The sequence below is a fragment of the Nicotiana tabacum genome, chromosome 2 (assembly GCF_000715075.1).
Source record: "Nicotiana tabacum cultivar K326 chromosome 2, ASM71507v2, whole genome shotgun sequence".
Classification (NCBI taxonomy): Eukaryota; Viridiplantae; Streptophyta; class Magnoliopsida; order Solanales; family Solanaceae; genus Nicotiana; species Nicotiana tabacum.
In genome coordinates, this window is record NC_134081.1 from 27,677,674 (window position 1) to 27,749,762 (window position 72,089).

Genomic DNA, 72,089 nt, shown 5'->3' on the forward strand with positions numbered 1-72,089 from the left:
AACTACAATTCAAACAATTTTAACTCCCACAACCCGGTAGAAATAAGTCACAAGCTTATAAGAATTTATTCTCAATGTCTCTATATGTCAAGGTCTAAATAAAATATAAGGAAGCAACATAAAATGATAGAAGGGAACTCCGGAGTCTGCGGACGCTGGCAGATATACCTCGAAGTCTCTGTGCGCAAGTAACTCACTGACGTCTAGGCTGGTAAAATGTACCTGGATCTGCACAAAAAGATGTGCAGAAGCGTAGTATGAGTACACCACAACGGTACCCAGTAAGTGCCAAGCCTAACCTCGGTAGAGTAGTGATGAGGTCAGGTGAGGCCCTACTGGAATATAATAATGGCATAAAATGTTTATCAATGTAGTAAAATAAAATGACATTGGAAATGAATCAAATAGTATGTCACATCTAATGACATCAAATAATTACAAATAATATCTCGTGGAATCAAAACAGAATTTCCTTCAACTTTATGAAAATCACAACAATTAATCGAAAGCAACTATGGCCATAAATCAATATCAACAAGGGCACTCCCGAGGTACCACCTCGTAGTCCCAAATCATAAATAAATTCACAATATTTTATTTTCTTATATCACCGCGGGAGCCTTCACAATTTATTTAAACAAAATATTTTTCCCAAAATAGCATCCCGCATTTTAGCCACCCTTATCACACCGCATGACTTCTAGTAGCCACCCCTACTAGCTACACGTATCAAGCCACCCTTATCTCACCGCATGCGTTTCAACACCCAGACCTTATACCACCGCATGCGTATCAATATCACAATATATCACAATTTGCACCTCAAGTGCTCAAATAATTTAACTTGCCAAAATAATTCAACAACAATATTTTTCCACAATAAAGAGCTCACGGCTCATGCCAAAATAAATCATAAATAATAGCTTTTCACAATAAAGAGCTCACGGCTCATGTCAAAATAATTCAACAACAATATTTTTCTACAATAAAGAGCTCACGGCTCATGCCAAAATAAATCATCAATAATATTTTTCCACAATAAAGAGCTCACGGCTCATGTCAAAATAATTCAACAATAATATTTTTTCACAATAAAGAGCTCACGGCTCATGTCAAAATAATTCAACAATAATATTCTTCCACAATAAAGAGCTCACTGCTCCCTCACAATGAGTATAAAAATATTCAGGAGTAAATAATTTAGGAAAATAATATTTCAAAATCTTTACTACGTTGCTTCAATATCAAGTTTAAAAATATCAAATACTTCATATTAATAATATTTAATTTAAAGAAAATCAACCTTTAAATAATGCACAGAATAAAAGAAACCAAGTTTCAACTAAACAGGTAAAACAATTAGTAAGAAAAGATCAAACAAATTTGAAGTATATATCTCAGATCAATGATGAAGAATATAACAAGATAAAATAATTTAATAAATGCGCAACAGTGATCTACACGATTTAAAAATATAATCTTTCACAATTTAGTCAGTGTACACACTCGTCACCTCATGCACACGACTTTCAACACATTTCAATAATCACATCAATACAATTCCTAGGAAAATTTTCCCCCATACAAGGTTAGACAAGTCACTTACCTCGACTTACTCCAATTCAACCAAGTATTATGCTTTTTTCTCGATTTTCCGACTCCGATCGACTCGTATCTAGTCATAATTAATTCGATACAGTTAACAAAAATTATAGTAATCAGTTTCATAAGAAAATATTACATTTTCATTAAAATCCAAAATTAGCTTAAAATTTGCCCGTGGGGCCCACATCTCGGAATCCAGCAAAACTTATAAAATCCGACAACCCATTCAATTACGAGTCCACCCATACCAATTTTACCAAAATCCGATAACAACTCGACCTCCAAATCTTAAATTTTCGTTTTTGGAAGATTTTGCAAAAATCTTGATTTTTCTTCCATAAATTCACGGATTCATGATGTAAATGAGTATGAATCATGAAATATAATCAATATAGGATAAGGAATACTTACCCCAATATTTTTCCGTGAAAATCGCCCAAAAATCGCCCAAGAACCGTGCTCCAAAAATCCAAAACGAAATGAATGAAATGAGCATTTTTGGTCCTTAAGTTTATGTCAATCCGTCACTAAAAGTCCATTTTTCGTCACTAAAAGTCCACCAGAAATAGCTCTACTAGTCTTATTTCAATTGATCATAACTTTATGTACAAAGGTCCAAATAATAAATGGTTTAACTTTCTGGAAACTAGAATCCACTGACTACAACTTTCGTGTTTTACAATTATTCTGATTCCTTATGCATTGCGAGATATAAGCTGCCAAAGTCGGCTGCATGCATCAGAATTTCTGACGAAATTTCTGGCGAAACTGCTCTACCAGCCTTCATTCAATCCGTCATAACTTTCTGTACAAATGTCCAAATAATACATAGTTTAACTTTCTGGAACCTATAATCATACGACTACAACTTTTATGTTTTGCACATTTTTTTATTCCTTATGAATTGCGAGATATAAGCTTCCACAATTGGCTCCACGCACGGAATTTCTGCAACAGAAATTTCCAGTACTCTTTGTCCGAAATCCATTCCGTTTACCTTCCGAAATCCACCCGAAACCCTCGGGACCTTAACTAATTATTCCAACATGTCCCAAAATACCATACGAACTTAGTCGAGCCTTCAAACTACATCAAACAATATCAAAACGACGAATCGCACCTCAAATCAAAATCAATGAACTTTGAACTTTTAAATTCTATATCTTGTGTCGAAACACATCAAATCAATTCGGAATGACTTCAAATTTTGCACACAAGTCATAAATGACATAACTGATTTATAAAAAATTTCAGAATCGGATTTCGACCCCGATATCAAAAAGTCAACCCCTCGGTCAAACTTTCCAAAAATTTAACTTTCGGCATTTCAAGCCTAATTCCACTACGGACTTCCAAATAAAATTCCGGTCACGCTTCCAAGTCCAAAATCACCATACGGAGCTGTTGAAATCATCAAAATTCTATTCCGGGGTCATTTGCACATAATTTGACATCCGATCACTATTTGAACTTAAACTTTTAATTTTTCATCAAAATTCCATATCTCTGGCTAGGGACCTCGGAATTTGATTCCGGGTATACGCCTAAGTCCCAAATCACGATACAGACCTACCAAAATTGTCAAAATACTGATCCGGGTCTATTTGCTAAAAATGTTGACCAAAGTCAACTTAGTTGAGTTTTAAAGCTCTAATTCACATTTTAATTCATTTTTCACCTGAAAACTTTCCGAAATATTTTTACGGACTGCACACTCAAGTCGAGTAATGGTAAATAGTGCTTAGATCACATAATTAATCATTAAATTTAAAGATGACATTTTGGGTCATCACATTCTCCACCTCTAAAACAAACGTTCGTCCTCGAATGAAGTTAGAAAAAGTACCTAAGCTGGTGAATAAGTGTGGATAACATATGCGCATATCATGCTCGGTCTCCCAAGTCACCTCCTCGACCGGATGACCCCTCCACTGAACCTTCCCGGAAGCAATGTTCTTTGACCTCAGCTTTCGAACATGCCTATCCAAAATAGCCATGGGTTCCTCAACATAAGATAGATTCTTGTCCAACTAAACCGAACGGAAGTCTAGCACATGAGACGGATCCCCATGATATTTTCGAAGCATAGAAACATGGAATACCGGATGACCGGCAAAGAGACTAGGTGGTAGTGTAAGTTTGTAAGCCACCTCTCCAACTCTCTCAAGAATCTCAAAAGGCCCAATATACCTAGGGCTCAACTTGCCCTTCTTCCCGAACCTCATCACACCCTTCATAGGCGAAACCCGGAGCAATACCCGCTCGCTAACCATGAATGCAACATCACGAACCTTCCGATCCGCATAACTCTTCTGTCTAGATTGGGCTGTACGAAGTCGATCCTGAATCAACTTAACCTTTTCCCAGGCATCCTGAACCAAGTCTGTACCCAAAAGTCTAGCCTCGCCTGGTTCGAACCAACCCACTGGAGACCGGCACCGCCTACCATACAAGGCCTCATACGGAGCCATCTGGATGCTTGACTGGTAACTGTTATTGTAAGCAAACTCCGCAAGTGGTAAGAACTGATCCCAAGCACCTATCACACACGCACGAAGCATATCCTCTAGTATTTGAATAGTGTGTTCGGACTGCCCGTCCGTCTGAGGGTGAAATGTTGTACTCAACTCCACACGAGTACCTAACCCTCTATGTAAAGCCCTCCAAAACTGTGAGGTAAACTGTGTACCCCGGTCAGAGATGATGGATATCGGTACACCGTGAAGTCTGACAATCTCGCGAATATATACCTGAGCCAGTTGCTCTGAAGAGTAAGTAGTAATCACAGGAATAAAATGAGCTGACTTAGTCAATCTATCCACAATCACCCGAACTGCATTGAACTTCCTCCGAGTCCGTAGGAGCCCAACAACGAAATCCGTAGTGATCTGCTCCCATTTCCATTCTGGAATTTCCAACTTCTGAAGCAATCCACCCGGTCGTTGATGCTCATATTTCACCTGCTGACAATATAGGCACCGAGCTACATATTTCATTATGTCTTTCTTCATCCGCCTCCACCAATAGTGTTGTCTCAAGTCTTGCTACATCTTCGCAGCACCCGAATGTATGGAGTACCGCAAATTGTGAGCCTCCCGGAGAATCAATTCACGAAAACCATTTATATTTGGCACACATAGCCTGCCCTACATCCGTAATACATCTTCATCTCCAATAGTGACTTCCTTGGTATTGCCGTGCTGAACTGTGTCCTTAAGGACAAGTAGATGGGGGTCATCATACTGACATTCCCTGATACGATCATAAAGAGAAGACTGAGAAACCACACAAGCCAAAACTCGACTCGGCTCGAAAACATCCAAACTGACAAACTGGTTGGCCAAGGCCTGAACATCCAAGGCCAAAGGCCTCTCTGCTACCGGTAAATATGCTAAGCTGCCTAAACTCTCCGCCTTACGACTCAAGGCATCGGCCACCACATTGGCCTTCCCAGGATGATAGAGAATGGTGATATCATAATCCTTAAGCAACTCCAACCACCTCTGTTGCCGCAAATTAAGATCATTATGTTTAAATAGATGTTATAGACTTCGGTGATCGGTGTAGACCTCACAATGGACACCGTACATATAATGCCGCCAAATTTTTAAGGCATGAACAATAGCTGCTAACTCTAGGTCATGTACAGAATAATTCTTTTCATGCACCTTTAACTGTCTGGACGCGTAAGCAATCACCCTACCGTCTTGCATCAACACAGCGCCGAGACCAATACGTGACGCATCACAATACACAATATAAGATCATGTACCTATAGGTAATACCAATATTGGAGCTATAGTCAAAGCTGTCTTGAGCTTTTGGAAGCTTTCCTCACATTCCTCGCTCTATCTAAATGGAGCACCCTTCTGGGTCAATCTGGTCTTAATAGTTGTTCATAATCAATTACTGAATCATCAATTAACTTCATGTTAACAAAAATCTCATTTCAAACTTTCACAATACTGATAACGAGACACGAGGCATGAAGACCTCAAAATTATTTACCCAAATTAACGAGTCACATTTAACGCCACCTAGGCGGGCACCTACCTCGTAGGTTAAAAATTAATAATTACCACACGAATTTGACAACTATGCACAGAGAATTTCATATAAGAATTTTCAAATAAGCCTAATAGGCATGACTCCCTATTAGTACTATAGTACAAATTTAATTTCACAAGGGAGAACTTAAACACAAGAATTTTCCTCACAAGGATCTCGTCCTTATATAACTTCCACCGCAGCTCGTAGCCCGGTTTAAACATATCAATTTACACAAAAATGTGAGGATCTCGTCCTCAGTTCTGAATCACAAGTAATATGCACATCGTGCCAATTGCAAATTTCTATTTTCTCCTTTTAAATAATTTCGGTTACACCAAATCACAATACATAATGAACCCCACACCGGTAGGGCATATAATTCATAATTTGCAATTAATTATTCGGAATTTACATCAAAATTTACCGAAATGAGTAACAAAAAGCCACATTTAGCCTCGCAGCTCTTATTAGTGACCAACACGAAATGATAGGTGTAGTTATCTCCATAAAATCTCCCAACAGGGGTAAACACATAAGTAAATTATAGAATTATGAAGCTCACTCATAAGTGGAGCACAATAGGAAGACTCGTTTCAATATTGAGAACCGAATCAACTTAAGGAAATAATTCCTTTATATTATATCATAGTCGTACCTGTAACGACATCAACTGATGTAGCGACCTCCGCCATACCATAAAAGAAATATATTAATGGCTGGGTCTTCACCTCTAGGACGCCTTTTACCCGTCTGTCCTCCACCCCTAACTGGTCATGTGGGTGGTGTAGTAACTATATTGGGGCACGTAGCCTGAGTGATTTAATGAAATAAGTCTCTCCCAAGTTTGGGAAATTTTTTCTCCTAATGTTCCAATATCACCGTATTCATAATAACCCCTTTGCGGGTTAGGCTGCTCATATTGAGTTTGTGCCAGATAACTAGAATAACCATTGTAGGAACTCATGCCGGTGGTACATTAAAAGAACTTACTAGAGCACCCCGAGTAATCCGATGTGTGGACTGGGCTGGACGACTGCCTGAGCCAAGTGGGTGGTGTTGCATTGGCTGGTCTGCCCTCTTCATAGGCTTACCACGAACACTGGTGGAGAATTATCTCTCCCAAGGCAAATTTCTTCTTTTGTTATGCTCACTCAACACTGTTGAGCTGACCCATTTCTTAACATACTCTTTGATTCTTCTTTGGGGTAACCCTTACCCCTATTTATACACAACAATCACAAAAGTAGAGCTCCATACAGACAAATCTTGGCACGAACCACATAGTCCATAATCTCGTCAACAACTATACTTACTCCGAAGCACTCCAAAATCTGCAACAGTGACGTCCACGCTGAGTAGACCTTCTACAAATTTAGAGTTGTTTCTATAATTCCTTTGGTATTGAAGTATAGGATTATTAAGGAGGCGGACATATCGTAAGTCCCAACCTTATCCTCTACAGAATCTCAGGCCTTAAACATGTGTAAATTTTAGGGAACCTTTCAGTACCACACATATATATTTCAGGCCAAAATTGATATAATACATGACCCCGCAATCCACCCATTGGTAGTGGACTCCCCCTACTCAGCGTGAAGTCATAGGTCACAACGTCCGATAATCCACAATAATAATCTTCACAGCTTGTATAAGTCAACCAGACGCCAATGTTCGTTGCACCCCGCACATGATTCACTAGGTGATCTCTCAATACGCCCACATCTTCAGTCGGAACCACACGTTAAGGAAATTTTTTAGCATCTCTGGCTCCCTCGTAGTCCATCTGCGGCATCACGAACCCTCGACACACAACTAATATTGAGTGCGCAATGTCATACATGAGTGGATACAAAGGAGTATAAGATATATCTTTCAAGCTAAATCAATGATGCATGATAAGGAGTCAAAGAAGTGAATATTTTCTAACAGTTCCATAGCCTCTCGAAGATAAGTACAGACGTCTCCGTATCGATCTGCAAGACTCTACTAAACCTGCTTGTAACTCATGATACCTATGAACCTAGTGCTCTGATACCAACTTGTCACGACCCCAAATTCCCTCCGTAGGATGTCGTGATGGCACCTAGTCTCTAAGACTAGGTAAGCCTATCAATGCGGAATAATAATAAATATCTGAAATAAATAAACTACAATTCAAACAATTTCAACTCCCAAAACCCAGTAGAAATAAGTCACAAGCTTCTAAGAATTTATTCTCAATGTCTGTATATGTCAAGGTCTAAATAAAATATAAGGAAGCAACATAAAATAATAGAAGGGGACTCCGGAGTCTGCGGACGCTGGCAGATATACCTCGAAGTCTCTGTGCGCAAGTAACTCACTGACGTCTAGGCTGGTAAAATGTACCTGGATCTGCACAAAAAGATGTGCAGAAGCGTAGTATGAGTACACCACAGCGGTACCCAGTAAGTGCCAAGCCTAACCTCGGTAGAGTAGTGACGAGGTCAGGTGAGGCCCTACTGGAATATAATAATGGCATGGTAAAATGTTTATCAATGTAGTAAAATAAAATGACATTGGAAATGAATCAAATAGTATGTCACATCTAATGACATCAAATAATTACAAATAATATCTCGTGGAATCAAAACAGAATTTCCTTCAACTTTATGAAAATCACAACAATTAATCGAAAGCAACTATGGCCATAAATTAATATCAACAAGGGCACTCCCGAGTTACCGCCTCGTAGTCCCAAATCATAAATAAATTCACAATATCTCATTTTCTTATATCACCGCGGGAGCCTTCACAATTTATTTAAAGAAAATATTTTTCCCAAAATAACATCCTGCGTTTTAGCCACCCTTATCACACCGCATGACTTCTAGTAGCCACCCCTACTAGCCACACGTATCAAGCCACCCTTATCTCACCGCATGCGTTTCAACACCCAGACCATATACCACCGCATGCGTATCAATATCACAATATATCACAATTTGCACCTCAAGTGCTCAAATAATTTAACTTGCCAAAATAATTCAACAACAATATTTTTCCACAATAAAGAGCTCACGGCTCATGCCAAAATAAATCATAAATAATAGCTTTCCACAATAAAGAGCTCACGGCTCATGTCAAAATAATTCAACAACAATATTTTTCCACAATAAAGAGCTCATGGCTCATGCCAAAATAAATCATCAATAATAGTTTTCCATAATAAAGAGCTCACGGCTCATGTCAAAATAATTCAACAATAATATTTTTCCATAATAAAGAGCTCACGGCTCATGTCAAAATAATTCAACAATAATATTCTTCCACAATAAAGAGCTCAATGCTCCCTCACAATGAGTATAAAAATATTCAGGAGTAAATAATTTAGGAAAATAATATTTCAAAATCTTTACTACGTTGCTTCAATATCAAGTTTAAAAATATCAAATACTTCATATTAATAATATTTAATTTAAAGAAAATCAACCTTTAAATAATGCATAGAATAAAAGAAACCAAGTTTCAACTAAACAGGTAAAACAATTAGTAAGAAAAGATCAAACAAATTTGAAGTATATATCTCAGATCAATGATGAAGAATATAACAAGATAAAATAATTTAATAAATGCGCAACAGTGATCTACACGATTTAAAAATATAATCTTTCACAATTTAGTCCGTGTACACACTCGTCACCTCATGCACACGACTTTCAACACATTTCAATAATCACATCAATACAATTCCTAGGGAAATTTTCCCCCACACAAGGTTAGACAAGTCACTTACCTCGACTTACTCCAATTTAACCAAGTATTATGCTTTTTCCTCGATTTTCCGACTCCGATCGACTCGTATCTAGTCATAATTAATTCGATATAGTTAACAAAAATTATAGTAATCAGTTTCATAAGAAAATATTGCATTTTCATTAAAATACAAAATTAGCTTAAAATTTGCCCGTGGGGCCCACATCTCGGAATCCGGCAAAACTTATAAAATCCGATAACCCATTCAATTACGAGTCCACCCATACCAATTTTACCAAAATCCGATAACAACTCGACCTCCAAATCTTAAATTTTCGTTTTTGAAAGATTTTGCAAAAATCTTGATTTTTCTTCCATAAATTCACGGATTCATGATGTAAATGAGTATGGAATCATGAAATATAATCAATATAGGATAAGGAATACTTACCCCAATATTTTTCCGTGAAAATCGCCCAAGAACCGTGCTCCAAAAATCCAAAACGAAATGAATGAAATGAGCATTTTTGGCCCTTAAGTTTATGCCAATCCGTCACTAAAAGTCCATTTTTCGTCACTAAAAGTTCACCAGAAACAGCTCTACTAGTCTTACTTCAATTGATCATAACGTTATGTACAAAGGTCCAAATGATAAATGGTTTAACTTTCTGGAAACTAGAATCCACCGACTACAACTTTCGTGTTTTACAATTATTCTGATTCCTTATGCATTGCGAGATATAAGCTGCCAAAGTCGGCTGCATGCATCAGAATTTCTGGCGAAATTTCTGGCGAAACTGCTCTACCAGCCTTCATTCAATCCGTCATAACTTTCTGTACAAATGTCCAAATAATGCATAGTTTAACTTTCTGGAACCTATAATCATACGACTACAACTTTTATGTTTTGCACATTTTCTGATTCCTTATGAATTGCGAGATATAAGCTTCTACAATTGGCTCCACGCACGGAATTTCTGCAACAGAAATTTCTGCAACAGAAATTTCCAGTACTCTTTGCCCGAAATCCATTCCGTTTACCTTCCGAAATCCACCCGAGACCCTCGGGACCTTAACCAATTATTCCAACATGTCCCAAAATACCATTCGAACTTAGTCGAGCCTTCAAACTACATCAAAATCACCATACGGAGCTGTTGGAATCATCAAAATTCTATTCCGGGGTCGTTTGCACATAATTTGATATCCGGTCACTATTTGAACTTAAACTTTTAATTTTTCATCAAAATTCCATATCTCTGGCTAGGGACCTCGGAATTTGATTCCGGGCATATGCCTAAGTCCCAAATCACGATACAGACCTACCAAAATTGTCAAAATACTGATCCGAGTCTGTTTGCTAAAAATATTGACAAAAGTCAACTCAGTTGAGTTTTAAAGCTCTAATTCACATTTTAATTCATTTTTCACCTGAAAACTTTCCGAAAATTTTTTACGGACTGCACACTCAAGTCGAGTAATGGTAAATAGTGCTTAGATCACATAATTAATCATTAAATTTAAAGATGACATTTTGGGTCATCACAAGTCCCCGATTCATTTTCATTCGACCTCCCTGTGACCGGTTCATCCCTACGGATGACTTTCCGGGACGGATCAGGTTCAATTCTGCTCGGTGCTCAGCCTTGGTTCTGTAACTGAGCTATCGTTGCCTGTTGAGCCTGCAATATTTCGAAGGTCGCCCGTAAATTGATCCTGTCACCTCCAATGTTTTGTGTGCTTTGAGTTGTCGATCTGGCTCCACCACGGACGTTATTCTCGGGATCGTTAGGCAGGTTTGTGTTGATAGCCACATGTGAATTAGCGTCAATCGGGTCCGCGACCAGAATTTCGATGGGATTAACGGGCGGTACCTCGTCACCGGACCGGACTCATTGTCAACATGTAGGGGTGCTGATTGAGAGTTTGACATTTTGAGTTTTAACCTGAAATTAGAGACACTTCAAAGAACAAGTGTAAAGTAGTGTGTGTTATGGAGATTTGTATCAAATAACCACTATTAACCTTAGCCCCACGGTGGGCGCCAAATAGTTTACCCTCTAAATCGGATAACAATTAAATTTGTGAGTGGTTTTAAGGATACATGAATTAACTTGACACAAAATAATAAATTAGATTGCAATCGAAATAAATAACGATAAAGTAAATACAAACCACACGAATTTGACAATTTCAGCCTTGGAAGGTTAGCCACCCTCGAGCCGAATGCACTTGCGAAAAAGGTATCAAGACACAGAAGAATAAGAGTTTAAAGAGAATAATAATAATGGATTGCTTTGAATGCATGTTACAATGCCTTTTACAAGTAATCAGACCCCCTTTATATAGTAGGAGAGTCATATATTAGGTACAACTCTGTAAAATGTAAAAATCCTCTAATTAATTAATTGTCGATCTCTTATCGATATGTGCCGAGATTTTCGCCGTGATATTTGGTCGGTCATGGATATCACGGCCTTCTGTTGGCGGAACTTGACTACCTGACAACGTTCTTCGAAGTTAATCGAGGCTAGGGACCAATCCTGAATCACGACCCCGACATCCTCGAGGGCGGACGTTATGGTACGGACTCCAACTTGATGAGATCTCTACCTCGATCTAAGCTCCCCTGTTACCATATCTCGAGCTTGACTTATTATGTCGGAGACCGAGATGTACTATGAGACCAGTTCTGCCCGTATACACATAGCAGTGAAGATCCTGGGATTCCTGGATGGTTTCGATAACCAAAATCCAATACGACCACCAACTCCATTGCTCAGATCGTATTTTGAAGCACTAAAGATCAAATATTAGCCAGAGATCGTGACCCATACACCGAAAGTCGAGGAAATGAACACCCACTCTCTAGAAGTTTAATTGGGACTTTCAATAACCCTTCTAACAATAGCCCAAATCCAGAAACCATCCAAAAATGGTTTATCAACAAATGGAATATTATTGCTCGTCTGAGAGTCATACCCACGGACAACAACTGCTTTTTTTTTTAATTTCCATCAAGAAAAGAGGCCGCAAGAACCATTGCTAGGAACTGGTTTTGGAATGGAAGACATCTTTCTATGGCATGGTGGTCGCCAACCAGTGGCGCAAGCTCGAATGGCTGTCAATCGGAATATTTTTGGGTGAACATCATTGGTATACCTCTACATGCACGGATACTTGAGACCTTCAAAAATATCGAAGATCAATGAGGTGGATTCATTGGGGTAGATGAGGACATAAAGAACAGGAAACTTTTTCTCTAGGCTCGAATCTGCATCAGAAATTCCGACAGCCAGCTTCCAGTAACCCTAGATCTGGATTTGGAGGGTTGGAGATTTGAAATCTCAATTTTGGCAGAGAAATGACCACACCCAAAATCCATAGGTCATTACACGTCTCCCTTAGCAGCAGAAAAGTAGGTAGACATTGTTGTGGTTGCAGCAAAAAGTAGCAACACAGCGTCAGAGTCCAAAAATACTCAAGTCAGAGGAAAATGTTTGACTATAAAAGAACCAATGGGTCCAACTAAAAAGGAAGAATCCCGGGTCTAAACTTGAGATCTGAAACAAGAATAAGGGCAAGGATAAGTAGAGATTGGCCCATTTTAATAATTATTATACCAACGATCCAAAAAAGAGGAAAAATCAGAACGGGCCCAAACTTAATCCTCACTGGAAAGCTGTGGGCTTTAAAATTGACCCATGTATTTAAAAATTAACTGAAGTCCATAACTTCTTTGATCTTCTTATATGCGATCTCCAAGATTCCCCGGTCATGGCACATGAGGAAATTGGCAAAGCTTCCCAACCGCAATCTAATGTTGATGATGAAGCAGATATCATCTCAACACCTCTTATCCCTAGACAGCTACATCCAACAGAACCCCTATTGGTCAACGATGCAGAATCTGATTTTTTCAATTGCTCCTTCAATGAATTTCTTCCTCTCCCATGGCATGATAGAGCCGATTTACACATGCAAGTAGTGAACGAACCTACTTTGGTCGAAACTTCGATACGGACAAAATCAACACTGATTAAAGCATGTAAAGCATTTGGGATCAATGCAATAGGCTTTGAACATGATATACTGGGAATTATTTTAAGGATAGAAGAACGAAGGAAGATGCAATTACAATTACATAAAAAATCATCTCTAAGTTTAAAAAAGGGTAAATCCAAAGATGAAATTGAACTCAACAAATTTGAATGGGGATTGCAAGAGGGAACCACCAGGAAAGTCAGGGGCAAGTCTCAAAAGGCACATTTCAGATGAAAGTTAGAATTCTTAGTTGGAATGTGCAAAGCCTAAATAACAAGAATAAAAGGACTACTTTGGAATATCTTTTACGAAAATGGAGAGTGGATATCCTATGCCTTCAGGAAACCAAAATAGAGGATTGGGGGAATAGATGAGTCTCATGGGCTGAACTCAAAGCATGTGGAAGCAAATAGAGAATCATTTTTAAGTGGGACAGAAGATTAAGGCATTGTATTGGCAACCAAACTGGTTCTTCTCAATTTCATGCAAATTTGAAAACATAACCGAGGATTTCAAATGGGCTTTTATAGGCGTTTACGACCCTCATACCAACTTAGAAAGGACAATACTTTGGCATGAACTAGCTGCAATTAGGGGCCTTTGGTCTGATCATTGGGTAATTGGTGGAGATTTTAATGTATGCAGGTATGAAGGCAAAAGATTAAACTTGTAAGGAGGTCTGGGTCAATGAAAGATTTCTCAAAGATAATCCTAAACCTAGGATTGATTGACCTACCTTTACATGGAGCACAATTCACATGGTCAAGGGGGGAGAATCAAGCCTCTAGAATTTAATTGGAAGCGGAAGTCGAGGTGTTTATGGCTGAAAGGGGGAGATTGAAATATAAAATATTTTCAAAGAATTACAAACACTCACACAAAGAACAATTGCACTGATAGACTCATGGTAGGGGAAGAGTCCATTGAAGACAAAGTGTTCTAAATTACTATCAAAAGATATATGAGGAAAGGGAACCCTGGAGACCATTAGCAAACTTTGAAGGATTATCATCTCTCACGTTAGAGGAAAGTGGGGGTCTTGAATTACCTTTTGATGAAACATAAATCCTAGCCACTTTGAAATCATGTGACCCTGACAAAGCACTGGCCTGGAGTATACTATGGCCTTCTTTCAGAAATCCTGAGAGTTCATCAAAATAAATATTACAGCTGCCTTAAATCATTTTCATCAATAGAATTGAAGGACTATAGGCATGTAAGTCTAATTGGCAGTGTGTACAAAATAGCAGCAAAGGTGTTGGCTGAGAGGTTGAAGAAGGTGATTAGCAAACTGACTTCTAGCCAACATAGTACTTTTATCAAGAATGGGTAAATCATCGATGCCTCACTGATAGCTAATGAGGTGCTTGATTGGAAAATAAAGAGTGGGGAAACAAGTATTTTGTGCAAATTTGACAGTGAGAAAGCTTTTGACCAATTAAATTGACCATTTCTTATCAGCATCTTAAAACAAATGAGATTTGGAGATAGATGGATAAGATAGATTCATTATTGTATCTCAACAGTTAAATTCTCAATACTAGTAAATAGAAGTCTTGTAGGTTTCTTCGCCACAGAAAGGTCTCAGGCAGGGAGACCCCATCTCTCCATTCCTATTTATACTGGCTATGGAGGATCTCACTCAGATGTTGGAAAAGGGCAAAATGAATTGAAATGGCTACAGAGTTTTCAAGTTGGCAAGAATCCTACAAGTTCAATTACAGTATCACACATATTATATGCAGATGATACACTGATATTTTGTGGTGCAGAGAGATCTCAAGTTATTAAGATTAACCTCACTTCACTTATTTTTGAAGCATTATCTGGGATCAATATGCTCAAGGATATTATTTATCCAGTTAATGTGATCCATAATCTTGAAGAGTTGGCTGAAATTATGGGCTGCAAAACAGGATCATTTCCCACCACCTATCTTAGGTCTTCCCCTAGGTTCCAAATTCAAATGAATTGATATCTGGAATGGAGCCATAGAAAAGGTTGAAAGGAGATTGGCAACATGGCAATTACAATACCTCTCAATAGGTGGCAGGCTCACATTGATCAACAATGTATTGATAGCATCCCTACATACAACATGTTACTATACCCTATGTCTAGCTTTGTTCTGAAACAACTAGACAAACTGAGGAGGAAATTCTTATGGGAATGTAACAGCCAATCTCACAAATTCTCACTAGTGAAATGGGCCAAAGTCACCCAGCTAAGATCCCAAGAGGGTCTGGGAATCTGAAACCTTAAACTTCATAGTAAACATATGCTAATGAAGTGGTTATGGGATATAGACGGAATAAAATAGGTTTTTAGAAGGAGGTTATAGATGCTAAGTATGGTGCACAGAATCATTGGTGTTCCAAAATAAGCTTAGGCACTCATGGGGTTGGTCTTTGGAAGCACAAAAGCAGCTATCAGAGGGACTTCTTCCAGAATATCTCGTACAAAGTTGGCAACGGATCTCATGTTAGGTTTTGGAAGGACAGGTGGCTTGGCAACTCCACTATAAAAGACTCATTCCATGTATTGTACCAGATTGCAGACAATCAAGATTCATATGTGGCCCAATACAGAGATAACAAGGCTTTGAGTGTTATGTTCAGAAGGAATATTCATGACTGGAAAATCAATGACCTACTCACACTTCTAGCCACCCTGGCGGACTACACTACTGATGGGCAACAATCAGACAGAATGGTATGGGGAAATTCCAAGGAGAGGAAGTACACAGTCAAAGATAGCTATCACCTCATGTGCTCTCAGAATAGAATATTTGAGAATTGGCCTTGGAAGCATGTTTGGAGGACTAGGCTACCACTCAAAGTCACATGTTTTGCCTGGTTAGCACTCAATGAAGTTGTTCTAACTCAGAAAAACCTCTGTAGAAGAAACATAGTCTTAGTCAACAGATATTACACGTGTCAAACTGTCAGCCATCTACTATTACACTGCATAGTTACATCGGATATCTTGAACTTTTTTCTCTCTATTTTTGGTTTGCAACAGGTCACCCCTAAGTTTATTAAGGAAACATTTTGAAAGTTGATTTTTTGGAGAGTTGACAAAGCCATCAAGAAGAGCTGGAGAATGATTTCTGCGGTAATTTTTTGGTGTATTTGGAATGAAAGGAACCGTAGGTATTTTGATGGGATCTCAACTCTAATTCACGCTTTGAAAGCTAGATGCTTAGTTAATTTATTCAGTTGGAACTTTTTTACCCCTGTAAATAGTGTAGACAACTTTTTTGATTTTGTTAGCTCCTTGGTCCTCGTTTAGATACTCATGTACTGGAGCTAACTCTATTTTGTAACCCTTTTGCTTAGCATCTTCCTGATGATCTTTAATGATATCTTCTTACCTCATAAAAAATAGCTAGAGTAATACTAAGGGCTCGTTTGGTATGAGGGATAATGGATAATTAATCTCGAGATTAAATATGAATTTATCCCATGTTTAGTTGGGATAAAATCATGGTATAACTAATTTCGAAATTGTAGTATTTTTTTATCCATATGGGAGGGGGACTACGTTTTACTACCTACTAACCTTCTACCCTAATTTTCGACCTCCACAACCTCCTATTAAGGTCATGTCCTCGGTAAACCGAAGAAGCGCCATATAATGTCTAATCACCTCTCCCCAATATTTCTAAAATTCTCCTTTACCCCTCTATAAGGGGGACTACACTTTACTACCTACTAACCTTTTACCCTAATTTTTGACCTCCACAACCTCCTATTAAGGTCATGTCCTCAATAATCTGAAGAAGTGTCATATAATGTCTAATCACCTCTCCCCAATACTTATCAAGTCTCCCTCCACCTCTCCTTATACCTATTATGTGCAACCTTTCGCACCTTCTAACTGGGGCATCCATGCATCTCCTCAATGTTGGTTTCTGTACAATGTTGATTTTTATGCTTTTTTAAACAAAAGCATAAACAAGGACAACCCAGTACACAAAGCATCGTACATTTACACAGGGTCCGGAAGGACAGCACCCTAAGGGGGTGTGATGTAGGCAATCTACCGAAACACAAGCATAATCAATTAATTCCACGGCGCGCCCATGATCTATAGGTCACATGGAGACAACTTTGTCGTTGCTCCAAGGCTCCCCTTCGACTTAGGGATAAAGCTTAACGGAAAAAATTGACGCAAGTCGTTAACATTACATGCTACAAGATGCATTTGTGAAATGAGATTTAGAAGTCCATTTATGAAATGCTATATATAAGTTGCATTTATTGAACACGGTTTACACTCGATGATACCAACACTCCTCAATTTTTCCCCATTCTTTATTCTTATTTTGGACTTTTTTCCTAGTTATATATAGATTTTTTTTTCAAAATATTACTCTTCACTTATACTTTTATAATAGAGTAAGATTTATATAAGAAATAAGTTTCTCCTGTACAAAGTAATGAGTTATTCTTCAATGGTATATATTTAATAAAGTTCTAAAAAATTAACTGATAAAATACTATTCAATACACATGTATCAACGAATTTCTACATGTACCACAATCATAGTTCGGCTATGATTTGAAAAAAAAAAGATTTGAAGTTAAAAAAGGTATTTGGATATGTAAACACGGTTGAAGTTTTGTGAGTGAAAACTTGAATAAACTCCTAAAACATATATTTCAAACTTCAAAGTCTATATTTCAAGTTTGAAGTTGAAATAATGAGCTAATATGATGAACAAACATTGACTATATCGAGATTAATGATATTTTATACTTAAATACCATACAAAAGGGGGATAATTTTTGTGGTGCCCGATTTTTACGTGCACTGGATTATCGAAGGATATAGTTCTTTGATGCGTTTCTTATACTACATTTACGGAATAAATAATGTAGAAAGTAAAGAAGACAAAAAAATTCACATAAAAAACACTAGATCAAAAACGTAAAAAATCACGATCTACTTCTCAGTAGGATTTTTTTCGAATAGTTCATTAAACTCTGAGTCAAAATAAAGTTTACAAACTCTTGCGAACCTAAGGATACAACACACCACATATTGTTGCGATTACTTCTAGTTAACTCTAACTTGAATAAGACAACTCAAGTACCTAGTATAATTTCTTCTACAAAAAGCTGAAAGGTACAACTCAAAAGCTTCTGCTACAATTGAACTAGAATTAGAGACATACACATAAACTCTTTATGAACTGATTCTTCAATTTGGTTCATGTAGCTTCATGTTCGCACCATTGAATCTCACAAGAATTGTTCCAAAGTGTCTTGCTATTTTGCTTTCAACTCTTGCTTTACTTCAGTATATATGCAATCACCTATAAAAGAGAACAACAATGATATTTATAGAGTTATGCTTCATTTGTTTGCACTTAATGGAGGTCTGAATCTTAATCATTCAGATCTTATACATTAAGTGCATTTGTTTTTAAAGTCTGAATTTTAATCATTAAGTATGTTTTTTTTTTTTTACTTTACAACCACTTAATAGGTATGAATAGGTCTATATGATTAAGATCCATAACATATATTTAATTTCATTAAAATGCTATCATCCACATTCGTTACTCCCACCACCTACTATTATTAACTACCACCACCATCCTTAATCATAGCCTCCACCACACCCACCATCATCATCCTCAACTATAACCACACACTCACTCATCTCAACTACCACAACCAATAACCCCATAATCATCAACAACCATAGCCGGCACCGCCCACTATTATAAACTACTACCACCCATCATCACCTTCTTCAATAACAACCACAACCATCACCACATCGGCATTCACAAGCACCCCTTTTAGCCATCACCACCATCAACCACGTCTTTAGTTGGCATTCACAAGTACCACCATATATATAGAGATAGTATTAGATTTATTAGTATTTTATTTGAATTTTATGTTTATTAATTTTTAAATAAAGATAAATTTTATATATTGAGATGCTAAAAAAATAAATAGTTTTAATCATTTAGTATTCAGATCTTAATACATATCTTAATATTCATATGCGTATTCAGATTCAAATGTCTTAATCTTAATACACATTTTGATATTCAGATATGTATTTAGATTCAGACGTCTTAATCTTAAAAAAAAAAAAAACAAATGAGGCCTTAGTAGTATCAAGAGTAACTAGAAGTATGATGCTTTATTCTTCCTTGGTGAAAAAGTTTTAGTTAACTTCAACCTCTAACTATTTCTTTATCTTGGAAAACGTTCTATTCAAGCAAGGTGTCATGCTCCTTATCAAATATGCAATCTTTTCGTTAAACGATTATCAGAAATAAACAGTTATACTTATGCCTTGCACGTGCATACCTTTTGCTTGTTTCTGACCGTGACTTATGTACAATGTCCATGAACTTTGTTCATGCATGTGTTTCTTTTTCAATCATCAAAACCTATAATGCTCAAGTCAACAATTATCATCCGAGGAGTTAAGTCGCACATATCATTCTTTGTATGGAAAAGTAAAAAATTTGAAAAGATAATTTTGATGTAACTAGTGCGAAATTCCAAAGTGTAAAAAATTAAGTAACGACTTACAAGAATTCGAATCGGATTTGCTGAATGCCACTTATAAAACTTATAAGGGTTATTTGGTTGGGGAACAAGTTATCATGAGATTATAATGAGAAAATTAAATAATAACTGAATTATTTGGTGTATTTTTACTAGATATTTTTTGGTTTATTCGACCAAAAATAGGATATATGGGATATAATATAAAATACATGTATTTAGTGCAAACTACATAAGTTGGGATAAACTTTTATTTTAATTTTAACCTTGAATTTAATAATACCATAATTATGATGTAAATGAATTTCAGAATTGTTAATCACAGTTTATTATTAAATAATCCTGTATATAATAAGGAGATTATTAAACATACCCCATACAATTTATAAATTGCATTGCATTCGTTGTATTAGGGTCGTGCATAATTTGGTAAACACCGAATTACCGTACTGAAATCAAAAATTTTGGTATTCGGTATTCGTTATTTTGATATTCGGTATGGTATTTGGTTTAAGTTTTAAAAAAAACTGGTATTAGGTATGGTATTTGGTATTTTAAAATGAAATACCGATACCGTATCGAAATATATATATTATATTACACAATACACATTTTATTAATTATATTATAAGTATGAGAAATCTAAAATTTTACTTTCCTTTATTCTCTAAATTTATCAATTAACTCTAAGCAAGTAACAAAATATTTTTTTAAGTTTTCTCTAGGTTGATATATGCTGGTTTTGGACAAAACTTTTATTAACAAACGTTTTTAATTTTGTACTTTTAAGTATTTTAATTAAGAATATTATCGTTTATGAATCTATGCACTAGTTAGTATTCAAACCGAATAAACCGAAGTTACCGAACCGAATAAATCGAAGAAAAAAATCGAACCATACCGAATTTAATTAGGTACGATATTGATATAATATTTTACGAAACCGAATACCAAAAATACCGAACCAAAATGTCTTAATATAATTTTAACAAACATAGTACATTGTATGGCTCCGTCTATTCTTTTCGATTTAATTTATTTATAATAATCCTAATTCCTATGCTGCTTGGGACACACTCCGTCACACAGTAGCGGGGAGCAAACTTTCGGCGGCTGAAAAATTCCGGCAGTACAAAACCATCGAATCTTTTCCCTTCAAATTCATTGCTTTTCACAAGAATGTTTTCGCACAACAACTGAAGTTCATCGAAATCTAGGGTTCCGCTTTTTAACAATGGTGGGAATGATGTCTCCGATTTCACGAGAAAGGATAGCGAGTTTACTCAGCGCTGCCAAGTTTGCTTCCGATGTTCCGTCGAAGCTTCACAGCTTGCGCCGGTTAAATAATGAACTCGCCGGCGCCGACTCTCAGTTGCTCTCTGAATTCCTCCCTTCTCTCCTTGACCTCGTATCTGATCGGTTTAGCCCTGTTCGTAAATTAACCGCTGAGTACGTTTCTTTCACGCGCCTCTCTCTTTGTTTGCAATATAAGGAGTACATGTAATTTTGGCATTTCGTCCATTACCTTGTAATTTGATGGCAGTACAGTTATATAGTACTCCTAATAAAGTTCGTGTCTTTTATATTTTTTATATGATTTTTTCTTCAGTTTTCTGCCAGTCTCTTGCTTTATGTTAATTCTTGCACGATTCTTATGTAAGTAGAAAATGTAAAGACCTTCTAATGTTAGAAACCGCAAATTACCTGGTACCCTATGCTGGTGGGAGGACAGTAGCATCATCAAAAAGAAAAAGCAAACTGCAAATTGCTGAGTACTGGAGATAAATGAGTCCAAATATAAGGAGATGAACAGTCTAGATTTATATGCAAGTCTCAACTGGCTTTGGTAGTCTGTTGATTATTTTTTTGATAACAAGACCCTGTTGATTATAAAATGTGAAAACCGAGGAGCAAGGAAAATGGAAATTTTTAGTTTAGTTCTAGGGGACACAGATGAGGCTGCCATTCTATATATGTTAGCTATTGAGGCAAAGCACTGCCCAGTAGAATGCTCCAATGTCTTTTACTTGCTGGCTGCTGCACTGGATTTTTTGATAAATTTCTAGTTAGAGTAAGTGAGAGATTAGTGCTTATCTACTGTAAAATTCTTGAAATACTTAGTTATTATTAGATTCTGGTTATTGCTCATGTATGTTATGCTTTTTAAGACCTCACAAGATGTCTTTTACACTGCCAGCTTAATTGTCTTATGAGTTTACTTATTTCATATTGACATTTGACCATAGCATGAAATTTTTCCTGCCAGTTTGGTCATTATATTTCAACTGAGCTCCTTTTCATTATACACTTGGCATGCTCTCTTGGTGCTGTCTTACCCAGTACAGTTTTCAGAATTGAATAAGCAGGCTTCTGTCTGTAAAGCGTGTTTTGCAATCTACTGGATTTCACAACTCCATATCATGAGGAGGCAAATTGAAAAGATGCATTATTTGTTCAGGATGGTTGGTTATATTGGATTCAAACATGGAGAATTCATACCTGATATTGTACCCGTGTTGATCTCTGCCTTGAAGGATGATATGCCAGCTGTTGCTCGACAAGCAATCACTTGTGGAATTGATATATTTCGGTGTACTCTAGTCAAAGTTGCAATCCAGGTAGTTGACTGTTTCGGATCTGAATTCTGAACTTCAAATATGACTCATTTGCTTTTATCCAGATTTAAGATCTTCAGAGATCAACTGTCTGCAAGTTTTTAGCTTATTGGATTGGCAGTTATCATACTTACATAAGCAATTTGTTGTCTATTTTCACAGTCACCTCTCTAACCAATGAACTTTATTATTAACTATCTGCCTTTCTTATGAATAACAACGGGATCATGTATGATATCTGTTGACATTAACAGCAACAACTTGAAGCACCTTAATTCTTTTTTTGGATCAAGTTGTGAGAAAACACGGGAGAAAATATTATTCATTATTTAAAGTGTTGTACAACGCCCTATTTATATACAGTGATTACATAATAATAGGTATCTACTTCCCGATGTGGGACACTATACATGACTAACTACTTAACACTCCCCCTCAAGCCGGTGCATATAAATCATATGTGCCAAGTTTGTTACAGATGTAACCAATACGAGAACCAGTAAGAGACGTAGTGAAAATATCTGCTAGCTGGTCATTCGACTTCACAAACTCTCTAACAATATCTCCTGAGAGTATCTTTGCTCTGACAAAGTGACAGTCGATTTCAATGTGTTTAGTCCTCCATGAAACACCGGATTTGACGCAATATGAAGAGCAACTTGATTATCACACACCAGTTCCATCTTGCTGATTTCTCCGAATTTCAACTCCTTGAGCAACTACTTGACCCAAACTAGCTCACACGTTGCCATAGTCATGGCCCGATATTCAGCTTCGGCGCTAGATCGAGCAACTACATTATTTTTTTTGCTCTTCCAAGAGACCAAATTACCTCCTACTAGAGCACAATATCAAGACGTAGAACGTCTATCAGAAGGTGATCCTGCCCAATCAGCATCTGTGTACCCAACAATCTGCTTGTGGCCTCGATTCTCGAATAGTAATCCTTTGCCTGGAGCTGACTTTATATACCGAAGAATGCGAACAACTGCATCCCAGTGACTATCACAGGGACAATCCATAAACTGACTTACAATACTCACCGAAAAAGAAATATCAGGTCTAGTCACTGTGAGGTAATTTAATTTGCCAACCAACCTCCTATATCTCGTAGGATCTCTAAGAGGCTCCCCCTGTCCTGGAAGAAGCTTAACATTTGGATCCATAGGAGTGTCAACAGGTATGCAGCCCATCATTCGAGTCTCCTCAAGAATGTCTAAGGCATACTTCCGCTGTGAAATAACGATACCTGAACTAGACTGAGCGACCTCAATACCTAAAAAATACTTCAATCTGCTCAGATTCTTAGTCTGGAAGTACTGAAAGAGATGTTGCTTCAGATTAGTAATACCATCCTGATCATTGCCAGTAATAATAATATCATCAACATAAACCACCTGATAAATACACAGATTAGGAGCAGAATGCCGATAAAACACAGAGTGATCAGCTTCACTACGAATCATGCCGAATTCCTGAATAACTGTGCTGAACTTACCAACCCAAGCTCGAGGGGACTGTTTCAAACCATATAGTGACCTGCGCAATCGGCATGCAAGACCACTAAACTCCCCCTGAGCAACAAAACTAGGTGGTTGCTCTATATAAACTTCTTCCTCAAGATCACCGTGGAGAAAAGCATTCTTAATGTCTAACTGATAAAGAGGCCAATGACGTACAACAACCATGGATAAAAAGAGACGAACATATGCTACTTTAGCCACGGGAGAGAAAGTGTCACTATAATCAAGCCCAAAAATCTGAGTGTATCCTTTTGCAACAAGACAAGCCTTAAGCCGATCAACCTGGCTATCCGGGCCGACTTTGACTGCATAAACCCAATGACAACCAACAGTAGACTTTACCCGAAGGAAGAGGAACAAGCTCCTATGTGCCACTCGCATGAAAAGCAGACATCTCGTCAATCATATCCTGTCGCCATCCTGGATGAGATAGTGCCTCACCTGTAGACTTAGGGATAGAATCATTGGACAAAGATGATATAAAAACATAATGAGGTAATGACAGATGATGATATCTTAAACCGACATAATGGGGATTAGGATTAAGTGTGGATCGTACACCTTTGCGGAGTGCAATTGGTTGACTAAGAGGATACAAGTCCGTAGTAGGTGCAGAATCTGATGCAGGACGTGAATCACCTGGGCCTGATGCTGGATGTGGACGGTGATGATAAGTTAAGAATGGTGGAGCTGCAGAAGATTGAACTAGACTAGGTAGTGGAACTGGAGCTATAAGTGGTGTAACTGGAGCTGTAGGTGGTGGAGCTGCAACTGGAGCTGTAAGTGGTGGAGCTGGAGTTGTAGAGGAAGATGAATGGGAGATAGTGACTGAATCTCCAAAAGTTGAAACTGGTAGCACCTCAGAAATATCTAAGTGATTACCTGGACCTGTGAAGTATGATTGGGTTTCAAAGAAGGTAACATCAACGGACATAAGGTACCGCTGGAGAATAGCATCGATACCAGTGTTGTGAAAAGCGGGCGCTTCCTCGCTTAAAGCGAGAAGCGAAGCGAGGCGACCCATCGAGCGCTTCTGCTATCTGAAGCGTAGCAGGTATTCAAAAGCGCTCGCTTCCCACTAAAAAACGAGAAGCGACGATGCGAAGCGATGCGTAAGAAGCGTGCGCTTCTCTATTTTAAAGGGCTGCTAGCCTATTTAATTAAAAAAGATGTTCCTTTTTTAAAACATATCGACCAGCATCAACAGAGAAAGAAACAGGCGACTAGGGTTCAAGTTTTCTACACTTTTCAACTTCAAGATCATCAAGTATGGTCCAGGTATGTGATCTGTGAAGTATGATTGGGTTTTAAAGAAGGTAACATCAACGGACATAAGGTACCGCTGGAGAATAGCATCGATACCAGTGTTGTGAAAAGCGGGCGCTTCCTCGCTTAAAGCGAGAAGCGAAGCGAGGCGGCCCATCGAGCGCTTCTGCTATCTGAAGCGTAGCAGGTATTCAAAAGCGCTCGCTTCCCACTAAAAAACGAGAAGCGACGATGCGAAGCGATGCGTAAGAAGCGTGCGCTTCTCTATTTTAAAGGGCTGCTAGCCTATTTAATTAAAAAAGATGTTTCTTTTTTTAAAACATATCGACCAGCATCAACAGAGAAAGAAACAGGCGACTAGGGTTCAAGTTTTCTACACTTTTCAACTTCAAGATCATCAAGTATGGTCCAGGTATGTGATTTCTTCTTCTTCCTCCTCCTTCTTCTTCTTTTTCTTTTTCTTTCACTGTTTCAACTTCCAAATAGCAGCGAACTGCTGGCGAATTTTTTTTATCCCTTCAGTTCTACTTTCTCATTCTTCTCCTCTTCTTCTTCTTCTTCTTCTTCATTTTCTTGCACTGTTTTTTCGTTTGAAATGCTGCCCATATTTTACTGTAATGGTATACTGCCCTTCCTCTTATTTTTATATCCTTTATTCTTAGTTCTTATTGCCTTTCTTATGTGTTATGTAGTTGTCCTTTTGGTTATCCGTTTCACTTCAAAAAAGCGAGCGCTTCGCTTCTCGCTTTAAGCGAAAAAGGGGTTGTCGCTTTTCCTCACTTCACGCTCTTCACAACACTGATCGATACCCTTTTTGCGTTCTCGAGTAACCCAGAAATACGCACTTAAGAGCACGATGAGCTAACTTATCTTTTCCTGGAGTAAAGTTATGAACAAAACACGTGCTTCGAAAGACACGGGGTGGAAGAGAGAACAAAGGTAAGTGGGGAAACAGGACAGAGAATGGAACTTGATTCTGGATAGCTATAGTTGACATACGATTAATAAGATAGCAAGATGTAAGAACTGCATCCCCCAAAAACGCAACGGAATATGAGATTGTATGAGTAGGGTACGAGCAGTTTCAATAAGATGTCTATTCTTTCTTTCAGCTACCCCATTTTGTTGAGATGTGTACGGACAAGATGTTTGATGAATAATCCCATGAGATTTCATAAACTGCTGAAATGGGGAAGACAAATACTCTAGGGCATTATCACTACGAAATGTGCGGATATAAACCCCAAATTGATTTTGAATTTCAGCGTGGAAGGTCTGGAAAATAGAAAACAACTCAGATCGATTTTTCATCAAAAATATCCAAGTGCACCTGGAATAATCATCAATGAAACTGACAAAGTAGTGGAATCCCAAGGTAGAACTGACTCGACTAGGACCCCAAATGTATGAATGGACTAAAGTAAAATGTGACTCCGTTCGATTATCAAGACGCCGAGGGAAATGAGAGCGGGTATGCTTACCAAGCTGACATGACTCACACTCTAGAGTGGACAAGTGAGATAAACCATGTACCATTTTTTGAAGTTTTGACAAACTGGGATGTCCCAACTGTTTATGTAATAAATCTGGTGAATCAGTAACAAAACAAGTTGTTGAAGGAAGACAAGATGTGAGTCCATGTGATTTAGCAAGGATAAGGTAATAAAGTCCATTTGATTCACGCCCGGTACCAATGATCCGCCCCATACTGCGTTCCTGTATAAAAACAAGGTCATCAAGAAATTAAACAACGCATTTAAGTGATTTGGCTAAGCGACTAACGGCTATGAGATTAAAAGGATTGTTAGGAACATAAAGAACTGAATCTAAAGGTAAGGAAGGAAGTGAGCTTGCTTGACCTATTGTAGCTGCCATGGTTTGAGACCCATTGTGACTGTTGGAAGAGATTGAGAATATGAAATAGTAGTGAAAAGAGATTTGTTACCAGAAATATGATCCGATGCACCTGAATCAATGACCCAAGACTCGGAGGTTAAAGATTGGGAGACACAAGTCACGCTACTACCTGTTTGAACAACGGAAGCTATCTTTGAAGATATCTGTTTACATGCTTTGTACTGAAGGAACTCAATATAATCTGATAAAGAAACCATCTGGATTGAATTCAATGGATTGGATCCAACGGATTGAGTCAAAAGCTTCTGATACGAATGACATTATAATTTTCGTGCCGGAAAAATCAAAAACCCATCTAAAATCACTGTTCACGCCGGATAAATATAAAAGTGGTGTAACCTGGCTCGGAATTCCCTTGCGAACAATCTGTCCCAACGACTTTTTTCCAAAAAGTGACTGGAAAGGGCCCCACGCGCTGGCGCGTGACGTCGGAATTTCGCAGGAAAAATTTCTTCCGGCGGCGCGTGGGAGTGCGTGGAGGGTTTTCTGACGTAGATATTTTTATGGGTTGGTCGCCGGAGGCCGATCTACTTCGTGGTGGTGTTGATTTTTGCACAACACTGACGAAAAATGGCTTTTTACTTGCGGCAGACCTGAGTTTGTCGGAAAAAGACTTCCAGTTGACTGATTTCTCTTCCCGGAGTCGCTGAATTTATGCACAGCGATAAATCTTTCACGATTGCTTTGATACCATGTGAGAAAGCACGGGAGAAAATATTATTCATTATCTTAAGTGTTGTACAACGCCCTATTTATATACAGTGATTAAATAATAATAGGTATCTACTTTCCGATGTGAGACACTATACATGACTAACTACTTAACACAAGTAATTTGGGTAGTTGAATAATTGATCAGACACCTTACTGGAGGAAAGAAATTATTCTTCGCTTAGTACTTACGCGCAACTTAATAGCCTATAAGTCCATCTTGCATGACAGTTCTAGGCTAAGATCTGGTACCAATTTTGGACCTAACCTTCAGTCCTGGAGTTCAAATATGCCATGATTGCTATTACTCACTCTGTCCCAAAATGAATAACATGGTTTGATATACAAAGGGGCCAAGTCGTCGAATTTGCACATTGATCAATCCATTGATTTTCCAGGAATAAAGTTTGTATAATCAGAGAAAATTTACTTGATATAATACTATAAATTTTACTTTTATGCAAATTAGAAACATTTAAGCTGTATAAAAGAAATTTTAGTCTACAAAAAGCTGTTGATTTATGAATAGTAATAATGTCATATAAAAAGAAACAGGGAGAGTACGTGTATAAATTTGTAAACAAAGCAGTTGGACACTTTATGTCTTCACCGTTACTTTGACTGACTTTGCAGTTTTGAGACATTTTGATCAAATATGGATTTTTCCTATAAACCCAACTTAGCTCCCTCCACTGTGTTTTCTCCTTTTTCATCTATAAAATATCCTATCCATATAAAACTGACAGATAAACATTTATCTGTGTAGTAAAACCATCTTTGAGTAGTTCCTTCAATTGTAAACCAGCATCATGAGAATGTAAACCATTTCCCCAATGATTCCTCCAATGAGTATTGGTATTATTACTGATCACTTTGATAATTATACCTATTTTTTGTTAACTAGTAAAAGTGCATCTTTTCTCTAGTTTCGTAGCTGGAACTTTGCACACTGACATTTTCTTGAACATCAAAATCGCTATCTCATTATTAGGGCTTGTTTTCAAGTGAATTGGATGATTCTCTTGAATCAGCATGGGCCTGGGTGCTGAAGTTTAGGGAGGAGATATATGCAATGGCATTTCAGGTATATAGTTTTGTCAGAACCATATGATACATTAGTCTAGCTTCGCTTTGGGACTAACTCTTTGAAACATGACCATAAGCCTGCAAGTGATGGAAGAAGATTGCTTGCGCTGAAGTTTGTGGAATCTGTTGTGCTACTTTACACTCCGAATCCCAGTGTCAGTTCGGAGCCACCGCCTGCTTTGGACATTGAAGGTATTAAATGTTTTTGAAAGTGTGAAGTGAGTACATAACTTGTGATATCTTCTAAAGTAAGTTGTTTATGCATTACAAATGTCATGTCTCCAAATTGATCTCTTATTTTTTCAGGGAAGTTTGAACAATTCAATGTTTCGTGGCTTCGTGGAGGTCATCCAATACTAAATGTTGGGGATTTGTCTGTTGAAGCAAGTCAAAGTTTGGGTCTATTGCTTGATCAGCTTAGATTTCCTGCAGTGAAGTCAATTACTAACTTGATGATCATTGTGCTCATTAACTGGTGATGATCTTTTTTCTTTGTTAATGGACTTGCATTGGAGATCCATATTTCTTATACTACAACCTCTATATGATTTGTTCCTTTTACCTTTTTCTGATAAAGTATAACTTGTTCCTTTATCCCCAGTCTTTCAGCAATTGCGACTAAAAGGCCGGCTTTTTATGGTCGTATTCTGCCAGTTCTACTTAGCCTGAATCCTTCAAGCTCCGACGGCAATGCGAAGCATGTTTCTGGGGTATACCATGCTTTGAAGAATGCCTTTGTTTCTTGCTTGAATTGTACACACCCAGGAGCTGCACCGGTAATCTGTTTCATCTTTCGAAGTAGAATTCGATAGGCTTTCTGTACTTTCCTTGATTGGCCAAATAGTTTGGCTCATGCTGGGTCTGACCACAATGACTCTGTATCACAAAAATGTTCAATTGGCTCAAAAATTGATCATGAACTCGTTTGTCTTTTCTTTTTCGGGGTCTGAAGTGGCGGGACAGACTAGAAGGTGCACTCAGAGAAAAGAGAGCAGGAGTTCAGGCAGAACCAGTTGTAAGCCACGATTCCCAGAATAATGGACACATAGAGTTGAAGGATGTTTCATCAATCCCAGAGGTTCCTGTTTTCAGTTTTCCTCTTGGTTTATTATCAATGTCAAACAATGCATCACACTAGCAGATGCTTTAGAGTTCGTAGTCCTCAAAGATTAGTTTGTTTTCTAGCTTTGAAGTTCATTGTCCTCAAAACTGCTTAACCTCTTTTAGGAGTCAAAGCCTTCAGTTAAAGCATCGGATAGTGGACAAAGCATTGCTGGAACGAAAAGATCAGGGGTGGAGGACAATGCTGAACTGGTAGATGATAATCTCTCTAAGAAGCGCATGCGGTCGGCACCTATTGTCTTAAAGGAACCAAAGCAAGAGCTAAGTGCGAACCAGGAGAGAGTTTCAACTGGAGGTTCTACAACAACCAGACCAGATGGAGATAATGTTCATTTGCAACCACTTGTTGCAATGTTTGGTACATTAGTTGCCCAGGGTGAAAAGGCTGCAGCATCATTAGATATTTTAATCTCTAGCATATCAGCTGACTTACTAGCTGATGTTGTGATGGCTAATATGAGAAATCTACCTTCGAATCAGCCAAAAGTTGATGATGATGAAGAGCCACCTCTGAAGCCAGAAATTGAATCTGATTTTAAACAATTATCATCACTGTTGTCAGACGTCGTTTCTCAGTCCAGTATGTTAGCAGAAAAAGACGAGAAAGATGCTCAAAATTTGGTCTTCATCGAGCCGGAGGTCTAAAATGCTTTTCCTAATTCCTTAATACATGTTATTTTGTCTTTTCCACCTTTTAGGAGGGGGTGCATATGTAAAGGTCCTCGCGTGGCGAGTTTCTGATTAACTTTTTTATCTCTCTGTTTAAGCTCTTAATTTATTACTCACGGGCTTCTTTGTTGGACATGTTTTCAGTTGCAGCAAATTAAAGAAGGAGACGAGCACCTTGATTCTGTCACTACTAATGTTACATCTGATGCCCTGAATTATGCAAGCGAACAAGCACCGGAATATGTAACTGAGCCTCTTTCTTCAAAAAGTACCCCTCTGCTAATGGAGAATGATGTCTCACCAATGCAATCTGATGTTGCTGACATTGAAAACAATGAGGATTTCATACCTGGTCTAGATTCTGTAGTTCGCAAAGATGTTTCATCAGAGCTCGTAGTTGTTTCATCAGTTGATCCCACTGAACTTGAGGATGGGAGCCAAGAGCAAGGGTCTAGTTTAGTGAGGTCATCTTTGGAGGTAGTTCCATCGATTTCAACTGATAGGTCTGAGGAGCTTAGTCCAAAAGCAGCAGTAACAGATGTAACCAGCGTAAACTCATCAACGGCAGCTTCTGTTGGGCTTTCTCCGCAGTTGCTTCTACCCAAAATATCTGCTCCAGTCATCCACCTACCTGACGAGCAGAAGGATAATATACAAAAGTCAGCTTTCACTCGTGTCATTGATGCTTATAAGCAAGTTACAGTTGCTGGAGGTTCTCAAACCCGCTTTTCTCTTCTTGCCTATTTAGGTGTTGAGGTATTTGCCCAAGGATTATTTACAATGCATATATTTAATGAGTGCGAACGACATATTTTAACTATTTTTTTTTCTTTTCTAAACTGTAGTTTTCTTCGGAGCTAAACCCTTGGAAATTTCTACAAACACATATATTGTCAGATTATATGAATCATGAGGTAATTGATTATCCTGTTATTTACTTTGCATGATATTGTGTTCATTAATAAATTTAGCAAGGTAGTTGATAGAATGACAAAAAATATGGAGAAACACTCCAGTTAAGGGCTTTAATATAAGTAGGAGTATGAATATACGCAATGCAAATGTAACCCCAATGTGAAGTGAGATTGGACTCAATTATGGTGACTAAGTGCAGACAATTCAAAATATCTTGGTGCAATCATTCAGGAGAATGAGATAATTCTATGCAGATGTGACTTAGAATTAAAATGCGATGATTGAGATGAAGGAATGTTAGTGTTATACGTAGAGACACCTAACAAGGTGGAAGGCAAATTCTATAGAATGGTTGTGAGACCAACAATGTTATGTACAATATGGATAATTGAAATTTGGATTTTAAGGTGGATTTGCGGTTATACAAAATTGGGCAAGATAGAACTGATCACACCCATAGAGGGTGCAAATAGCATACGTAGACAATGAAATAAGGAAAGTTCGCCTGAGATGGTATGGCTATGTACTACATAGATCCTTAGATTCATCGATCTATAAGGGTGAGTCGGTGACAATGAGAAGATTGAAGGTGATAGAAGCGGAGGGAGTTAGCTCAGTATCACATGTGCATAGTTGCTTGAGATGATTTAAGGCCCATTTAGATAACTTCGAATAAGATCTTTTTTCTTTTGGAGAAGTTTGCAAAAGAAAACGTACTTTAGTAATTGTGTTTTATCTTCTTAAAATAAAGATTTCTGGGCATTCATCATGTGGAGGAAGAACTGTAGAAGAAGTGCCTCACTGCTATTCTTACAACAACAGCAAGTGTATGACTCTTCACTGTTTATTTAAGTTTGGACCCATTTCATTCCAATAGTCAATAATTTGTGCGTCGTTGCTCTACACTGAGGCTTTTAAGAACTTTTTAAAAAGGGTTTTAAAGGAAAAAACTTTAAAAAATATCTTTGAATTTCTTTTCAGATCTTCACAAACTTCTTGCTGATAAAAATCTGCTTAAATTGTAGAATCGATGTATGTTTAGTTAAGATTAGGATATTATAGAGCATCTTCCATAAAAGCGAACCAAGCAGTTGGGATTAACCTAGCAGCCCGTGGAGGAGTGAGACTTGGAAAGCGCTTAATTTGCCTTAAAAAGACATCATTTGGTATCTAGATGAAAGGAACCTGAATAGAGCCCAGTGGATATAAAGGACTAGAAAACCCGAACCTAGCTAGTTTGAGGTATAGTTGATGGATTGGCTGGCTGTAGTTTTTGCCTATTTATAACAAGGCGCTGTTCCTGCCAATTATATTCACTTTTCTTTTCCTTCTCTCAGTAATGTGGCTTTACGTGTAGCATGTTTAATTTTTTTTGAGTAAGGTAACATCATGGAGCATGTTTAATTTGCGAATGGTACTCACTGTTGGTATCATGGTCTGTCTATAATGCATGGGAGGGAGGGAGGGAAACTTGTAATTAGGAGTCCAGAACCTGGTGCAGACATCTAAGCTGCTCAATACTAACAGAAGTAATTCGCACCCAAGGGTGTGGCCTAGTGGTCGATGAAGTGAGTTGAGAACCATGAGGTCTTAGGTTCAAATCCGAGTGGAAGCAAAAAATACTAGGTGATTTCTTTCTACCTGTTTAAGCCTTGGTGGACAAATACCCGTGGAACTAGTCAAGGTGTGCACGGTTATAAAAAAAGATACTAACAGAAGTAATTCAGGCATATTAAAACAAGGTAAATTAGGTTTGGGTGGGCTAGCTATAACTATTGAGTATTGAGCAAAGTGTGAGACTACTGAGTGAAGTGTGAGAATATTTGGGCAGAATTACCTGGTATGTATGTTGGTTGGAGGTAGTGGGTACCTGGTGGAATATTCGAGGTGCGCACTAGCTGGTTCCGTCACCACCATTATAAAAGTGAGAATATTTGGAATCTTGCTGGCTTCTGAATTAAGCCAGATATGCTGCACTGAGTTTAGGTAGCTAGCTACCACAAGAGGGTCGAGTTTGAACACATACTTCATTTGCTGCCTCTTTTAGCTGTCTGCTTGTGCTACTGTCGGTTGCCTGCAGTGGCTCTGATGCATGTATCAGTTCTGCTTTTCCTTCTCAATTTTTATCAATTAATCTATCAAATACATCTCTCCATGTCGCGAAGCACAGTATGTTGATTATTATCTTCTGTCTTCAGCCATCACAAGAGTTCTGAATTTGAGTACTTTTTGAATCTTGCTGAATTGAGTGGGGACAGACTTAGTGCTGCTTGTTTGAGTTTGCTTACATCTGCTGCTATGGATTGCATGTACTGCCCTTAATGAGTCCTTCCAGGAGGTAGTTAGTGGTGGTGTTCTGTTTTTTGCTAGCGATTGTGGCTCTAATGTGTCTATTATACCTGCTGAGTTTTGTCTTCTAATTCGCTAGTCCTTTTTATCGGTGCATATCTGTCTCTCTAGGGGTAGCATGTTGATTGTTGTCTTCTGCCTGACCTGCTAAGTTTCTATCTTTTGTGCACCGCCTTATGATATTTCATGGCAAACATATCGCGGCAGCATAAAAATTAGTAATATTTTTCTTATTTTGTATTTGTACCTTTTAATTGTGTTAGGATTACTAATCATTGGATGTTTTTAGGGGCACAAGTTGACATTGCGTGTCCTCTACAGGTTGTATGGGCGTGCAGAAGAAGACCAGGATTTCATTTCTTCAACAGCTGCTGCATCTGTATATGAAACATTTCTACTTACAGTGGTATGTATATGATCCTTTTTCCTGGGGGGTAAATGCTTTGCATTCTTCTGATTTCCTGCATATGTTAATCCTGCAGGCAGAAACACTTAGAGATTCTTTTCCAGCTTCTGACAAATCTCTAAGTAGATTGCTTGGTGAAGCTCCTCACTTACCAAATTCTGTTCTCAAGTTGTTAGAGAGCTTCTGTTGTCCTGGTAGTTCTGAAAAGGATGAGAAGGATTTACATAGTGGAGATCGAGTCACTCAAGGCCTCAGTACTGTGTGGAACCTGATTCTGATGAGACCTCCAATGAGAGAGGCCTGTCTCAGAATTGCTTTACAGGTTTGCTGTCAGTGTACTATGTTTGATCTGTATCTTTTATTTGGAACAATTTTACCTTTTCTGTTCTGAGTGCCACATATCTGCATCTTCTCTTATATTGCTTGGCCAACCATCAGAACAGAGAACTACTATTACATGATTAGTTGTTGATAGGCGAAAGAATATTTTCTTGAGATATACAGAGCTGAATCAATACAACATTGCAGTTTTGTCAATTTGTATGGTCTGCTCATTGTCAAAGAAGGGACTTACCCTGTGATTAGCAGATCTTTCATATAGGCATACTGGCATAGACAAACATGAACTGTGTATTTTATTGACTTTCTTGCTCATGCATGTTACAGTTCCGTGCTTCAATGTGGTGAGGGATATGATTGTTCTTATACAAGATGTGTTAAGCAGGTTTTAGCTTTCCTGATACCAGAATGCATTCATGGGTCAGCACTTTGGCAGTTGTTGAAAGAAGTGCTAGTTTAAACTAGGATCTTCCGTCACTGGGCAGAATTTGATTTTAGTTCTTTCTACATTGTTGCCGATGGTCATCAATCAAACATTCTCTTTCTGTTTCCATCTTTATGGTCTCTCAAAACATTATATCTTAATAATGTAAAAGATGCATCAGTTATATATATATATATATATATATATATATATATATATATATATGCATCCATGGATTCTAAACGACTGTGACTATTGGTTTTACTGTGAATAGGTAAAGCCTTAGATTATTTGTACTTAAAGTTAGGACACAGAAACAGGATAAAATAACATAAGTTAGCAGAACAGAGAAATAGGGTAAAGACTTGAGCATACTTAATTCATTAAGAACGTATCCGTCAAGTTCTGACAAGAGATAGTGAGATCAAAGAGACTTAGAGAAACTATTTTGATTAATTAATCAACACAAATCACGGGGATAGATACCTTAGCTACACTAGAATATGGTCTACTGGAACACCCAAGGTATGGTCTAGTGGTCAATTAAGTGGGTGAAAACCATGAGAGATCAGATTTTAAATTGCAGCAAAGACAAAAAACACTAGGTGATTTCTATTTATTTGTCTAAAGCCTTGGAGGAGCAGAGTTACCCGACAAGTGTGCTGACTGGAGTTGCCAGGTATCCGGTGAAATAGTCGAGGTGAACACAAGTTGGTCTGGGCACCACCGTTGTGTATAAAAAAAGAACAAGGTCTGCTGAAGTAAAAGATGTTCCGAAAAGTATGATGGTTAAAAAGCTTGTTGTCTAGATGATACTTTATAAGGTTTGTAAGTGCTGTGAAGAGGTTGGAATAGTATGTCTAGCCAGGTTATTCAGTGTTTAAGGACGGAAATGCCAAACAAGTGGAGAACTGTATCTTGGTTTTGATATATAAGAACAAACAGGATGTTCAAAGTTTCGCGAACTACCCTGGTTTTAAACTTATGGTCATAGGATGAAATGAATAGTTAAGTCAATATCTATATATGAGCTGTCCCACCTTTAGAATATTGCTACTTGCATGAGGAGGGGGAAGATTGTTTTAAGTTGGTGCAACTTAGCATGGAGCATGAGAGGAGACAATGATCTTTAGCTGTTGCATGGTAGATTGGCTGCAAAGATGTAGAACCTTGTTTATTTGTCATTGAAATCTTATTGATGATAGAAATAGATCTTTTTTATTTAAAAAAAGAATTCCTTTTTTGCATGGGTAATTGGACAAATTTGATAGATGATTGTGGCGGCATTCATTCACTACCTGCTTTTGACTTGGTGTACTACTAGTAAAACACTTCGATATAAAAGAAAAGATAGCGAGTTCTTAGCAATGAGTAGTGTAAGTGCAATAGTTCTTTGCAGCATCATAGTTACTGCCTTTGTGGCCCCTTCATATGAATTGCCCTTCTTATAAATTGCAATGAAGGATTTCGTGTATCATCATCTTCTTGGTTGAGAAATCCATTTCTTTTAAGGTGATGGGCTCAGATGAAATCCATTCTCTGTTCTGTTGGTAAAAGTTAAATCTTCCATAGATGGAATTCTAGCTCACATCACCATGCTCTGACTTATATCTTGTTTTGATTGCAAAGAGTGCTGTTCATCACTTGGAGGAGGTGCGCATGAAGGCAATACGGCTGGTATCTCATACGTAACTTGGCTGTCTAGTGAATCAGACTAGTTTTATGATTATTGCAGTTGTTTCAACAGCTATTTGATGTTACTTTTGCAGGTCGCCAATAAGCTTTATCCTCTGACATCCATCTCTCAACAAATAGAGCACTTTGCCAATGAAATGTTGATGTCAGTTTCAACCGTTGATCATAAAGCAGATTCAAATGGTGATGGATCTAGTCCTGCCTTGCAGAAGGTGCTAATTCTCATTATGAAAACTGAATTTATTGTTAACATATTTTGGTTGGCTGTTGCTTTTGTGCGCCTTGGGGGTGGAGTGGGGTGGGGGTGCAGCAGTCACTTCTAAATTTCAGAATATTCTTAGAGAATATGTTAACATAGTATGGCCTGAAAGCAATCCTCTCTTTATATTCGTATTGCTGCACGTGCTTTAGAGCCTCTGCTTTAAAAATGCTGATATTGACAGATGTGCACATATCAGCAGATGTGCAATGTGCAAACAAGTAAGGAGGCATAAGCAGAATTGTTTAGATTCTACTTATTGGATAATTAGTATACTCTTACGATTGCTGAATGTGTTTTGGTGCAGTAAATTTTAGTTTGATGTCAAAAGTTTGATATAGGAAGCCATACCAAGTGAGTATGACAAATGCACATTAGACATTCCCTGTCTCTCTGCGTGTTACTTTTTTTTGGGTTGGGGTGTGGGTGGGGTTTTTTTTTTGGGGGGGGGGGGACTGGATAATAAGAGGGAATTCTGTTGTTTGCTTGTTTTTCATACTCAGTGTTAATTGATTGCTGCTATATCTTTGTTTACTGTAAGAAAACAAATGAACAAGGAAACTTGTCTGAATATGTGAACCCTCAACCTTCCCTCTCCCTTTATGGGAAGTTGAAGGAAGTAACCAGGAAGAAAGCCAAGCAGTGATGAAAATAGAAGTGAAGAGAGAGAAGCGTACTCATGATGCTTGTTGAGTATGTGTTCTCTAGTTCTTAACTTGCATACTCATGAAGAGAGAGAAACATACTCATGATGCTTGTTGAGTATGTGTTCTCTAGTTCATAACTTGCATACTGGGATTGAAATAATTGCTTTTTGCTAGCTCTCTTTCGGAAACAGCCTCTCTACCAGGCACCAGCACAAGGTAGGGGTAAAGTCTGCGTTGACACTACCCTACCCAGACCCCACTTCTGGGATTATACCGATCGTGTTGTTGTTGCTAGCTCTCTTTTGTGCAGCTACTTGATGCTCTCTTTTTCAGGATTCTGCTTCAGAAAAACCCACGGAAGAAGGACCATCATTTTCCATCACCACCAAAGATGTGTCCTCTGACACTCTTCAGTCATCCACTGCTGGAAGCATATCACCGTTTTCGATAGCTGAAGGCCAGCGGTGCATGTCGCTCTATTTTGCACTGTGTACTAAGGTTCTTCTCCATAGTTTGGCTATTGTTGCTTGTCATTGAACATTTAGTCCTTGTTCGATGAGACATTGTTCCTACTTCTATAACCTAACAAATGCTTGTCTATGTTGCTGAGCAGAAGCACTCACTTTTTGGCCAAATATTTGTTGTATATAGCCGTGCATCCGAGGCTGTACAGCAGGTTTGCTTTAAACCTTGATGACTTTCTGTTAGAATTGTGTTCACAGCTTCATTGGTCATTCCTAACCCTGCTTCACCTTAATTTTATGTTGAACATACTGAGAGCTGCTAAATGTTATGCAGGCAATACATCAACAAATCCATATGCTAGTTCGGACAATTGGTTCTTCATCTGAGCTACTTGAGATCATATCAGATCCACCAAGTGGAAGTGAAAAGCTATTGATGCAGGTCTTGATGCACTTCAATGTCCAGTTAATGAAAGCTTGGAAGAAGAAATACACTCTTTAACATACTTATTTTTGTTCATAACTCAAGGTTTTGCAAACGTTGACCGAGGGGACAGTTCCTTCCTTACAGTTGATAACTACTATCAGGAAGCTATATGAGACTAAAGTAAAGGTATCAAGTATGATTATAGTTATTGAAAATGATTTTTATTGTTGGACTGCTATATGAAGTATCTACAACAAACTAACATGCTATTTTAATATATTAAAGTAATAGGATGGTTAGTTGAGTTGTGGCAATGCTGTTTGTTGATGAATCCGTACTAATAAAAAATTCCAATTAATTAATGTTAGAAGTTGACTCTGTGTCTTAGTTTTCCATTCACCTATTAACCTTATACTTCATTGAATTGTTACAAACTTATGGAGGGCAATTTTGTCTAATATTACTATCCTTTTTAGATGGATAAAAAATTTGATATTCTAATTATATTTTTCAGAAGTTTAATATGGTAGTATTTGGTATTTCCTAATGAGGACATACCATTTAATTTTGTTTGTGGATGATTTTTGAATTATTGCAAAAGCTTTTCCAAAAAGTTGCTGGTTTTGTTCTTCCAATAAGTTTTTGCAAAACTCTTTCACGAAGCCCTTCCGTTTTGGTCCATAAAGCCAATTTTAAGTTGAGTGACAGTAGGAAATTTCATTTGAAATATTTCTCCTAGGAGTAATGTCATTGAAAATGTTTTAGTGAAGTAAAATAGACGATCTTCGGTGGCATTTATCTACTTCTTTCCCCTTTTAGCAATACTTTCTTTTTCTAGCTTTAACTTATTGGATCATATTTTGCCAAGCACAAAAATATTGAATGAAAACGGGAATGAAATAACAAAAAGAAAAGCCAAAACCTAGACTGTCCTTTTACATTTGGTGTCAAAAATTTGTTGCTATCATGTAATAAGTACATGTTTAACCTACCTATATTGGGCAAAGAAAAAATAATGTAATCAGAAGTTACTAAACAAAGCGCTTTGTTAGTGTGACATTAAAATTACATGGTAAAAATCAAACCAAGGTTGTACAATAGTCAAATGAAGTGGTTTTGTCTAAATTGGTTGTTCTGCTAGTTATTAAATGAAGTCTTAAAGGATAGGGTTTTGCTAGAATCCTTGTAAGGAGAACAAGGATAGGTTTTTGCTTTCTTTTGGAATCTGTAAATGGTTACCAGCACAACCTTTGTGCTGGGCTTTCTAATTTTAACTGTTACCTTTCTCGAAACAAACAAAAAAAAGGAAATCCTAAAGTTATGTAACTAAAATAGGAAACTTGAGTTTCGTCTTTCACATTTTTGAAATGTAAAGTTTAGCATGTTGCAATGGATTTTACATTTATCTTGAATTTTGTCACAACTGTTGGAGACTAGGTGTTATATGGGTTTCAAGTCGAAATGTTCAACGGAAAAATATGAAATGACTTGTAGACGCATACAATTTAGTAACTTTATCTGCGTCTGGTGCATGGTATCCTTGGCTAATCAGTAGAACTGATGGTAACTCAGTGGAGATAACAGCAGCATTTCTCATGTAGCTTAGTAGATTCTTGTTCTCTGTCCAAAAGCTAAGATTATGATGTGATCAGTATTTGATCCTCTAAGTTCGCTTTCGTGCTTCACAGGATGTTGAACTTCTTATTATGATACTTCCTTTCTTGTCAAAAGACGAGGTACTTAACTTTTTTTCTCTATGGTCTATTTTGTACAATTTTCTTCCCCTTGTTACTTGCATTCTCTGTGCATCCACTGCTGCGAAGTTGCTACATCACTTCTCCCTTTGGCTTAATTTATGCTCAAGGGGGTGATTATACGTGCACAAGACAGAGAAGTAATGGCTGTAATAAGTAAGAAAGTTTAAATGGTCTATGCATGAGGTGGTTATTCCAAAATTAGATGTTCATTGTTTGTGGAACTGCAAAAGAAACTCCTTGAAAAAACTGTGGCAGTGTTAGATTATTCTTCTTTGCATCAGTCTTTGTGGTTTTCCTTTTGTTTTGGCTTTTTTTTTTCTTGGCTTTATGTCATTCACATGTTTCTGTTATTTTCTCGTTCTACTTCCCTCTTTCTTTGAGTTAGTTCTTGCATCGCTTTTTTGTCAGGTTTTGCTGCTTTTCCCACATGTTGTGAATGTTCCATTGGATAAATTCCAAGGTGCTCTGTCTCGTATTCTACAGGTACTCAGTTTACATTTCTATCAACAATGTTTCTTTCAAGGGCTGTTATTTGTGGTCCTTTTATTTCCTATCTTTTAGTCTGTCAGTTTCTTTCTTTGAGGGAGAGGAGGCGACTCTTTAATTATATGCAGTACTCTTCTCTGTTTTTTAACACCCACAGTTGATTTGATATTCCTTCTTATTTTTAATAGTATGGTTGGTATTTGTATTTAATGACTGTTTGCTGTTACATAGGCTGTAGCCCCAAACTTCATCTCTCCTAAAGTTTTAACTAAGATTGGTTCTCAAGGTGAAAATGGTAGAAGATATTCGGTCTTTTGGTGCATACTCACTATTGACCTGCTTTAGTTTAGAGGCCATATTATGTGTTATCTCCTGATGCCCTGTTATGTCTAGACAACTTATTCTATTTTCTGGAGTTTGTGTATGATAAATGTATAACCGCTGTTTGCCTTCGTTGATTAAAGTTCTGGATCTGCAAGTTTGAGAAGAAAATTTGTAAATGATGTGAAAAGGCCTACAAAGTCTGAACTTGACTGGGAAACTGTTGAAGTCATAGGTTTTGGTGGCCAATGTGAGTATTGAATGAAAATTGAACCGCATATTCTGCCTTGTTGAACTTCCAGAGTTGTTTTAACTAAGAAAGTTTCTATTGAAAATATGGGTCTCTACTCTTTATTAAAAAAAGAAATGGGAAGAGAATCATGAAGTCGTAGGTTCAAATCCAGTGGAGGCAAAAAACACTAGTGATTTCTTTCCATCTGCCTAAGTGTTGGTGGACAGAGTTACTTAGTACCTTGTGCTGGTGGGAGGTAGCAGGTATCCTGTGGAATTAGTCAAGGCGCGTGCAAACTGGCTCGAACACCACGGTTATAAAAAATAAGAAATCAATTCAGTAGTATTTTTCTCACAATTGATCCTTACATGGGTTCAAAAATATTTGTACAGGGATCAGCTCACTCAGGTCCAGTGCTAACTCCTGCTGAAGCATTAATTGCTATCCATAGGATTGATCCTGAAAGAGAAGGCATTCCATTGAAGAAGGCATATTTCTTTACCCTCTTTGACTTCCGTACTCTTCTGCGTTTTCTTGGAATTTTGACACTTAGAGGTAATATTGACTTTGCAGGTCACAGATGCATGCAATGCTTGTTTTGAGCAGAGACAGACATTCACGCATCAGGTTCTTGCAAAGGTCTTGAACCAATTGGTATAGCTCCTTTTTTACTCGTCCATTTCTAGCTTCAACTCTTCTTTGAATCTGAAATCTGGATTAATCTGAAAGAATAAATATATTATTCTTTCTGGGGGCAGGTCGAACAAATTCCTCTTCCGTTGCTGTTCATGCGGACTGTAATACAAGCTATTGGTGCTTTTCCATCTCTGGTAAGATACATTTGTCGGTCATGGTATCTTTCTCCCAGTTATAAATGCATACATAATGTGATGAGTAGCTGTGTGAAATGATTAAACCAGCTTTTGCATCTTGTAGCCCTTGGATAAGAACAATGCTCGTATCTGTGCTTATGCTACATTGCTAGGAGATGATTCTACAGTTATCCTCCGCTGGGTGGAAGAGTCAATCTTTATTCTTTAGAAGAATCTTTATTCTTTATTCTTCTTCTTCTTCTTCTTCGCGACAAGGCACAAATAAACTATCTTGCTTTTACATCTTTCAGGCTTGTAATATTTCTTCCTGATAATACTATAGCATCATAAAGTCTATTGTGTATAAGTTGAACATGGAGAATGAACGAATGCCAGCTTCCTTCCTCATAATACTAGAACCTTTTGTTTTCTCTTTTTCATATGTCTCATTACTTTTATGTGCCTGAGTTCCCTTAATAATGTTGTCGCAGGTGGATTTCATAATGGAGATCCTCTCTCGTCTTGTTAGTAAACAGGTATGTGCTGCCTGTACTTTGCGAGCTATATCAATGCATAGTGAAGTCTGATATATTTGTTGTCCAGATATGGAAATACCCGAAGCTGTGGGTAGGATTTGTGAAATGTGCCCTTTTGACCAAGCCACAATCTTTCGGAGTGCTGCTTCAGGTATGCCTTAGCTGTAGAAGCTAGCTATGTTTCTCCTTCAACTATCTTACCATTGGGATTTACGTTACAAGTCTTGGCTTGATTAGAATTTATGTTCTGTTTGATCTAATGGCATTCACAAGGTTTAATTAATCAAATGCTTGTAAACTATCTGATATAAACAAAAATGTGACGTTGCCCAAACCGACTTTAAGATCTCCACTAGTTTTTATTTATCCTAGCACAACGAATGCCATCTGCACCTTAAACTTATTATTTTATCATCATGCTCAATGAGATAGTTTAAGCGAAATTGGGTTAGCAAAAGCAGAGCCTTCAAATATTAAGGTAAAAGTTGATGCTGTATCTTGTTGTAACTAATGATATTTTAGACATTTGTATGCACTTTAGCCGCTATTTGATCAGGTAGTTTTAGGATAGTTTTAATTTTTGACAATAAATATATGGAGGTTGCATTACCGAGGTTCTGTTCTGACGCAAACTTTTAACAATCTCCTCTTAACATACATTTTATTATGTTCTAAAATGGAACTTGGGCTTCTTTCAGTTGTTTACACTTTGAACCTTTCAAATCTCACTACTATTCAGAAGTTTTGTTATCTTAAATGCTCCAGCGCTAACATTATTTTAAATTTGTAATATGAAATTTGAGGCAAGCCAGAAGTCACCTTACTGAATTTGGCTTAATTCCATATGAAATTGTTTGTTCCTCATCATTTCTGTTCAATTAAAGAAGTGAGCAAACATTGCTCTGGGTTATCTGGAGTTTGGAGAGTGGGTGGTAGGTGGACTGTACGTGGTAGATTTGGTTTTCAGCACGAACTTGTTGAAAGTTGTTTCTTTTGCTTACGTTGCTGGTAAGACCATAACGAAGTCTAAACTGAACTTTTTCCTTCATGACCTTGATATGCTTTCAGCTACCTCCAGCTCAGCTTGAAAATGCATTGAGTAGAACGCCTGGTCTCAGAGCTCCTTTAGTTGCACATGCAAACCAACCACACATAAAATCTTCACTTCCAAGGTTCACTTCAACAGTCTTTACATGTATATGACGAGGATTATTACTCATCTCTATTGAGGATATATACTTCTGTATTATTTTAGGTCTGTCTTAACGGTTCTTGGAATTGAATCGGATGCTCAAGGTTCAAGTCAGGCACCTCCCAACCAGTCTCAGACAGGTGATATGGGCAATTCTGATAAGGAGGCACTCACTGAGAAATCCAGGGAATCGTCAATTGCCAGTTAATTTGGCCTGTGAGTTATGGGCTTCTCCTGGGGGTGGGTACTTCCCATTGTTTCCCTCCCTTTGCTCTTGGTTCTATTTGCTTCAATATGCTCACTGAAGCCATCTCTTATCAGATCCGATGCTGAGATTTGTGCTTCACATGTAGATTGTGGGGATGCTATATATCTTAAACTCCAGGAGTCTTGTTGGTTTTCCCTCTAGAAATTGCTACTCGACAAAGCTCCTGGTTCCATTCTTTTCAAGTATCTGGCAGGCTGATGCAAACAGGGTCCTTACATTGCGTAGTGGGAATCAGTTTCATGGATCTTTTCTGGTTCTGAAATGAGGTTATAAAAATACCCTCAGCCTTATAATGGCGGCTTGGTTGTGTTGCAGCCTTAGACTCCCAACCACAGGTGTTGCTGCTTGTACGGAGTAACAGTTGTATTTGAGGATTATTCTTATCGCTTCCAGAGGTTGCTCAGCTCGACCTTCTGTATTTTGGTAATTAGGAACTAGGAATTAGGGATTCCTGATAACTGATAAACAGGTGTTCGTGTTTGTATATTAACTTTATCCTTTAATTATCTGGCATTTTAGCAAATTTTAGGAGAGCTGGTAACCTAAATGTGATCGCCTAAGGAACTTCCTTGTTTCTGTGAGAGAGATTTTGACGAAACGCTTATTCAGCTGAATGGGACAGATTGTAACTATTCAATAGCTGAGCAGGATAGATTGTAACCTTAAGGGTTGTTTGGTTCGAAGACAAGTTATACATAGATTAGTAATGCAGAGAGATTAGTAATGCATGGATTAATAATATATGAATTAATAGTGTATGAATTATTTGTTGTTGGGTGTTTGGTTCATTGCACTAAAATTGGCATACAAAGTATCGTCTAAATTATTTGTTCACTTTTTAAATTAAAAACTAGGCAAAATACATAAAGATTTCATTAAACTTGTCTAAAAAACATGTTTGAACACTTAAACTAAACGGGTGTTCTTTTACTCTCGTGTTCTTGTTCGGAGTGAATTAAATAACACCCTAACACTATAATACCAATCTCACAATGTGATGTGCTTTACACGTGCCACATTAGAGCCATATTAGCGCCACGTTAGAGCCACACCAGAAATTATCTAAATTTTGATTTTTTAACCTTTTCGTTTCTTTGTCTATTCACATTTTTTTTATCCTTACTCATTATTTAATACACTAATAAATCTCTAATTAATGATTAAATTCCTCTTAATTATATTTTTTTTGTTGAATTCTCATCCATAGATACACTATAAATTTAAATCCCTTCGATCTTGGTTTACTCTCCTCTTTTTTTTTTTTTTTGTTTCTTTATCTAATTATTTTTAGTTTTTCATCAACATCCTCTATGATTTTTTTCTTTCAATTAACCGCAACAGAGAAAGTACGAAAAAAATGCTAAATTAATTTCTTAATTTTCAGAACAAAGAAAAATTCATTGAATAAAAAAGAAGAGAGAAGATGAGATAGATGGCGAGAGAGAAAAAAACTAAAAGAAAAAAAGAAGAAAAAAGAAGATGAACAAATAGTGGGAAAAGAAATAATTATTACAAAACAGAAAAAAAGAAACCAAAAAAGAAGAAGGAAGAAGACGAGGAGCACCTGGGGGGAGGGGTTAGAAGCAATGGCGGAGCCACATTGAAGCAAGGGGTGTCATGCGACATTCTTCGCCAGAAATTTACACTATTTTGCTAGATAATTTTTATTTTATTTTATGTATATTTACTATACGTTGACTTCTCTTGACTTTTCGATGTAGCTAATTATTTATATTTTGACACCCCTTGATGAAAATTCTGGATCGCCCACTGGTTAGAAGGAGAAAGAAGGCCGGTGGGTTAAAAAAATGAGAGGCCGAATCTTTATTTTATTTTTATTATACATTATCAGCTGGCCCAGTTTTTTTAAAATTTTACGCGCTTTCATTTTATTTCCTTTTTCTTTTTCTTTCATATCAGCCTTTAAGGTGTTATTTAATTCATGCCGAACAATAATTGGGGGGGGGGGGGTAAAAGAATACCCGTTTAATATAAGTGTTCAAACCTATTTTTAGACAAGTTTAATGGGTCTTTATGTATTTTGCCTAAAAAATAACGAATTTAAGATTATATCCTAGGATATTTGGTCTTCAAGGCTTCTTGGAGAAAGGCAAAAGATAGTTTTGTCCTGTTGGTGCTTTATTCATGTATAGCTTATACACGGATTAGTTATTCCATGTTGGTGGTAGGATAAAATACTATATCAATTGGTGTCCAAAATAATACATTGATTAGTTATCCTAGATTTAAAATTAGAACCAAACAATATAATAACTCAATGCAATTTTTTATGCCACGATTAATTATCTTATACACCGTACCAAACGACCCCTAAATATTATAACTTCTGTTACGTTGTAACTTTCTGTAAGGTGTTTCAGTAAAAAGTATTGAACAACATGAAAGTCTTTACAAAATGAGTTGAAGTGTGAAGTGTCGCATAACTTGTTGCAGTTCAATTTTCCTTCTCTGTTCGAAGATATGGCTTTTCTTTACGTATCACTGATAACATTGGCGGATTCAGGATTTAAATCCTATGGATTCAATTTTAAGGTTTTTAACATTGAACCCATTATATTTTTAAAGTTATGGGTTCATATCTACTATTTTTATAATTTTAATGAATTTTTACGTACAAATTTTTACTCCGCGTCGAAAGTTATGAGTTCAGTTGAACCCGTAGTCAGTACACTACATCCGTCTCTGACTGATAACCTGAAATTGCATGAGCAAAAAGCTTTATTTGCTAAATTGCGCACCATAATAATTTGATTTCAAGAAAATGACGTGTTCATTTCATTTTATCAGCTTAAATATAGGAATAAAGTCAGAGAGGGATATGTCACATGAAAATGTATTTGCTGGTGAAAATCGTTCGAATTATATGAAACTTCGCATCTATTTCTTTCTATTCTGGTTCAAATATTCAAAGGATACCCATAATTTTAACGTTAGCTTCCTCATTTATGTGAAAGGTCAAAAATTACCAACAACCACCTCCTAAGTCCTAATACCAACCTCTCACCCCAAAATAGAGAAAGAAAATTAAAGGAAAATTGACGGGAATGCTCGGCCAAAAATAATTACTCAAAAATCTATTTTAAAGACATTACAATTCATAACTATAGTATAAAAATTTTTAAAATTTTACACTGTAACAATATTATATTTTGTATACCTACGAAATATACAATTCACATTTTATATACCTTAATTAATTATAAAAGAGTGTGATTCTAAGTATAAAAATGTGTTGTATAATTTTTAAATGTAAAATTTTCATGTGGTCCAACTTTTGCGCCACTCATTAAATTTGTACCCACTTAATTTAAAAAAAAAACTGATATCAATTTATGAGTAACTACATAAATTGTTAAAAAGAAAATATATGTGTTTGAGGTGGTGTATATCTATGTATATCATCATGTGTACCCTTGTGTATATCATGTTGCATATCAATTGGGCCTGAGTAGTCCTGTAAAATTCCCAAAAGTAAATGACCTTTGGGCTCTGAAAGCCAAGCCCAATAAAGGACAAACAATTGGGCCGGGAGACCCATTAACCATCCGGCCCAATAGTTAAAATCCCAACTTGGATTAATAATTAATTTCGTCTGGTACTTCACTCAGAAAGGAAAGGAAAAAAGCTCCGTCCACGCAGGATCGCCGGAGCCTCGTCGGAAAAGAAAAAAAGCATGGGTGTGGACTACTACAAGGTACTTCAGGTGGACCGCAATGCCAAAGATGATGACCTCAAAAAAGCGTATCGCAAGCTCGCCATGAAATGGCACCCTGATAAGAACCCTAACAACAAAAAAGATGCTGAAGCCAAATTCAAAAAAATCTCTGAAGCCTACGATGTATGCAATTACATTACACTTCCCCCCAATTTTCCCAATTATTTACTAATTTTGTTGTTAATTCCAAAAAAAAAAAAGATTTTTTGTACAATTATTCCAATTTTCATGTATTCGATAAGTATTTCCTAAATTTGTAGTTACTTCTTGAAAAAGAAGATATAGATCTCTGAATTTTCATGGGGTTCCATTTATTTTTATATTCTAAGTTTGTAGTTAATTTTGAAAAAAGAAAATTCTGTAGCCTACAATGTATTTACATGCCCAATATCCCCAATTTTAATGGGTTCGATTTTAGTTTTCCAAATTATCTTCCTAAATTTTGTATTTTGAAGAATTTTGATGTTTGATTGCAGGTGTTGAGTGATCCACAGAAGAGGGCAGTGTATGATCAATACGGAGAAGAGGGGTTAAAAGGGCAGGTGCCACCTCCAGGTGCCGGTGGATATCCAGGCACATCGGATGGTGGGGCGGGTCGCGGGTCGTTCCGGTTCAACCCGCGTAGTGCTGATGATATATTCAGTGAATTTTTCGGTTTTTCGAGCCCGTTTGTTGGTGGGATTGGAGATATGGGTGGTGGAAGGGCAGGTGGTTCAAGTTTTCCTAGGGGTATGTTTGGTGAAGATATTTTCACTCCTTTTAGGAATGCTGCTGGTGAAGGTGCATCAAGTAATGTGCCACGAAAGGCTGCTCCGATTGAGCGGACGCTGCCTTGTAGTTTGGAGGATTTGTATAAAGGAACCACCAAGAAGATGAAGATATCCAGAGAAGTTACTGATGCTACTGGGTGAGTTTATAAGATTATACCTGCCCTCAGCGATAAAAAAAGATCTCTACTTTTTTCCCTTTTTCTTGAATAAATTGTTTTAGGTTGGTGTAGCGGAGACAAAAATACTATATAGGTGATTTCTTATCATCTGCCTAAGCCTCGGTGGATAGAGTTACCTGGTACTTGTGCTGGTGGGAGGTATCAAGCTACGTTGCTTAGATCTCAAGTGGGATCTAGAGGTCGATCCTTCATAATCTAAATGTTAAGATCCGGGGATACGGATGTGGAGATTAAGCTAAAAATAATTCAAAATTCTAGATATAGATCTATAAAAAATATCCTAAATTATGAGAAATATTCTGTGAAAAACTCATAGGTGGTGGAGTGCAACCTATAATTCAATCTTTCATTTTGAAAATTTCTCCCTTTATCTCCACAAGATAGGGGTAAGGTCTGGGTACACACTGCCCTACCCAGACCTCACTATGTGGGTTTGGTGTTGTTTGTATTTTAAGAATTTCTCAAGTTGTAGGCACTACACACTAGCGTACAATAGCTAAACGTCAATCTTTCACTTTTCCTCAAATTTGTGCATGGAGTCAAAGTATCCGATCTCAATTGACCACACCCGGTATGAATCCCACACCCTTACCAGTACCAGTGTCGTGTCAATAAGAGTCCGCACAATGGTACCTAATGGAATAGTCAACGTGCATGCAAGCTGGGCTGGACACTACCATCATCAAGTTTTAGATTGGTGTTACCCGGAGTCAGACTAGTAGTTTGTGTGGGGGTAAGAGCGAGATCTAGAGAACATCTATATGACAAATCGGTCAGTACTGGAACAAAATTAACCTGACTAGAGTGGTAATGGATATGAAGAATTGGGGCATATCTTTTGGAGGTGGTCACAATTGAGGGTGTATCTTCTGGAGATGGCATGTTAGCGATGGTAACTGAATCATTCATGCACAGAGTTAACTTAAAAAGAAAGATTTTTTATGGTATGATCCTAACTAATCTTATTGAGGTCTATCTGATTGAGTCATACAAAATGTTAAATTTCCATGGAGTGACTATTATTGAGTGTTTATCATTTTTTGTTTTTACAATGGGATGATCTGAGTGGAAGCTACTCAATGAGTTGGCTGAATTGAATGCCTTCGTAAATGATGTTTTTCTTTAAAACAGGAAAAAGATGCTATTTCAAGGCTTGAATTAGTTGAAGCTGCACTTAAACAGTCTGTGCTTCTGCTTCTACAAATTCATCATAAACTCATTTATCGTTGAAATTGTTCGTTTGGAAATTTCCCGAAAAGCTAATCATAGGTTCTTCTCTCCATCGGAACAATAGGGCTGTTATGCTCATTACTAAACTTCTTGAAGAGTTTCCTCCTTCATTTTCTGCATTATGGATATTGACAAAGTAATGCCAAGTTCTCATGTTGACATATGCACCAATCCATTTCTTTAGGCCTGGCAATTAGCTATAAAACTAGCATAAAGGATAAAAGAAACTGACTATGATCTAAGAACCTTTATCAAAAAAGATACTCCTTTTTTTTAACAGGTAAAATGGTGTAGTATAGTACAAAATTAGAAACCTGGCACAAAACTAGTGCCCGGATAATTACAAAGTTCGAAACCCTTCTGTACAAAATTTGAAAAAAGGTACACTATTCTTTTTAGTGTTCGCATTTCTCATTAAAATGATCTATGGTATCATGGGTTAGTAGCATTGGTGGTGTTGAGTAAGTGACCTCACTGTTTGCGCCAGAAGGAGGATAAATAATCACTGTCTGAATGAGGATATACTGATTAACCAGCCCAAGAGTGTGCGAGAAGCGCAGATATAAAGCATCATTTTAAGGAAGGACCCTTATGATTTGACTATACATGGGTCTCACTTAATTTAGTTATTACTGGCATCGAGTAGAAGTTACTATTGAAAATAGCTGATGACATAGTGATTTGACTTATGAGATTGCATTTTACCCTAGAAAGGTTATGCAGCATGTGCCCGGGGGTTAAAAAGTTGATTGCTCATACTATTTGTCTTGTTCCCCATTTGCCTTTGCCCCTTTCCTCGCTTATGTTTGGCACTTTGGTTTGATTGGATTCTGAGATGTAGGAGCTTTACCTCTACCTTTTTTTTGGGATAAGCAATTAAGAGCTTTAGATCTTCCTTTGAACCCAATTTAGTGAAGATTGAAAAGCTGGTTATGACATTGGGCAGGTAGCAGACTCCTCTACTTTATACTAATCAAGTACTCAGGTACTCAGAGGATGTCAAGTTTAATATGTTGTCAGTATTCAATTACGTAGTACCTTTAGTTGCGTAATCACTTGTCTTTGTTTTTTCCCTACTAGGAACTGATTGGTGTAGGGCAAGTTCCGAATAGGATATTAACTTTGGAAGAAAATATAAGCTATTCACTTTTCTTTGGATTGGTAAACATATACCTTGTCATTTTCTTTTGATGCTATAAAGAGTATAACTATAACATATATATTGTCACTTTGAAGCTTGATGTTAAGTTGCTAATTTTCCTTTGAGTTGAAATTAGCACATTCTGGGTGTGCCAAATGACTACTTTGGTGAATTGATATTGGTTGCTATTGTTAGCTAAGTTGCTCGGATTCCGGTGCACGTGTCCAATACGGGTGTGAATCTAGAGGTCGGATCCTTCATAATCTAAATCTTAAGATTGTGGGGTAGGGTTCCAGGCATGGATACGGGCGTGGAGTTTTGGCTAAAAGTAATTCAAATATCAAATAGAGTTATAAAAATATGCTAAATTATGAGACATTATGTGAAAAACTTACCTTGTGCTTGAGAGCGTAGAAAGTTTCTCTTTTGTTCTCAATTCCATCCTAGCTTTTGTGTTGACATCAGAAATCATTTATCTGTCTCGAATTTTTGAATCAATCTTGGTCAAAGTACCCAAAATCAATTGACCAAATCCGATACGGATCCCATACCCACGCCCACCCACGTTGTGTCGACATAGGTGCGGCACCAAAAGTGAAGAGTCCAGACACTTAGATAGCTAGACTTATCCTAGTCGTGGTTATTCATGTAAATTAGATACTTTTGCAGCTCTGATGTTTCTACAAGTAGGTTAATTTTTACCTTTATCTGAGATTTTTCATTTTTTTTCCTTGATTTATAAATGGAAATGCAGGCCATGAAGCTTTAGATAGGTAATAATGTCGATTGTAGTTCGGGGAAAACTTGACTCTTTATTCATTTATTTATTTATTAGTATTTCGTTCCTGTTTGGTGTGCTTTAGAAGTTTATGAAGCGATTGGAACAATCTTTTCTTTTAGGAAAATAGTTGAGGCGAAACATAAGTGCTTAAGATATTTAAACTAGCGAAAACTAGCTATCTTTGCAATTTATGCAATGCATTAGGTATAATAAATCATCTGCAAATTCTGTGCGCTCAGTTTGGAACATTTTGATTCCACTATATTTCTATTTTTTATGTGAGTGTGCTACCTACTCATTCTAAAAAAATTAGTTCATTGCACCAGATTGCTGCTCTTATGGCATTATCTAGAGAACTAGTGCAGTAAATCTATTTGAAAATTTGTCAGTTCTCTTCTGCTTCTCTTACTTTTCAACCCAGTCAACCTGAAGTTTTGGATTCTCACATTGCAAAGTGCTTTATGCTTCTTTCGGGAGGCGCAGCAGGTCCTTGGATTCCTGCTGGTTACGCTTCATGTTTAAGTGTTTAATGTTAGAGTTGTATTTGTCATTTTTCTTGTCATGTTGAGTATTTTGGAAGATCATTAAGGGATCCATTCAACCCTGATAAAATTATTTAATCTTCTCATAGTATTGTTGTGTGCACAGGCGACCCAGTACAACCGAGGAAATTCTGACAATTGATATAAAACCAGGATGGAAGAAGGGGACTAAGATAACATTTCCGGAGAAAGGAAATGAGCAACGAGGCATAATTCCCTCGGACCTGGTCTTCATAATCGACGAGAAGCCGCATAGTGTCTTCAAGAGAGATGGTAATGATCTCGTTGTCACCCAGAAGATCTCATTGGTAGAGGCTCTTACTGGATATACTGCACAAATAACAACGCTCGATGGTCGGAATCTAACCATGCCGATTAATTCCATCATTAGTCCAAATTATGAAGAAGTTATCAAAGGAGAAGGTATGCCCATTCCTAAGGAACCTAGCAAAAAAGGGAACTTGCGAGTGAAGTTTAACATCAAGTTCCCCAGCAAGCTTACTTCTGAGCAGAAAGCTGGCATTAAGCGATACTTAACATGATTATTGACCATTAGCACCTAAAGTTTCATTTATCAAATGCTTACTACATAAGCTTGCCTGTCTTTGTTTTTGTTGGTCATGCAAAGAAATGTTCACACTGTTCATTTGTGGATTTCTTCTGAAATCTTTAGTCCGTTATTTAAGTCTCCTTTTTTCTTGCAACTTCTTCCTTTCGCTTTCATGCGGAAGGTTCCTCCTACCGGCCTGAAAGAAAGAATGGTTTTTAGATAGAGCGTTGGCTATGGCGCCATTTGTGAAGGAATGGGTTTATGCGCTGTGGCAGGGTATTGATTGGAATCTCTCTTCTTTTTCTTTATTTCTTTTTTTTTTTCTCTTCCATGCGTATTACTAGATCTAGCTAATCTAATGCTCTTCCCCTATATATATCGATCTGTGGATGAAAGGTATTGGGCTTCTGGCAACATTTAAACCAAATGCCCTGGTCTATTTAACTAACTGAAGCTAGCCGAGATCGAGCCACACCACAGTGACCCCGAAGTCCGACAGCCAATTGCTGGCTCTGAATAACCAGTACAAGATAAAACAAAACCTTCTTAAGCTTATGCTCGTCATTTCCAAGTAGTGACTCTGGGTTTGGTTGAGTTAGAATTTCATTTGAAATTGGTTGATTCCCAACATAGATGCACTTTTTTCCTTACTTATACATATGAGCTCGCATAATTGTAAGTAGGGATGGGATAGTCATGGTTCAATTTGGGTTGGCTTTCCCCTAAAAAGAAGCTAATTCAGTTAAGTTGGTTTTTGAAATATCGGAATCATACGAACTTAATTAAGTCTATTTTTTATTGGTTTGGTGATGTAGGACGAAAACAATTAGATACTTGAATAGAGAAAACAAGTGTTCTATAGAGAAATCTAAAGGAGAGAGTTGTTATTCACTTCTGGATGATTTATAATGGGTGGTTCTAAAGGACTATTTATAGGCCACCCCACGTACTAGAATCTTTTCATTATTGAAATCAAATGTAAAAAAGGAAACTAAAATCCACAAAATCCTTCCAATCGAGATTATTGCAATACTAATCAAGAAGGAATTTCTCCAAATTTCAATAGGAAATTCTCTAAATCATTGGATCTGATTCTCTACTTGATTTTCTGCATTAATTATCCCCTTCTCAGGAAAAGAACTCATCTTCGAGTTAATTGCCTCTTTCGGATGGATAGAGTGGTTCTTAGATGGATAGTAGGTTGAATGGTCAAACTACATTAGAATTTAGAAGTCTTGAAAATCTTTAGAGCGTCTGGCAAATCGGCCACATAAACATTGCCATTGATTTTTTGTAGGATGCGATAAGGACCATACTTTTGTAGATGAAACTTGTTATAAGTGCTAACCGGAAACCTTTTCTTTCGCAAAAATACCATAACATCATCTCCTTCTTCAAGGTCTGCACTCAACGATATTTATGAGCAACTGCCTTGTACTTAACATTAGTCTCTTCAAGTTTTTACTTCTGCTTGTATCCTGCACTTGTTTGGCCATGTGAGTTGCAATTATGCTGGATCCTGGAACCTATAGAATCTTGAGCTAGTCTAGGACATGTCGTGGACATTGGATATAGACAAGGGAAAATGGTGACTTCCCAGTTGCACTACGAACATCACTATTATAGGCAAACTCAGCTTGGGATAATGCAAAATTCCATTGTTTAGGCTTTGTGTCATGACCCGCCACATCATCATGCCATGTAGGTGCCACTTGGCATATATTTTTGCCATATGGAAGGATTACATTAGGGATTAGCTCTTGGTGGAATATTCTAGAACTATCGAGAATTTCCTTAGGAAGACTCTTTTGGAAAGCCTTGGAATGTTCTAGTCATGTAAAAAATTCTAGAGGGTGTACTTATTTGTAAATATGGAAGGACTTGTGGAACAATTATTATTTACATACTAGCCCCTAGGTGATTAGTATAAGTAGGGTGCATTCATTTGTAACTCACGAAGCAAACAATTCAAGGTTTCTCTAGTACAAAGCTTCCTTAAATAGTTCCCTTGTGTTCTTTCTACCATTCTCTTAGCGATCTTGAGTGTGGTAAGGCTGATTGGCATAGCAAGAATGTGAGCAAGTTGTGCAAGATCGTGAACGAGTTGTCAAGTGCCGCACGTGTACTTAGTTAACGACTAAGGACGTGACAACATGGTATCAGAGCAAAGGTTATGACTAAAGGAATGTTAGAAAGAATACAAGAGATTTCTAGAAGGAAGCTTTGTAGGGAACCATGGTCGGGATTACCAAGGGCGTGGTACTTGCAAAAGGGACAAATGTGAAGGTCCCTAAACAAAAAGAGTATGGAGGTGCACGGCGCACACGAGGTGGACGACTTACTTTGGATGGACAAGTACTTTGAGGTAGTCAAGGAGGATGACGAAGTTGTTAAGGTACGCAACGCCTCAATGTACTTGACCGAGGTTGCCTATGGTGGCGTCGAAAGTATGCTGACATGGAGAAGAGGCTATGCAAGATTGAGACGTGGGAGCAGTTCAAGGAGTTGAAGAAGCAATTCTACTCGATAAATGTGGTGTACGAGGCTAGGCGGAAGCTAAGGGAGCTTCGACAGATGGCCACAATTCGGGAGTATGCGCGTGAGTTCACTTCCTAAATGCTGCAAATCTCGTCGTTGTTCGAGGAAGATTCCCTCTTCTACTTCATAGATGGGTTACAAAATTAGGCAAATCAGGAGTTAAGAAGACATCAAGTAGCCAACGTGGACGAGGCCATAGCGGTAGCTGAGTCGCTCGTTGACTTCAAGATGGAGCCTACCAAGTCCAAAGAAGGCAACGCCGAGAAGGGTGAGAGAGATCATGATAAGGACAACGGGAAAGGCATAGCCGAAGTATACAAGGGTAATGGCAAGGGGCCGAAAAACAGTAGCGAGTACGTGCTTAAATGAGGGTGCTACTTCTATAAAGGATCACATCGGGCAAGTGAATGTCCAGATCTGGGGAGACTTGCAGCAATGATCGGGAACTTTGCTCAAGCACACAAGGGTAACACAGGAGGGACCGCCTGTATTGGAGGGATGCGCTTGGAATCTAAGCCGAAAGTAGGGGATTCCAAAACTTATCTTGGCACCATACAAATGGAGCATGGTGGAAGCAAGAAAAGTTGGGCGGACATATTTGAAGAGGATGGCACGCTATCAGACTTAGACGATGCACCAAGAAGAGGGGTTAAGTTTTCTAGCAAGGTTGTGACCACGGAGGGCAACCAAATAGGGAGTGGAAGCATGGGCCCGATGCTTCAGAAGCTGCTAGACTTGGTTGAGTCATGGGGAGATCCAGGCCAAGAGCAAGGAGAGGCATCCGATGGGCAGAGGATCGAGATCATCATTGCTAGCCGTCCAAAGTACAAACGGGGCAAGAAGAAAGGTGACCAGTACCTTGTGACATGGGAAGGAGAACCGCTCCATAGAGCATCATGGCTAATGGACAAAGATTTCCGGCGACGCCAAGGCGAGGTGCGCGCGTACGTGTCGATGCTTTGTGCCGAGGGTGGCACAAAATTGGGTGGGGTAGAGTGTCATGACCCGCCACATTCTCATACCAAGTAGGTGCCACTTGGTATATATTTTTGCCATATGGAAAGCTTAACATTAGGGACTAGCTCTTGGTGAAATATTCTAGAACTATGAAAAATTTCCTTAGGAAGACTCTTTTGGAAAGCCTTGGAATGTTATAGTCATGTAGAAAATTCTAGAGGGTGTACTTATTTGTAAATATGGAATGAAAGGACTTGTGGAACAATTATTATTTACATACTAGCCCCCAGGTGATTAGTATAAATAGGGGGCATTCATTTGTAACTCACGAAACAAACAATTCAAGGTCTCTCTAATCCAAAGCTTCCTTAAATAATTCTCTTGTGTTCTTTCTACCATTCTCTTAGTGATCTTGAGTGTGATAAGACTGACTTGGTGTAGCAAGAACGTGAGCAAGTTGTGCAAGATTGTGAGCGAGTTGTCAAGTGTCGCACGTGTATTTAGTTAACGACTAAGAACGTGACATTTGTCTCCATATATACTGCGAGTCAGATTGCCCAAAGTTTGATTAAGAACTTTGGTCTAGCCATCCTCCTGTGTTGAACTTCACTGATGTGTCAAATATTTTTCATGGAAAAATCCATAAATAGTTCAGAAATCGAGTATCCATACCAGAAGTGATTGGCTTAGGGACCCCATGTAGGTCTTCCTAACAACAATAAAAGCATCTGTGGTCTTCCTGCAAGGAATGAAATGGTACATTTTCGAGAAAAGGTCCACCATAATAAAAACAAAATTCCTACCTCGTCGTGTCCGCGCTAATCCAATAATACCTTTATTATACTGCAGCAATTAACTTGTCTCTTTGAAGGTGTCCAGCTATGTCTCCGCCATGTAAATCTCTAATAACCTACTCATGCAAGGAGATGAGAGGAAGGCATATATATAGCTCGTTACCTTTCATAAGGAACCCTTCAGAAATGTGGAAATCATCAATAACTTGCGTAAGCTGACATTTCTACCATATTCCTCCAAGATCCTTTTCATCCTCGTAATTATCTTTCAAAAAATTAAATCCAACAATCTCAAAACTGAGAGTTATCATCAATGCCACTCGTCGACCTAAAGTATCAACAACTGGCATGCATATCTTGACTAATTATTCTCTGGTTGCCAAGGTATTCAAAAGCTTGATGATCTAGAGAATAAATTCTTTTCCAATAAGATAATGCTCCAGTGCTTCAGAGCCCGTATACTGCATAAAATTCCTTGTATTCTCTCCGCTTTTGATTTCCATTCTTTGTGGGGCATATCGGTTCGTTTGTGTTTGCTCACATATTAAGAACATTTATATGTAGATTCATCTCTTCCAATCTACGATCAAGATATTCTCGCATGGCACGAAACTCTTCTTGGAAGTTTAAGAAAATAGCGCTAGTGGCAGTCACTTGAGCAAGGATCTTTCAATTACTTCGTTAGCTATGGGAAAGGCCCAATCTCTGATATCGGACAAATAAATAAGAAAACAATGAGATAAATAGGTCTATTTATAAAAACTAAATGAGAGAATACTTATTCACTTTTGGAACCGCTTTTTTAAGGGCTATTGATAGACCACCTCTAATACTAGAATCTTCTCGTTATGTAATCAAATGCAATAAAAGCTAATCCTTCCAACCAAGATTATTGCAATACCAATCTAGAAGAAATCTCTCCAAATCTCAGCTGAAAATTCTCAAAATCATCGTATCTGATTCTCTGCCTGATTTTTCGAACCATTTGGGTTTTGTCGGGTTTTTCAGTTTTTTTCCAGTTTATTTAAATATGAGACATACACGGCCAGACACATATTCCAGCGATTATATGTCAATATAACTTTATCAAATCATTTACGCTTTGAGAATATATGTGATTTATCATGATATTTTGATAATAATTAAATAAAATAATAATAATAATTAATTAATTAATAGACTCAATTAAGGACTAGTTATTTTTAATATGAAATAGATTCTTAGACTTAGCAAAATAAGGACTATCAATCAAGCTAGATTATAAAGGTAAATAACTAGATCATTATAAAGGAAAAGACTAGACTACAAATCAAGAGCACAAACGATTAATATGTAGTGTAAAATTTTAAAGTATTATAAAAATATACATATATATATATATATATATATGTGATAATAGTAATTATTAAATAGGTATTTTCATAACCAGTTTGGTTTCTTTTTTTCTAATTATTTTTTGCCATTTTGACACCACAAAGCATCTCGATGCTAACTCACCAGACACCGGTGGTGTACAACCGACCGAGCACGAAACTAAGGATACTTAGTGTCACACCGCTTTTTTACCTCCCGAGGGATATAAGGGAGTTTTTTCAATTAAAGTGATATTATTCGAAATGAGATTATTTATTTAATTTCAGAATCGCCACTTGGAATAATTTATTTGGTGTTCCAAGTTACCGGTTTATTTTAAATCCCAAATCGAGGAAAATTTGACTTTATTTAAAAGTATGTGACTTGAAATATTTATTATGGTGTCCTAAGTCACCGGTTTGTTTTAAAAAATCCCAAATCGAGGAAATTGACCCTGTTTAAAGTCCGTGAAACACAGAAGACCGAGTAAGAAATTATGTTAATCCGGGAGAAGGTATTAGGCACTCCTGAATTTCGTGGTTTTAGCACGGTCGCTTAATCATACCTGGCTTAATTAATTATTTAATTACGTATTATTAAACATACGTGCATTTTACCTTTACCGCTTTTAATCAGTATTTTAAAAGGTGTTTTGGGACAAGTCCTAGGGCGAGGCGCACCAAAAACGACCCGAGGCGATGGCGCGGGACGAAAATCTCAAGAGGCGCATGCCAAGCAATTCGGGGCGTACGCCCGGGACGCCCCCCCGGGCGTTTCAGGCGCATTTTTTTTTCGTGAGGCGTAAGTCCCAGAAACTTTTTCAAATTAAAACAAAATTCGTAGAATAAATCCTTCATATAATACCGAAATTCTCAAAAGTCAGCTTGGTAATTACTCAAAAGATTTAAAAAGGAACTCAAATGTATTAAATTTAAAAGTCAAGACCTTTTTGAAGCCCTAATTCATGGTCTTTCCCAATTCTTTATCTTGTCCGCTAGTCTGCTAATATCTCCCAAAAGCAACAATATTTTTTACAAATACAAAGGGGACTTTATTCTCCTTCATATCAGCAAGTTCAAAGTTCAAAGTTCAAATTGCATGTTAGTCATCATTTTTGTTCATCTATGTAGAAAACTTTATTCTTTTAGGGAAGTTATTTGTGCTTGTAAGTAGCGTATAATAGATTACACACACACACACACACACACACACACACACACACACACACACACACACACACACACACACACACACACACACACACACACACACACACACACACATATATATATATATATATATATATATATATATATATATATATATATATATATATATATATATATATATATATATATGTGTGTGTGTGTGTGTGTGTGTGTGTGTGTGTGTGTGTGTGTGTGCAATTTTATCTGTTTATAAATATTTACTGTCATTATATTATTTTATAAAATATTAAAAATTAAATACCTATGGGGTTTACGCCCGGTGCATCGGGGCTTACGCTTCGCTGAGACATATGTAAAATGCCTCGCCTTACGCCCACGCCTTTTAAAATATTGATTTTAATTATTGAATTATGAATTTATCTTTGAAACGGATCACATGTGCGTGAATCTGTTTTATTTGGGGAGCTAAAATTATGTCACGCGTACGTGTACACAATTAATCATATTTTATTAATTATTAAGATTGTTTTTAGCCAAAGTCGCGCGAACGCATACTTGATTTTAATTTTGAAAATCACAATTATGTCACGCGAACGTATACATAATCACGATAGATTAATTAAAAGCGTGCCTAAAATACTCTAAAGGTGTTCATTACTCTTCCTAAACTTTGAGATTATTGTAAAGCCATGAAGTATGGAATTTATTGTGGAAGAAATATAGTAAATTAGTTATGGAAGGTAGATTAACTTACTTTAGATACTAAGTTAGCTCCACTATTTATTATTGAACTGTTGTACCTCTTTTATTATTGAAAGCATTTGGCCCAAGTTCTAAATCATACTCAAGCCTGGCAACAACCCGTAAGACAAATTACAAAAATGATTTTTTTTTTTTTAGCAAAAAGCACTATAGCACAAACTAACCAACTTATACCAAATTTTCATTAACATATCTAAAATAATGTAGTAGAGATAAAGTCCACATAAAGGGAAATATTAAAACAGACAAGCACATTCATGGGAAACATAATTTCATTTAGCTTCAAGATTCACCACATAAGACTTCCAATCATAAATTAATGGCAAAACGGCTTCGTAGCCATTTAAACTTGCACCTGATTTTTATCCCGGTAAATAAACTTTCAGCTTTCCCATTTAAACGCCTTTACTTGTATATTTGAGAATTAATAAACATGTTTGACCGTTGACCATATACATGTGGCATATGTTAGTCCTAGTCAGTTGCTTTGCGTGTATTTCACGTCAGCCTAGAGCGTGAAGCTCTTTTTTTCAACGCCCAATGGTAATAAGGGAATTTATTTAAAGACTTTCTTCTTCTTTATTTGATAAAAGCCCTAGACATCCATTGTTGAAGCACTGTGGCAGCACTTTTCTTCATATTTTTCCACCCATTCAAGTCAATTAGACACAAGTTACTGCACTCTCGCCAGTAACAAAATTAGTTGAACTTCTCGTCTTCCCTACCCAGTTCTCAAGTAACGTGGCCTTCCAATTCAAACTAGGAGGGGAAGGGAGAGGGGTAGGGGGCAGTTGCTCTAAACAATTGACATCACTGTCAAGTTAGATTATATATTGACCTTGATTAAAATGTGGCTTCTTTTCCTCTTTCGTCAGCACTCAAGTTTTTATGCCTTAAAAACCGAAAGGGAAAAATGTGACCCAGGAAGAAGAGAAGATTAACTAAAGAAGAAAAAAAGGAGAATCGAATTGAATGACTTCTACATTTTCCACTTAACATCGTATCTGCTCTTGGTTGGCACTTCATGGAAAACGGGGGAACATCACTATTATACTAACAGGCCATTGTTATCATCTCCTATTACTATTGGCAACCGTTGACAATTTTTTTCCGATTCTTTTTGTTTTGCTAGATATATCATTCTTTGGATTTTCATATCGTTGCAGACGGCTTGTTTAGTCTCGGGTCAAAAAGAGGGGGAAACAATCGGTGGGGAGTGTGTTTTCGCGCTTTCCACGTGTATGGTTTTAATTGGTCTTTTGATGACTGAATTGCCACATTTTTGTGAATTTGTAGCACACGCTATGTTCTGACTTGCGGTGAGGTTTATTAATTCTCAAATATACAAGTAAACATGCTTAAATTAAAAAGATGAAAGTTTATTTACGGGTGAAAATCAAGTGCAAGTTTAAGTGGCTGCGAGGCCTTTTGCTTAAATTAATCAAGTAAAAGGTGAGAAATGAACCTTCTTTAGAGTCAAAATAACCTCTAATGCTAAAAATCAAAATCTGATTGGCACATTGAAATCGGAGTTGTTATCGTGCGACGACTTCGACGGCGACCTCAACCGGAACCGACGACTGGATCTTTCGAACGGCGCCCTCGGACTCAACTGTTGATGCTGCTGTTTTGTGGTGTTTTCATGGCTGTTTGGTGGTGAATTTTCAGCTGCTTTTGGGTGATATTTAAAGGTTATTTTGGGAGGTGAACTGCTGCATTTTTTACGGCGCTTTGGGATTGAAAATGAGGTGTTTTGCTTGTGGTTTTGGACTGATTTTTCAGCAGATTCGCAGCTTATTTTGCTGCTCTCTTAGGTTGGATTTTGCAGCTGATTTGGAGCTGTTATGTGGCCGGATTTTGACAGTGTTCAATCGGTTTTTGATGCTGATTTTTGGAACAGATTCGAGGTCGTTTTTGCAGCTGTTCGCAGCTGTTTTTTGCTGCACGTTTGAGGTGGTATTTGAGCTGGTTTTAAAGAGCAATTTCAGCTGTGTTTTGGCTGATTTTTAGGTGACGTTTTGGACTGTTCTGCAGCTTGTTTTAGCTGCGTTTTTGGGCTGATTTCAAGGTGTTTTGGAGCTGGAGTTTGAGGCATTGTTGGGGTGTTCATCTCTGGTCTTTAGATGAAGAAAGAGGCTGCTAGGATTTTACCTAATTTTTGTGCTCACTCTTTTCAGGTGGGTTTCACGGAGAAGAAAAGGTTTAATAGGTTTAATATAATATGTGTGCTTGGCCACCAAGAAAAGGTTTGATGTACGCGTGAGACCCAGCCTAAGGATAAGGATGGTGGAAAAATTGGACGGGTGAGGGAATCCTATGTAAAAATCCAGAAGAAAGAATCTGAAATCAGCCCCCACCATATGCATGAATTTAGTGGAATAAAATGTGCATGAGAGACAATGTGATAGTGAGTGCATGTGAGAAGCTACCAAGAGAATAAATAAATAAGTGAGTGCATAGTGACTGTGATTGCATAGTGAGTGCAGTGGGAATTATCTTTTACAAGTGACCAATTGTGATAGGTTTTTTTCTTTTTTTTTGGTAGTATAATAAATAAGCAAAATAATCTACTCTTACTAAATAAATAAATAAAAAGCGAGGTAAAATTACTACAGTTAAACTTTTAACTTAAAAAATTGAAAATTTTCTTTCTTTGTAAATAAAAATAAAACTAATACTCTAAAAATGTAACTCTTTTTGTAGTTTAATTTATTAAATAAACATACTAAAAAGTGAAATAAATACTAAAATATAAAGATTAAACTTAGCAAATATTTACCTACTAAAATATGATAAAAAATTTAAATATAGTCAGGTGCTCACAAACTCTATTTTGTATGACTGTGTAATTGCTTGAAACCTCTAGCGTGACTCAAATCCTCAATCGATCGGTTGATGGTGAGGGTGCTCACCACTAAGCAAGCCTCACTTATCTTTATAAATGTTATAACTCTTAATTCTTCGATAGGAAATTTTCTGATACTTCAATTTTTAACTTTACTATTCGGCTGTACAATTATTGTGATCTCAAGGGAAAGGAGGAGTAACACCTTTCAAAATTACTTTAGTTTTCTCTTTCCTTTTTCTTTTAGATGATAATAAAGGAACTAAAAACTGTGAACACTTCTAATTAATTGAATCCTTTGGATTAGCTTCCTTCTGATTGTGTCAATCAACGAAGGTCCTTTCTAAGAAACAACTTCTAAATTCTTTCCAAGTTAAATATAGAGAAAGGATGGTGAATAATTCAAATGCCTAGATCAAAGAGGATCAAGATTTGACATGACAAAAAACATGTGTGAAGAAAAAAAGATCATGAAAAATAGTAATAATTTTCTACCTATGGTGCCCTTCTTTTATTTTATTTATCTACCATTGTCTTTTCATCTTATAAGTTTTATAGTCCTACTTTCATTTAAAACTTTTGATCCTGAAAAAACTATTCAAATTGACCAAATATTTGGGTTTTAGTGTCGCTAGTTGAGTTACTTGACGCTCATCTAAGGGAATTATGGTCAATTAATCTAGAATCGACTACATAAGACTATCTGTAACGATCTGACCAGTCGTTTTGAGCTCTAGCATATCGTTCGACGATTGGAGATCTTGAGTAGCTTCACTTTATATATTATGACTTGCACGTGTAGTTGGTTTTGATTTTCGAGAAGTTCGGAGTTGATTTGGAAGAATAATTCTCAATTTGGAAGCTTTAAGTTGGAAGAGTTGAACAAGGTTTGACTTTTGAGTAAACAACCTCGAAATCGGGATTTAAACGTTCCTATAAGTTCGTAAGGTGATTTCACACTTGGGCGTATATCCGGGTTGTGTCACGACCCAAAATTCACTAGTTGTGATGGCACCTAACCCAACCCGCTAGGTAAACCAACTAACAGTCAACGCAATTCAATTGAGAATAATAAGAGATCAATAAATAAAACAATTGAAACTTTATACAATAACCCAAGGACTGGTAGTACAAGTCACAAGCCACTAAGACTTAAATTTACAATGCTGGAATGAAATAATTCAACATCTGTTTGGAATATATATAATATAATTCAAATCTTAAGTTACCAAGAACAAGTGGTAGCCATATCCGTAATGCAAGTATGTTTTCAGTGCCAGCTCCTGTCATCCACAGCATCTCAGCGTCAGGATCTGCACGCGAGGTACAGAAGTGTATTATGAGTACAACCGACCCCGTATATTCAATAAGTATCATAACTAACCTCGGCAAGATAATAGAAGCAAGAATTATAAATGATACTCACCAATCACATGTACAAGTTCATAAATTTCCAACAAGTATAGAACAAATATGTGATCAAATAAAAAAAACACAGATAAAACCATCTTTGTGCTCACAATTCTTTTTAAAGTATTTTGCTCGGTCAACAATCCAGCATATAAGGAAAATATGTAAGTAAATCAGGTAAAAAATCAAGAAAATTGCAAATAAAGATGATATGCAATACCCAAATATCAATCTGTTGCAGTGCGCAATCCGACCATAATAGAAATCACATCACGGCTCTCCGGGCCACATATGAATATCAGTAACCGAACCAAACTAATAACCAGCTCTCCCAGAGCTCACATTAACCAGAAATCCGTCTTTTCCTCATAATCTGCATGTACACCATCAAGAGAGAAATATGATAGGGTGACCCTAGGGGATGGATCCGTATCCACTCGCTGTATGGACAACTCACTGCTAATAATAGCAACCACATAGACAACTCACACATTGCACAGACAACTCACGTGCCAATAATATCAATATCTGGATTCGTATGGATAACTCACGTGTTAATAATCATAATCCGTCTGGCATGGTCACATGCACAATATCACAATCTGCCCAAGTGTGGTCACAGACACAATATCACAATTCGTCCGGTGTGGTCACATGCACAATATCACAATACGCCCCTGCCTGGTCACCGGCACAATATCACAATCCGCCCGGCGTGGTCACATGCTACTATTCCAACCCATATCATACATAAAGCAGATATGCAACGATATATATACATGATCAAAGAACATCAAATTTCATAATCTTGGACTGATATAAGTGACATGCTAAGATGTATGCATGTGAAAGTATGATATCACATCTCAAAACATGGGAATACATCACAACATATAAGCTATCATTCTTAAATCAGGAGATTAACCTTTATGCAACCTAAAATATGCTCAAATAGCTCACAACAGGGGGTACAAATAAGAGATACATCACAACATGAGGTTTATCAGTCAATTAAAGGCATGTCATAACCTAAGCACTACTCCAAGCATGGATAAATACACCAGTGCACGAACATGGGCCTATCCCCCTACATATGCGCGCCCATAGCACGTAGCTATCACAAATAACTCATGCAACCAGTGCCTCAACCAAGTTTAGATAGGATACTTACCTCAAGAAAGCCAAGTCAAATGCCGAGCAAGCCAAATAATACTCTAAAAACTCCATCCTGTGCAAATCGATCTCCGAACGGCTCGAAACTAGCCAAAGACAACTCAAAATCATCAAACTATGCCAAAAGAAATAAACCCAAACAAAAAAGGTCAAATCTTTAATCAAATACTCAAAGTAAACCAAAAAGTCAATCCGAGCCTACACCTCAAAACCTAATAAAACTCACAAATTCCGACAACCCATTCAATTACGAGTCCAACTTTACTAATTTCACTCAAATCTGACTCTGAATCGATGTTCAAAACTCAATTATTCACTTTAGAAAAGTTTAGACAAAAGCCCCCAATTTTTCTTTCGAAATCACCAATGAAATACCAAAACTCGAAGATGGAATCATGACATATAGTCAAAACTGAGGCAAAAATACCTAACCCAATCCATGTGGTGAAAATCCTCTCCAAAATCGCTCAAAACTGAGCTCTAAATCCAAAAATATGATGAAATAAACAAACCCCCGAAATATATAACATCTGCCCAGCATTTCCGCATATGTGGTCACTTAGTCGCACTTGCGACATCTACTTCTGTTGTCCCTATCTCGCATCTGTGAACAGGCTGCCTCTGACCATTATTCACATTTGTGGACTCATAGCCACAATTGCGGCTCCGCATGTGTGTTCCTCAACTCGCAAAGCGCTCCCGCATCTGCGTCAAAACCTTCGCAAAAGCAGAAATCTCCTGGACACCTCCCCTTAGAAGAAGAGACCACTCCATCGCATAAGAGATCGCACCTTTGGCCAAATCTGCACAGGTGCGAAGAACCAGCACCAAGACTGCCCAACATGCTCAAAATAATCCGAAACTTATCTGAAACACTCCCGAGCCCCTTGGGACCCCATCCGAACATACCAACATGTCTCAAAATATAAAACGGACCTACTAGAGGACTCAAACCACTCATAACAACATCAAAACAATGAATCACACCTCAAATTAAACTTAATAAACTTTTAAATTTTCAACTTTTAAAACTCGTGCCGAACCATATCAAATCAACTCGGAATGACATCAAATTTTGCATAGAAGTTCTAAATGACATAACAAGCCTATTCCAACTCCCGAAATAATAATCCATATCTGATATCATTAAAGTCAACTCCTTGTCAAACTTATGAACATTCCAAACCTTCAAAATTCCCACCTTCGTTAAATAGTATCGAACACCTCTAGAAATATCAAAATACAAATTCAGGCATACGCCTAAGTCCAAAATTACCATGCGGACCTAAAAGAACCATCAAAATTCTGATCCGGGGTCAAATACACAAAAACTAAACTTGGTCAACTCTTCCAATTTAAAGCTTCTAAAATGATAATCATTCTTCTAAATCAATTCCTAATCACCCAATAACCAAAGTAGACGATACACGCAAGTCATAATACATCATACAAAGTGACTGGTCAGGTCGTTACAGGTTGAGTATCGGATGATCCGGGAGTGATTCATCACTTATTGTAGGATGTTAATATTTTTGAATGTTTTTTAATTAGCTAAGTTGGAATTACAACAAACTTTGGTGTTATCAGACTTAGGGTGGTGTTCAGGAAACTTAGATAGGTTTATCTTATTGATTGGAACTTGTGCGTGAAGTTTAGTCGTGATCCGAAATGTTTAAGTGTGATTCAGATACGTTCAGTAAAGTTTGAAGGATTGAAATCTAAGAGAATGATTTTGATCGTTGATTCTTGGTTTTGATGTTAATTGTGTCATTTTGAGCCTTAGGATACGTTTGGATGAGGTATGGGGACTGGTTAGTGTGATTAGATGGGGTCTCGGGGGCCTCAGGTGTGTTCGGGATGGTTTCAGACCAATTCCCTTTGTTTTGTGGTTCCTAGTTTTTGGTGTGATGGGTGTACATTGTGATAACGGAGAAGGACTCGTGATCGCAGAGTGTTGTATGGAGCTGGGAGGAATTTTTTCTTTGCGATCACGGCTGGGGAGCTCGCGATCGCGGTGCTTGTTCTGGGTGTGCTTTATGTTCACATGGTGAGGATCACAAACGCGGTGTGTTGTGAGGATGACTTGGCTTGGAGGGCTGTTCATCACGATTGCGTGCGAGAGTTCGCGATCCCGAATGATGAATTTTTGAGGCTAAAGGTTTTGGCCTTCGCGTTCGAGTGAGGTTCGCATTTGCGTAGGCTTAGCAGGCCGAGTTTCGCGATCGCGAGAGGGACCTCGCATTCACGAAGGGGGATTTTGGGGCAGGATGGTTGGCCTTCGCGATCACGAAAGAGCTTCCGCGATCGTGAAGAGGAAGGGCCTGGGCAGAATATAAGTTATCAAATCGGGAATTTGCACATTTTCATCTCCTTTTCTCGTTTGGAGCCGATTTTGGGGCGATTTTGGAGAGCTGTTTCATCCACCTATTAAGGGTAAGTGTTTTTAACCCACCTTAGATTATATTTCATGAACATGTATGGATTCTAACATGAAAATTGTTAGAAATTATGTGGTTTTGAAAGAAAACCTAGAAATAATAATTTTGAGTTTTGACCACAAAATTGGACATGGAATTGGGAATAAATTATATATCTGAATTTGTGGTGCTATATGTAATATTTATTTTCGAGAAATTTTGGAATCCAGGCACATGAGATCGGGAGTTGACTTTGTTGACTTTTCAGGTGGAGTTAAGAATTATTTCTAATTGTTAAATTACGAGTCTTTGAGTATGTATTGATTGGTTTGCACGTTCTTTGACTAGTTTCAGATCATTTGGCATTGGTTTGAGATGTTAGAGAGGCGTTAGAGCTAGTTATCGAATTTCGGAACGAGGTAAGTCTCTTGACTAACCTTTTAAGAGGGAATTCACCCCGTAGGTGCTATATTTGTCATGTATTATGGGAGCTACACACGTATGAGGTGACGAGTGTCCGTGCATATGCTATATTCTTGATTATGTCTGGGAAGACGTAGACTAACACCATGTTTTAATTGTATTACTTGAGTTATTCTTGCCTGATTAAATGCTTTAATTTATACTTTGGCCCGAGACTAGACTTGAGTAAGGTATTGGAAATTTTAGATACTTGACGTGCTACTTGATTTGCCGCAAAAAATATACTTTATTACGGATTTCTTCCATATTGTGTGTATTTGTTCGGAAGTTTTCTTGAATTTTATGACTCAACACATATATTCATGAGTGGGGCCAGTTACCTGTTAAAGTTTCACTATTTCTATGAGATCAGGTCGCTCGCCTCGGCAGTATTATGACATGAATCCTTAGATCGGGACATACAACCTCGGTAGTGTATACTATTATTATGGGATCGGGTCATACGCCATAGCAGCATATTATACCATCACTCTTATGGGATCAGATCGCTCGCCTCGGCAGAATCGTGCATAATAGTCGATATGGAGTCAGTGTATCTATGAATCTATCTGACTTGAGACATAAACTTTTAGTGGTTATTGACCTGACATACATTCCATTCCCATTAGTATTCGGTGTTCAAAGATTTTGTGTTTACTCTTCTTTAGTTGAGGATATATATATATATATATATATATATATATATATATATATATATATATATATATATATATATATATATATTATGCACTATTTTACTTGCCATGCTTCATACTTGTCTACCTTTATTGTACTTGATTTATCGAACTACTAATAAGTATCGATGTCGACCCCTCATCACTACTTCTTCGAGGTTAGGCTACATACTTTTAGGTACGTGTTGGTTTACGTACTCATACTACACTTTTTCATTAATTTTGCAGGTACTGAGACATGTACATTTAGTGGTCATCTTGGCGCATAGGCACAGCCGGTGAGGAGACTTTGTGGTGAGCTGCACTCCACATTATGATCCGCAGCACACATAGTCCCTGTCTTATTCATTTACTATATCCTGTCTATTTTATGTTCCTAGAAGATGTTGTAGTAGTATTTTACTTCTTAGTAGATGCTCATGCACTTGTGATATCGGGTTTTGGAGATTTAGATTCTCGTTATTAGTTGTATTTTTGTAATGATATTTAAATTTATATTTTGACCAAGTTTTGAACATTTAATATTATATCGGTACTTTTCAATAAAAACAGAAAGAATTTCGCTTATTTATTTCATCACTTGTTATAAAATATTATATGGACTATTGATTGGCGTGTTGTTAAGTTGTTGGCTTGCCTAACGGCAGCGTTGAGCGCCATCACGGCCTATGGTGGGATTTGGGTCGTGACAATTTGGTATGAGAGCACTAGGTTCACTTAGGTCTCACGAGTTATGAACAAGTCTAGTAGAGTCTTGCGGATAGGTACGGAGATGTCTGTACTATTCTTCAAGAGGCTATAGGGCTGTTAGGAGAACTTCCCCTATTCTTGATTCCTTGTCGTGCAATTTGATTTTCGTTTGAAGTTTATGTCTGCGGTTCTTTCCTACTCATGCGTACGCGACGTCGAGCATTCAATATTAGTTGGGTACCGACGAGTTGTGATGGTGCTACCGATGTGGAGCAGGATGTTTTTCCCTGCATTAGGAGGGCGGACTACTATCGTTGCCTCGTGGATGGGTGTTCAGTTATTTTAGCCCAGTGTTGGTGTTGCCCATCATTTTGGGGCTATACACAGTGTATTATGATATTTCTCGTGTTGTTAAAGCACAATGTTAGTGTAAATGGTAGGGTGTTTACTTATGTGTTACGGCAGTGAATGCTTAGGAGGAGGATTATTTGATTCGTGATTGGAAGATTCGGCATTATTGGAACACTAGTAAGTGTCGATGTCGACCCCTCATTACTACTTCTTTGAGGTTAGGCTTGATACTTACTGGGTACGCATTGATTTACGTACTCATACTATACTTCTGCACTAATTGTGCAGGTATTGAGATAGGTACATTTGGTGGTCAAACCGGCGCGTAGGTGCAGTTGCTGAGGAGACTTTGTGGTGAGTAGCTCTCTATGCTATGATCTGCAGCATACGAAGTCCCCTTCCTATTCATTTACTGTACTCTTTTTATTTTTCTATTCTAGATAGTTGTTGTAGTAGTATTGTATATTCTAGTAGATGCTCGTGCACTTGTGACACCGGATTTTTGGGGATTTAAATTTATGTTCTTGGTTGTATTCTGTTATGATATCTGGATTCAAACATTTAGGATAATATCAGTATTTTACTATAAAAAAGAAACGATTCTCCTTATTTATTTCGTTATTTTTTTCAAGATGCGTCATGAATTATCTATAAGCGTGTTGATTTAAGTATTAGCTTGCCTAACGACAGTGTTAGACATAATCACGACCTATGGTAGAAATTGGGCCGTGATAGCTGTGAGCACCTAATTTTTGACTATATTTGAATTTGTATCACCTTCTACTATGTAAAGGGGTTTCAGTTTATACCCTTTTTGAGCACCTAATTTTTGACTATATGTGAATTTTTATCACCTTCTACTATGTAAATATATTCAGACATTTAAAAGGTCAATTATTACTATTAGTATTATTTTTATCTTTATTTTTAAATAAAATGAATTAAAAACCGAAAATAAATAAAAATTATTATTTTAAAAAAAAAAACAAATTTCGGATGGGAATTAAAAAATAGGAAAAGTAGAAATATAAAATTAAAAAGTAAAAGTAAAAGTAGGTAGAAATTGTTTAATAAAAAAAGTAAAAGAAAGTGGAAAATTAAAAAAATAAAAGAATGTGGAAATTTAAAAAATAAAAAGTAAAATAAAGTTGGAA

At 37.4% G+C, this 72,089-nt stretch overlaps 2 protein-coding genes across 16 annotated transcripts; both read left to right on the top strand.

The window, feature by feature from the left end:
• Positions 1 to 20,979: 20,979 nt before the first annotated feature.
• Positions 20,980 to 45,118, top strand: LOC107816280 (uncharacterized). Of its 15 annotated transcripts, none has more exons than XM_016641986.2 (28): positions 20,980 to 21,401; positions 22,411 to 22,570; positions 28,976 to 29,068; positions 29,148 to 29,262; positions 29,377 to 29,545; positions 29,672 to 29,846; positions 30,023 to 30,148; positions 30,298 to 30,831; positions 31,006 to 31,617; positions 31,707 to 31,775; positions 34,415 to 34,531; positions 34,608 to 34,853; positions 36,924 to 36,971; positions 37,064 to 37,201; positions 38,229 to 38,393; positions 38,509 to 38,571; positions 38,694 to 38,801; positions 38,889 to 38,972; positions 40,475 to 40,522; positions 40,952 to 41,026; positions 41,975 to 42,070; positions 42,156 to 42,236; positions 42,341 to 42,412; positions 42,886 to 42,930; positions 42,998 to 43,081; positions 43,999 to 44,102; positions 44,186 to 44,362; positions 44,444 to 45,118. In XM_016641986.2, the coding sequence occupies exons 1-27, from the start codon at positions 21,187 to 21,189 to the stop codon at positions 44,328 to 44,330; spliced, it is 3,987 nt and encodes a 1,328-aa protein (XP_016497472.2). In that variant the 5' UTR covers positions 20,980 to 21,186; the 3' UTR covers positions 44,331 to 44,362; positions 44,444 to 45,118. The 15 variants fall into 15 exon arrangements, 14 of the variants coding, with proteins under 14 accessions (XP_016497472.2, XP_075088231.1, XP_075088229.1 ...); XM_075232130.1 differs by having other exon boundaries at positions 44,476 to 45,118; XM_075232128.1 differs by having other exon boundaries at positions 44,186 to 44,338.
• Positions 45,119 to 47,996: 2,878 nt separating this feature from the next.
• Positions 47,997 to 53,454, top strand: LOC107816281 (uncharacterized). The gene is made up of 3 exons (XM_016641987.2): positions 47,997 to 48,249; positions 48,603 to 49,033; positions 52,876 to 53,454. The coding sequence occupies exons 1-3, from the start codon at positions 48,085 to 48,087 to the stop codon at positions 53,309 to 53,311; spliced, it is 1,032 nt and encodes a 343-aa protein (XP_016497473.1). The 5' UTR covers positions 47,997 to 48,084; the 3' UTR covers positions 53,312 to 53,454.
• Positions 53,455 to 72,089: the final 18,635 nt, after the last annotated feature.

What these genes read in the sequence shown, in the direction of transcription:
- LOC107816280 (XM_075232106.1), top strand. Translation starts at nt 21,187, where the DNA reads ATGGTGGGAATGATGTCTCCGATTTCACGAGAAAGGATAGCGAGTTTA. An exon ending in CTTTCTTGTCAAAAGACGAG is followed by an intron (nt 40,523 to 40,951) that starts GTACTTAACTTT and finishes CTTTTTTGTCAG; the next exon opens with GTTTTGCTGCTTTTCCCACA. An exon ending in CTCGTCTTGTTAGTAAACAG is followed by an intron (nt 42,931 to 42,997) that starts GTATGTGCTGCC and finishes TTTGTTGTCCAG; the next exon opens with ATATGGAAATACCCGAAGCT.
- LOC107816281 (XM_016641987.2), top strand. Translation starts at nt 48,085, where the DNA reads ATGGGTGTGGACTACTACAAGGTACTTCAGGTGGACCGCAATGCCAAA. An exon ending in AAATCTCTGAAGCCTACGAT is followed by an intron (nt 48,250 to 48,602) that starts GTATGCAATTAC and finishes GTTTGATTGCAG; the next exon opens with GTGTTGAGTGATCCACAGAA. An exon ending in GAAGTTACTGATGCTACTGG is followed by an intron (nt 49,034 to 52,875) that starts GTGAGTTTATAA and finishes TTGTGTGCACAG; the next exon opens with GCGACCCAGTACAACCGAGG.